The sequence below is a fragment of the Enoplosus armatus genome, chromosome 10 (assembly GCF_043641665.1).
Source record: "Enoplosus armatus isolate fEnoArm2 chromosome 10, fEnoArm2.hap1, whole genome shotgun sequence".
NCBI classification, from domain to species: Eukaryota; Metazoa; Chordata; class Actinopteri; order Centrarchiformes; family Enoplosidae; genus Enoplosus; species Enoplosus armatus.
The window spans coordinates 19,386,026-19,458,114 of NC_092189.1; the positions used below are offsets into that span (position 1 = coordinate 19,386,026).

At 39.2% G+C, this 72,089-nt stretch overlaps 4 protein-coding genes across 5 annotated transcripts; 1 reads left to right on the plus strand and 3 right to left on the minus strand.

The window, feature by feature from the left end:
* Positions 1-29,353: 29,353 nt before the first annotated feature.
* Positions 29,354-35,110, minus strand: eif4ea (eukaryotic translation initiation factor 4ea). 2 transcript variants are annotated; one of them, XM_070912931.1, is made up of 7 exons: positions 35,096-35,110; positions 34,145-34,248; positions 33,734-33,829; positions 33,346-33,409; positions 31,679-31,792; positions 31,169-31,308; positions 29,354-30,816 (listed from the first exon to the last, which is right to left on the minus strand). In XM_070912931.1, the coding sequence occupies exons 1-7, from the start codon at positions 35,108-35,110 to the stop codon at positions 30,702-30,704; spliced, it is 648 nt and encodes a 215-aa protein (XP_070769032.1). In that variant the 3' UTR covers positions 29,354-30,701. The 2 variants fall into 2 exon arrangements, with proteins under 2 accessions (XP_070769032.1, XP_070769031.1); XM_070912930.1 differs by having other exon boundaries at positions 35,093-35,110.
* A 1,251-nt stretch (positions 35,111-36,361) lies between these two features.
* LOC139291640 (alcohol dehydrogenase class-3) lies at positions 36,362-40,250 on the minus strand. Its single transcript, XM_070913740.1, has 9 exons — positions 40,185-40,250; positions 39,622-39,723; positions 39,111-39,252; positions 38,942-39,029; positions 38,451-38,670; positions 37,635-37,895; positions 37,228-37,363; positions 36,733-36,871; positions 36,362-36,571 (listed from the first exon to the last, which is right to left on the minus strand). Exons 1-9 carry the CDS (start codon positions 40,200-40,202, stop codon positions 36,547-36,549), a joined length of 1,131 nt encoding a protein of 376 aa, XP_070769841.1. The 5' UTR covers positions 40,203-40,250; the 3' UTR covers positions 36,362-36,546.
* Positions 40,251-41,147: 897 nt separating this feature from the next.
* gar1 (GAR1 homolog, ribonucleoprotein) lies at positions 41,148-43,525 on the minus strand. Its single transcript, XM_070913741.1, has 7 exons — positions 43,493-43,525; positions 42,941-43,170; positions 42,512-42,666; positions 42,325-42,384; positions 42,100-42,214; positions 41,735-41,887; positions 41,148-41,644 (listed from the first exon to the last, which is right to left on the minus strand). The coding sequence occupies exons 2-7, from the start codon at positions 43,155-43,157 to the stop codon at positions 41,634-41,636; spliced, it is 711 nt and encodes a 236-aa protein (XP_070769842.1). The 5' UTR covers positions 43,158-43,170; positions 43,493-43,525; the 3' UTR covers positions 41,148-41,633.
* Positions 43,526-43,843: 318 nt separating this feature from the next.
* LOC139290973 (alcohol dehydrogenase class-3-like) lies at positions 43,844-48,529 on the plus strand. Its single transcript, XM_070912820.1, has 9 exons — positions 43,844-43,861; positions 44,081-44,182; positions 44,734-44,884; positions 45,004-45,091; positions 45,198-45,417; positions 46,228-46,488; positions 46,984-47,116; positions 47,597-47,735; positions 48,490-48,529. Exons 1-9 carry the CDS (start codon positions 43,844-43,846, stop codon positions 48,527-48,529), a joined length of 1,152 nt encoding a protein of 383 aa, XP_070768921.1.
* The last annotated feature ends 23,560 nt before the right edge of the window (positions 48,530-72,089 follow it).

Sequence of the window (72,089 nt, forward strand, 5' to 3'; positions counted from 1 at the left end):
ACAATGGATTATAGATAGTGTAGACATATACTACTACATAGCATTCTCTTTTTCTCAGTGATCTAACCTCATAGTCTTGCGTGAGACACCCCAGGGCAAAGTTTTGTCAACAACTAGATTCTTGCGGCCGGTATACTTTTTCCCCTTAGCTATTGCTTTGCACAGTTTCACTGACCCTTGCACAGTGCACTGTTGGCTGTTTGCAATTTTAATGTTTAGGAATACTGTTACAGTTGGTGGAAGTCACACTGGTTAAGGTCGGCTAAATTTATTCTACCCCATTAAAAATGACTGTGGCTCTCACTGAAATACAGATACAAAAAAACATTTTTGTTTGAAGTTGCACATCCATACTGCAAATGTATGCTGTTCCACACATGTACACACAGAGTTCAACTTTTAAAGTGAGTGAAGAAGAGTTCATCCAGTCCAAAGAGTAAAGATGCAAGTATGCAAGTGGATTGAGTTGCTCTCCCATATTGATCTTGTTCATTTGTTTTTTGTTGCTTCACTGCTGAGGTACAAATAGGGGAAGTTAATTAGTTCGTTAGGAACTTTATTGGCCACAATGTGGAAAATTGTCTTTGGCTTCACCGCACAGCATTAACACAAGACTTGATGATGACAGACATCAACAAAATAGCATCAACAAACAGCATAATTTCAAAACAGTTATGCTTTTAAAAAAAAAAAAAAAAATGTCTAAAAGGGTCACACAAGTGTTGGTAAAAAGAAAGGGAGTATGCATTGTCTCAGGCCAGACTCAAACACACAAACTCACAGTTTGATGTTTTATACGCGATCAACTCAGGTACAAACTTACCCGCAGACCTCAGGTCATGTCAATGTGTGGATCATTCAGATGTTTCTTGTTGATTTTAAAGATTGAAGACAAAAAGAATGAATCATTTTGTCTATAAAATATGAAAAGCCCGATGTGATGTCTTAAAATCTCTTGTTTTGTCCAACCAACAACCAAAACTCAAAAATGTTCAGTTAACTATGAAAAAGAAAAGCAGAAAATCCTCCTAGCATCTGGAACCAGTGAATGTTTGGCATTTTTGCTTGAAAATGATGAATAGATTATCAACATAGTTTCAAATTAATTTCCTTTTGATGAACTAATCTACTTATTGACTCATTGTTTAGACTCTAATAAACTATGTATATATTTTATTGGTACGTAGCTGAACCATCCATCATACACTGAGTTAGGTCATCCAAGCAATCAAAGCAGATAGAAATTTCCCCTGTATTTAAACATGTATTTTACACCACCACGGTTGCAAGCAAATGTGAAAAACAAATTACCATTATTGTGAAGGAATATTATCTAATATCTTTTTTGCAATGTCTTTATTGTAAGAATATGATTGAATTGTACTGCAGGTTGCAACCTGCTGTTACCTTTATTCTGCAAAGAGGTGATTGCCATAAAGCTGAAACTATGTTCTGATGTAACCTGTTATTTGAAGATGATTCACATCGATTTCATACTCTTACTTAAACCATTCAGTGACCCCTTGTGCCCTCTGTATGGAAGCATCTGCACTCCACTCATTTATTCAAGTTATTTTGCTTGTCTGTATCAGCAGTTAAAATACTTTTTTATTTCAAATATAATGCAAGTAAAGGACAGACCTGAGCACTTGCCACTCCTGGTCTCTCATATCATTGAATCCTACTTCCATTACTTGTCAAAGGCAGCTTGATTTTAGACTTGAGGACTTTTCACCAAGAGGCTTCATCAGTTTGTCCTCCCAGCTATATGCGAGTCCCACCCATTAGGATATATCTACATATGTAGTGATGAGGAGAGTCTCAGGGCAGACTCACACTGAAGACATACACTGTACCTAATAAATGATTCATATATTTGAATGTCATTTCAGCTCTCCCTAGCTGGTACCACAGCTGGTCATCCTCTCTTAGAGAACACAATAGAGTAATGTCACAAAGTTTAAATTATAGCCTCAATTTTAAACATTTATTTACATTATCAGAAAATCTCAAGTATGAAAATGATTTTCAGTATGCAGACAACAAGTTTGACAGCAGTTCAGAGGGGGTAAAGGAGTAGCGTCTGACTGACTGACCTGAATTTTCATCGAAATGACTGTAGTGGAGAAGTCATTAGAAGTCTTTTCACGTGTGTCTTGTATTAATGGATACTGTTAAAACAAAAATGCTTAGGCTAGCTCAGCAGAAATGTGCTGATATGCAGATAAAAGGAAATCCTTGGATTTAGTATGCAACCACCAAAACTCAATTCACTCAATTCAAAGGGTGTTCTTTATTTTCTTCTTTCTTCTTCTTGTAAAGCAATGATCAGTTAATCATGGTCAATCTTAAGGCCTTTTTTTTTGCAGTGAGTGAGATTTGTCAGAAATAAAAGTCAAACAGCATCCATTGCTCTCCTGTGCAACACATTTCTTATGTTTGTCAAGCTTCATTAATCTCCCCGTTCAATCGCATCCACTGCAGTCCTTGAAAATACTTTCCACTTTCACAACTGGTCCTTGGAGGCACTCTGAGAAACGTAGCGGCAGAGGAGAGAGAAGGCTTGGTTGAGGGAGGTGGTGGGAAAAAAAACTCCCATTGATTTTCCCATCATGACTTGAAATAGCATATTTATTGATTGCTTATAGGGAGGGGGAGGGGTGAAGGGTGAAGGTTGCTGAGGAATGGTGTGATGTTGCTGAAGGCAGTCAGCCTATTCTCTCAGCTTAGGTCAGCACAGGTCTGCTGAAAGGTTCGGATGCTGACCCTTCTGCTAGGATGCAACATAAAATGTTTCAAAACCTAATTGACATTCTTTGTATTTAGCAGATCGATATCCTTGCACTGGGCAACTTACTGTCAGGGAGTGAAATAATTTAGCTGGCTTAAAAGGTGAAAAAAAAATCTGTGTTGCTTGATAGGTAATATATTAATATTGTATGGGTTGTTTCAAGTTGATTGCACTTTTGACCTCACTCAACTGCAATGTCACGTTGCACTTAAGCATAATGCTGCATCAGTTTTGAAGTGTGAAGGTTTCTTCTTGGTTGGTGAAGAAAGCAGCAAGTACGTCTTAAGCACTTCAAAAGGCCGGTCACACAAGCAGAACAATTTCCTAATCAATTCAGTTTAATTCCAGAGATCAGCGGATTCAAAGAAAAGCTTTGTGAAATGATATTGTCCTGTGAGTAATCTAGCTAGCCATCTTGCAAAGCCACAGTTCGCTGGTGAGCAAGTGAGCTTATTTGGAGAATTATTGCAACTGACCGACGCTAGCAGTTTCTCAGCTGGCTAATGTGCCAAGTTATCAACTAGCCCTGTAAAAACTACATCACCAAGTTTCTAGCAACACCTATTTTGCGAGGACGCACAGATTAACTTTGCTGAGCCATTTTCTGGTGTGACCAGGCCTTTGAAATGTGTCCCAAAACCTTACTGGAGTATTTGCTAATTCTGTAAAGAACAAACAAGGTTCTTATCTAAAGTGTGGACTTTTTACAAAGATATCTACTGACTGCATATTGCCTTTGTTAACCCACAAAATATTATGCAGGTACAAGTGTGTGCATATGATCCTGTGAACATAAAACTGTCAGCTCTTGACAAATGTTTATAATAGACTGACTGACCTCAAACTCTTAACTAATTCGTAATCACAGACATGACATTATAATCACTGCTAGGACATGCTTGGTACATATCTAAAAAGCATATCTGAGGGGGAAAAAAGCATGTCTGGTAAAGTTAGTAAGATTTGCTTGGTATGTTTCTTTTTTACCTATATGCTCCTTCTGTGTGCAGAGTGAACTGGGACTGGCCCTTGGCTCCTGGCGATTGCAAAAGAAATAAAAACTCCCCTCATGAGGATATTTGCATGCTGAAATGATATTACTGGTTGCCCTGATACAGCTGACTTAATGCTGCTCTTTTGACACCAAGTGAATTGCAAATAAGCGTTTCATGCCAAAAAGGATTTCAAATATCCCAAAGCAACAGGAAACAATCCTTATAATCCCAAAATCATTTTCGCAGAATTCAAATTTCCATTTTAAGTACTATACATACCTCACAATTCGAGCATAAACGAGGACGTTCTTCACTCTTTGTGTATTCCTGAGGCGTTTTTGTACACAGTCATAATGGCATAACCTCAAAAGCATAAAACGTCTGGTGGAGACAGACAGTACAATGGGGTTGATAATCTTTCATTAGACCGCCACATGCATTCAGTTGGAAGAAGAGCCATTTCTTTCTACCTCAAATAAATCAGACTGACATTTATCTTGATATGAAGTTCAGGAATTAGATTGATTAGAAAGTATCTTTAAAAACCTTTCTGTCCCAGACAAAACAGTTTGCACTACCTCGATGTATCAGCCTCTTCAAGTGCCTTAGTAGCTTTAAATATGCCCATATTGTACTTTCCTTTTCTTTTTCAAGAAACCCAGCTGGCTAGTTGAAAGTGAAGAAATATCTTATGTGAACAGTAGAGATCAAGATTTCTAATGAATTATATAGATGCTGAGTTTGAGTTCGGCTAAAATATTGTGTCCAATATGATAGCTCATTAAAAAAAATGTAATCCTACAAATGACTGAAATCTGTGAGGTTTATGGTGTAACGATGGATAATAGCATCAAAATCAATCAATAAAATAGCAGGAAATTGATAAAGTAAGTAAAGTAAAACGACAAACCATTACTAAGTAAGTAACTTTCACTTAACTTTTACTCAAGTCAAACTATGTCACTGCCTTTCTGACTTCATTTGGTTAGTGGTCAACACCTTGAGCGTCACCTATTTTCAGCGTCATAACCAATAAGTAACCATGAACTCTTTATTCATGAGAAACAACCCTATTGATATGTATATTGAGAGTGAGATTTTTATTTATTGTCTTTACCGGACCTCTGATCTTAACCTTCCCAGCCAATCACAGTGGACTTAATCTTGAAGCACCTTCAACATAAGGAAGCTGAGTGCTACCTTCAGTGGCTCTGATAGCTTGGAAATAAAGACCCATTGCATTCTAATCCACCGCCTGCCTTTGGTTTTAATTCAAGGCAAGACAAGGAGTTGTGATGTCATTTTATGCTGCATGTGATATAGATTGGCACATGAAGTGATTGGAGAGTCCATCCTTGAATATGGAAGCTCGGGGTTCAAGGCCCATTATACTACAAGGATCTGATCTGCTGAAAATATTGGATCCATCCCTGCTGCAAGGGGCATTTTGCTGCTGACCATGTGCTTTGACCTCGCTATAGTGAGGGCAAGCGACTTATTTCTCCCATGGGTGATGAGGGGATTTAAATAGCAGGGACTAATTGGCAATTGCAAGGTCTAGACTGAAGGCCAGAGGCTGTAGGGCCAGAGCTACCTGGCACATCCCATCTGAGAAGTAAAAGCCGCTAAAACCCACATAATCCTTCAAACTGCCTTTTTAAAACAGTTTTGTAAAGACAGGCTTTTATGTAATTGTTTTTATTTTGTTTCATTTTTTATTTATGTTTGTCTGCTTTATTCCCTTTTAATCCTCATAAAGCTCATGACTGAATTAATTGCTTACTTATGGGCTTTGTTTATTAGTGTTTTATTTTCTGTACTTTGTTCTCTGTTCTCTCTCCATTAACTCCATGAAGGATGATCACAGTATATTAAGATTGTTGAAAGATTTTCATACATTAATTGACATTGATTTAAAAGAATCATGTGTAGATCAATCATGTTGCCTTTTTAATAATGTTAATATTTTACTACAGAATGAAACCACACCTTTGTTTTTACATCTCCATTATTGTAGTGCTGGGTTTGAGTTGTGATGTGATCCATCCTTCACCTGCGGGAGCCATCTGTCCCCCATGTAATGAACCTCTGCACAATTTAATCCTCACCTCACAATCTTTTACATCGAGGCAGTCCACAGGTCTTCCCCAGCGAGACGAGGACACGAGTTGGTGATGGACACAGGATCTAATACAATCAGGCTGTGGTCATGATTCCCTCGGGGACCCGCTTTATTCACTTGTTTTCCTCTGTTTGGACTCCCTGATATATGTGCATAGCTGTGCCCTGGGGGGAGGCATTCAGAGAGGCCTTCTTGATATTCCACTCGTAAAGAGCCCAGAGGTGGTGTGGAGAGGTGGATTGGTGAGAGGGACAGGATAGTTATTTCATAGTATTGGCCACGGATGTTAAAGCTCTAATCTCCCCAAGGTCGAAGGCAGGTATTTCTGATGAGGGGACCCAATGCCCCGTTGAAGTCTAGATTTTCATTTAGAGCTCCTCTATTAAAGAGACTGACCACAGCACGCAGCCCTAAAGCATCTGAAATGGTCTCTCTGACTTCCTTGGTAGATTATCACTCACCCAGGAAGAGGGATGTGGTCCTGTGTTTTTGTGTGTCTACACTGATGCTTGTGTGTGCATACTCCACCGTTCCTTTGTGTGCCTTTGAGTTCCCTTTAAAAGATGGAAGCCATTACGTGTGGTGGTGAACGTGACACATCACAAATGGAACGAGGTCACCGTGAGCCAAGCAGACTGGTTAAATTTTTCCACTTTGATGACATTGAAATGTCATTCCACTTGAAGGACTGTGCTCAACAATACCAAATGTTATCAAATGTGCTTTACTCTTGCACAAGGCTCTGGCAACAAAAGGTACCGCAATGTTCAAATCAGACAGAGAAGCAACCATGCGTCTTTTGAGCCCAATGTCTCCAGCTGATCTGATGGGATTGCACCCCAGGAATGGGAAAATTCGCCACCCCTTGACTTACATCTTTCATCACATCAGATGCCCTTTTCCGAGGGGGCACAGGGATAGAGAGAGAGAGAGAGAGAGAGAGAGAGTCAGGCAGAGGAAGGAACAGAGGGAGAGATGGGAGAATGATAGAGTGAGGAGGACGTAGAGGGAGGGAGAGACAAAGTGGAGATGGAAAATGACAATATAATATGATTTGATTTGTGGGGCAGAATGGATTCTCAGTGCCTGTTTTCTGAGAGAGAGGAGATGGGGAACGGGGAGAGGGACTGCGAGGAAGACAGAGGTGGGTGGAGGAGGTGGGCCGAGTGTGAACAGTAGGGCCGTGGAGTTCATTTAGCACTGGGGCCGTGAGATGCCTTGACAGCGGCTGGTGGAGGCATTAGGCTACTCACTTTAGTCCAATTTTGCTCTCTTTTTCCCCCTGTATCCCTCTCTGTCTCTTTCTCTCCGTGTCTAATAGCTGTCTTTGTCAGACCTGTAGTGTCCATCACTACGATGTCTAGGCCCGGCTGTAGATTTTAGTGGCCAAGCAGAACTCATAATAATGACAAAAACAACATTACAATTCATTAACAGTCACAGAATAGCTGCAGGTGATGGGATGTTTTAGAGGTCATAAATTAGGAAAGTCTGTTTCCTTAAAGCCTGTAGCTCAAAAAGTTTGGTGCCAAAGTGAGACACAATATCTGTCATTTGAGAAACATGACTCCTGCTCTCAGAGAATGATTGACAGAAAAAAAATGTGAATATATTTCGATGAATTTGATATATTCACCATTCTGAAAAGAAGAAACCTGCCCTTGCAAAGTGAGTGACAGGAAAAACAAAAGAAAAAAAAACAGTTTTCAAGGAGAGTCGGTCACTTGGTTTATAAAGTTATAACTCTGTTACAGGATTGTCTGTCTGTATTATAGGGATTCATTAATTAGCATCTTGTAATGGTTCATTTGTTGCGTCATAATCAAGCATAAACAAATATACTAAATCTCCTTTTGAGTTCTACATGCATGCAGTTTAATAATCCTCATACTGAAAAATATAGACTAAAACTGTATTCTGAATCACAGTGAATCCATTTTCAGGCCATACTTCAACAGAATGACAGAGTTTTTTACTAGCAGCTAAGAAGCAGCCATAATTACTTCTGTCAAGGACCTGAAACCTCTCAGAGAGGAGCAAAACAACATTACCTGTCAACAAATCTGTCCGTCTGACTCTGTTTCTATCTCTGTCTCTCTTTTTCTCAATTCTCAGTTCAAAGAGCATCAGTGGCTGAGCAACATTTTCAGCAATACTCAATAAAGCACTGGTATAAAAATAACCAAATATAATGCAAATGAAATATTTCTAGTCAATCAATAGCAGTCCCTTCTTGTAGAGGTATGAGGAAGTGTGTTACTCTTGTAAACACTGGATTACATATGAAACCCTCACAAAACATATATATTTAATGACTCACAAGCACAAGCTTACACCCGGGGCCACCTGTGCGGCTTTGCAATGTTGTATAGAGAAGTAAAAAAGGGAATTTGATTAATATTTTATTTGGAGCCCCAGAATAAATAGTATAGGCATCAATTGCACAAACAACAAACAAACTTGCACCAACTATTTATAGCAACATTTGCATCCTACCAATTTTTCCGCTGGAATAACTTTTTATCAGACATGCACATTATGTAACCTAAGGACTCTTCTGTATAGATCTAAATATGAGAGTGAGTGAATATGAGAGTGTGCTTCTGTGTGTGTCAGTGTGTGTCTCTGTCTTCCTGATCATTGACCAGACCTTGAGGATTCACTTAATCTATTCATTTGATATCCTGAGTTGCTTCCAGGATGGTTGCTGTAAAAACAGCAGACTCAAACACTGAACTGAGCTTTCTTTCTTTTCTAATCAAAACCAGTTTGTCTCCTCAGCTTGTTATCAGTCAGCCACTCCTCACACTATTCTAATAAAATGCCACATTACTATAGGAAGCCTGAGGCTAATGTTAGCTTGTATAGGTCATAAAAGAATTTACATCTTACATGTGCATGTTTGTTTGCACACCTCTCTCCGCTGCATGCTGCTCACGGTCTGTGTTGTCCTACATGCCAGAATGTGTTCAATTAGGTTGTGAGAGTATAAAAGTTTGGTACTGACAGACAGTGTTGTTCTACTTTGGTGTAAAAAGGGGTCGTGTCTGGTAGAAGGAGAAGCTATTATGGCTCCTTTATGGATTATGAGGCAGGAGTGTGACCCTTATCTCAAGGTGAACGTCGGTAGCTGCCCTTGTCGCAGTCCATCACAACACTATTACGTTACAGGTGATGGCCCTGGCAGCACCTCATTGCAAACAATATCAATCGTATCAAGTCATTTCATCCGGTAATGATCCTTACAAATTTTATTTCCCTTAAAACAAGTGAAAAATTTTAACAGTAAAGCGAGGTGATTTTATTTCCTTCCACTGCAGTTTGTCCCACAGCAAGTGACAGTGTCTGGTAATAAGGCAGATCCCTCAGTCTCGCCATCAAAGATAATGTCGCTCAATTCATGAAAATTCTTGACACGAGGTGCTTCAGACAAGAAACAATTGAGTCTGTACCACCTCACAGATGGATTGTTGACTTCTTAAAAGGAAAAAAAATGTATTGTAAGGCTAATTACTAGACTGACCTGTTGAGATCGAACACAAGCACGTAGACACACACACACACACACACACACACACACACTGCAGAGCCTGCTGCAGTAAACATGGAGATTATCAGGTTTTTTAAGACATGTGATTCATACAGCCGTTTATTTAAAGAAATGCCACACACGCTAATCAGATCTCGCACACGCTCGTCAGGTTTGTGAGACCTTTGTGATCTAGTATGTATTTCTCAATGCGGGTCCTTGTTCATTCTTATGTGCCACATATTGCTGAAACAGAGGCTCTACATACGTAGGGATGACAGAGTTCACAAAAACGGAATTATGTTCAATAGTTAGTTTTTCCCTTGTTCCCTGCTTTGTCAGAAATACAAAAGAAGAAAAACTGGTGCATTTGTTTACGGCGCAACCGAACCAACTCACGTCGTTTTGATAAAGAGGTCAGTCAAAAATAATTGCAACCACTATCTGATTTCATGCTGCACAAGTAGTTCTCCACACGAAAGCAAAGCAAAGTTAGTTACCGTTGCTGTGGAGTAGAGGTTCATTTAACAACTCGCTGTGGCTGCTCCTTATTGTTCCATGAATTCCTTGCAAAATTAAATGTGATTTGCTAACGAAAACTTTTTGACATGACTAACCACAGTGACAATTAAACAGCGTAATAAAAGCAACCTCGCATTTCGCCAGTTGAACATTTTTACTGTGACGCAGAAACAGTAGGATGTCCTGTGGACTCCGCCATTACCAATAAAAAGTGCAACAGAGAGAGGTAATTACAGGATGTAAATACAATAAATGGCTATGGCAGAAAAAATGCTGTTCATAAATTGTATCAAAAATGGGATTTGATTTCATGAAAAGCATCATAACTTTACCTGACATTGCTACATCCAGCGTTTTGTCAGATTTTGACAGCCATCTTTTATCTACTCCCCAAATGTCCTTGTTGGAGCGGTATGTGTAGGATATCCGGACAAAAGATATATCCGGACCAAGACTTCTTTCGTCAAACTTCATTGATTACAGTACGATTAACAATCTTGGAGCCCATTGGCTATCGGCTGATGACGATTTGAATGCAGATACATTTTTAAAAGCTAATCTCTATAGGGTTCTGAGATTGATAAAAAGCTAAATCGTTGTCAGATGATAGTCAATAGGTTCAGAGATTGCATTTCAGCCAATGCATTCCACCTCTTTTTCTCTCCACATGGACTGTTTACCTGCATGCAACCAAAACGTGATTGGTCAATACCACTCAGACTACAAACGGAAACCAGAACCAAAATCTTGCCCCTTGCCTACAGATTCAGAATCAGAAATACTTTATTGATCCCCGGGGGGAAATTGTACAGTACCGGTGCTCCCATTCAAGGGTAAATTTAGAAATAAAAGTATGTACAAAATATAAAAATAAGAAATAAAAAGTAAAAATATACACATTTACAATATTTAAGTGAAAAATAAAAGTAAAAAATATATACAACACCAATGTTTTTGTACGTATGTATTGCACTATTGTGTATGATTATATATGTATTGCACTGACATTTAAGAATAAGTAATAGTGAGGAAGGAGATTCTGTATTCATATGCATATATTTGTTTATAGAGATTAGAGCTGTATTTAATTATATTCCTTTCAACTGTGTCTCTTTCAAATTTGAAAGCAATCTAGATTGGACCAACCTTTATTGAGCAATGAGTGCCCTTGGTCATTAACCTTAATTGACACATCGTGGGGCTGCTTCATGTTGACAGCCTTCAGCAACACCTCCTGTATTTCTAACTGTGTCAGAAACTACAAGTCAATTTTTTTTTGTTTGGAAACATCTCCCGAACTGTGATCTTGTGTGAAATTAGCCTTTATCTGCCAAACATGGATGTACTTTACACTTTTTTTTTTTATGAGACTGGCTCTGGAAATTCAGAAAACAGTCCCATGAAATGGCTAGTGCAACCATGTGCCAGGGATAATGTGATTATTAAGGGACAAAAAGGTAAAAACAGTACTGCACTAAAGAGAAAGGGAACCCACTCGGAACATCTGCTGGATGTTACGGCTCAGCTCTCAAATAGAAAATGATCTTGTTGGTGACATATTATTAAATAGCTTGACTGACAGACCATTGGGACATTGGAGGAAGGGGTTGTAACTTTTGTTGTGCATTTGGCAGCAATGGATGAAAACATGGTACAAGACAGCAAAAGAAATATGGATGCATCAACATTAACTGGATTTTCATATGATGGATTAGCATAACTTTGAACTGTGTACATGGCCATGTTGATGAGGAGAAGGAGATGTTTAGCTTGCTAGACGAACAAACATCTAATCAGTCAATCACTTCTAGTTGATCCCATCACTGAAGGAAACCTGACAGTCAACTCCATGTCACGCAGTTGTTGTTCAAGATTGTAGCAAGCGGACCGGACAAGCAGCAGAAAAACCCACCTCAGCACTTCAGAGACTGACGAGGTTGTGGTCTTTTAATCGACAGTGTTAAATTAAAATGTCCCATGTGGATTATATGCCTAGGTGTCACCATGATGGAATGGCATTACTCTTTAACCCCACAAGCAATGGTTTTCCACATCAATCCAGGAGAACCACGGTGTCTGCAGTTTTTGATTGTGTGGCAGTCAGACATAATGCTTTATCGAGTTGTGATAGGATTGCTGATGAATCTGTACCGTAAAATCTTTTAATGCCGACTCTGGATCTGGAACCTGATTACAAGGACCAAGTGGTGTTCATCCAGTCAAAAGGCCAATATTATTGGAAGATGGTGGGGTTATTAAACCCACACTATTGAGCCTGTTCACTTATTGTATAGTGATTTTGTCTTTTGTTCTTTTGACCTCTTTGCAAAGTATATTTTTCAGAAAAACACTTTGTAACAAAATGAAGGGCTTGGGGGTATTATTAGACCATAGTTAGTGGAACAAATGAGCAGTCAGCACTCTCAATTTATCGCTCAATCAAAAGCCTGCTCAGCTCCATCTAAATCCTTAGCCAAAGCAGCATCTTACTTAACATTATTAGGATTGAGAAGGCAATGTAATATGTCTCTCATTTTGCAGAAACTTTCCTCTCTTTTTTCTGGATAGATATATTTATATACAGTAGTCACTGTCTTGCAAAAATCAGATAACAACCCCTGTATTCTGAGGAAATAAATAAATAAGGATATGTTTGAGTTCAGGTACAGGGCACCTTTGTTTTGACTGCTGTGTGGCTCTGAATTTTAGCAGCTGGCATGATCTGCTCTGAGGCTTAGCCCCGTTCAACCAGCTCCAGAGGTCTGGAGAGCAGGCTGTCAGTGTTGAAAAGAGAGTTGCCATGACCTTTTCCATCCCTCACTGGTCTCTGATGCTGCTTTCTGTACAGAAATATCCAGAAAAAAATGATCGATCACATTAAATAAATGTAATGAAATCTTGGTGTCATTGGCGATGAGCTTCTATTTGAGCAAACAGTCCTGCCAAATACATCAAAAAAGTCAATTGTATTTCATCAAAATACAAATGAAATTAACATCACAGATTGCTGATAAATAACACACAAGTGGGTACATATTGTACAGAGACAATAGATCTTCATAAACTCAAATACACATTCCAGCGAGGGTCCTGAAGTGCATTTGAGCAACGTACCATGAGATAAACATACAAAGCGTGAAAGTGAAATTCATCAAAGGATCCATGAAATATCTCATGAAGCAAACCGTCCATGTGTTCATTCCACCACGTTAATGTGAATACAACACCCGCATGAACAGCAGTGTGGGGTATCCACTTCACATCAGATAAAATGAGACTGAGAGTGAGAATTGTTTAGCTTTTATTGACCATGGATATTTGAAATTAAACAGTGGGTTGTTAACAGGTTTTGAGGGCTCAAGAGCGTGGTACTTGGAATTTAAGTAGGTAAAAGCTAAGCTGCAAACACCACCAGGTTTTTTACACCACGTTAGCTGCATGCCAATAGCTCACAGTCTGAATACACAGACACAAGTACACACATATGCATGCTCACGGTCATAAATTATGTGGTTTATTTCTTTATATTAAGAATTGCGAAAGGTGGTCTCTGTGTGCTGAGGCAATTCAAGGATGCAATAGCATTAGTGTTATCAGTGAATACCAAGTGACAAACATTTGGGATTCAAATACTTTAACACATGCTAATTAAACAAATGAAGTTTTTTTTAATTATTTTCAATTAAGCCCGTCCGTGTACTTACTCTGTCTTTTGGATGCCGCAGGACAGAAGGAAGTGGTTGAGGATGGGAAGCAAAGTCTTGAATGCAGATTGAAAACCCCAAACAGAGGCTGCCCTGTGCTTTTGCAGCCTTAACCTGAATTGTCTCTCAGTACAGTTTGGGGGACATTAGTCCTGCATAGACAACTCCCAGGATAAAGCCTTAAGACAGCCTGGATTGCACACACTGCCAAGAGCTAAGAATGATAGAGCGGTGAGTGTATTCACACTGCCTCTCTCACTAGTATTATATGTTTATTAGTCTGTCTCGAAGCCAGCCTTATAAAACTGGTCAAGGCCCTCTCTGTCATACAAACCATTTTTCACTCCACACCACTGCACCACTTTTATAGTGTTGCTTTGCCCTTAGAAGAAACGGTCAAAAAAATTCAAATGTGCTCTCTTTTCAGCTGTCAGGGGGCAAAAGGAATAGCTGAGCGACCAGTTGTTTGAGATATGAGGTCACTGTCGCAATATACTGCAAATCCTCAACTCCACTTTATCACATTTTTAGAAGAATAGGTTGCAGCGGCTCCTACAAGACTTATGTAAGATAGATGCATTGTGAGGGACCTTTACCTTTGCTATCATTACAGTATTAATGCGGTATAGATGTCGGGAGGGGGACTTATCACGGCAGTATAAATGCAATATAGATGAAGGGGCTGGGACCTCTACCATGGTTACCACTATAGTATTAATGAAAAATACATGCATGATAGAGGACTTTTATCATGATTGCCTGCCACTGTAGAAGTAATTAATCACATATGCAGGATTTGGTTGTGCTTTAATCGCCTTCTGGTTATAGCTGTAGGGAATTGCTTTGGCCCTTTCAGCAGAGAGTTACACTGAAGCTCCACTGACAAGTATGTGAACACAACCAATCGTCATGATTGCAATAACGATGAAAGTAAGGCCCAAGTCGAAAATATCCCTTTAAAATCGACTAAAGAAATAATCTCTGACCCAGGTCTAATGCCCAGCAAAGAGCCATAAAGCATTGTCATTCTCAAAATGAAAGGCTGGGAAATGATTTATCTTCTCTACATAATCCTGATCACCCACATCATTAGTTATAATAAAATGCTAATAATGTATCATATGTCTTCAAGGGAAACTCATTTGTCAAACATTCATTTGAATACGACTAGAATCTCTGCATACATTCCTCTAACCTTTTGCAGCGACAGAGATTATTACTTCAAACACTACGGCAGTAATACATTGCATGGTGTAAAGAATAAACAGATTCTTTATTCACATGCTTCTAAAATGCATATTGATGGTGTTTTGAACACATGAACACGCTGAGCACCCTGAACAATACTGACCACACAACTTCTTCCTGCCTTTTTGGATTCTACTTGCAGGGCTAGTTGCTGAACTACTGTAGCTGGCTAACGGCTAATGGGCTAGCAAGCCACAATACTCTTCTTCCTGCATTTTGGACGTCTCTCAGTTCCTTCAAAAGTCAGCACTGTCATTGGTCAACACAGTGCAAATGTATGTGTCAAAGTTCAACATGGTTAAATTCAATGTGAAAGAAATGCCCCTGCAAGCAAATCCACTGATCAAAGCGATTCCATTGAAATTCATTGATATCACTGCAAAAAATTGAAAATTTTCAATGTTGCTTTGACCGGGCCTTTATACCGTCTCTCTTCTCTTTTATTTTGGCTCTGCTTTCTTAAGTGATTCTTACAATTGAACATTTTCTATTCTGTAAGGTGGAAGCAGGGCCGGCTCTGGGCATAGGCGAACTAGGCGGTCGCCTGGGGCGCCACCTGCCGGAGGGGGCGCCGCTCCAAGCCTTCAGAAAAAAAAAATGAAAACAACAAATAAAATAAAATAAATAATAGTTACAATTTAGAGCCCCGACAGGCGCCCTTTCCTCGTGCTCTGCCTTGAAAATAAAAAATGAACAAATACTGAAAAAAAAAACAACAACACCCGCCCCCCTCCCCATTGTTTGTCATTATTGGTTTGACCTGGCCTGAAACTGACCTGCACCGTATAAGGTGGGAGAGGGCAGAGGGGGAGGGGGCGACTTATCAGTGCGCATCTCAGGCAGCAGTTTGATATTGACAGACGTGACAAAGTCAATTTTTTGAGACAATTACCATCATGAAAAGGCCGTCAAAGCCCTCAGGGTCAGCTTTCAGAAAAAGAAGAAAAGAGGAGGCGGAAAAGAGGTCGCAGTATAGAGGTATGTCATCTTTTCTAACATTAAAAATGACCCTGTTTTATTGATGTTATTTAATTTAATTATTATTTTATTCTTATTTATATTTTATAGTGTGTGCTAGATGTGTGTTTGATCAACAATTAAACCTTTAAGGTCTGTCATACAGCTGTTGTTATTAATGTTATAATATTTGCCGTGTATGCGCGCGTGGGGGGGGGAAATCATAATCTCGCCTAGGGCACCAAAATGGCTAGGGCCGGCACTGGGTGGAAGGTTACAGAAGCAAACACTAGTGGCATGAGAGAACAGATAATAGCTGCTACGAAGTCCTCTGAGACCTCAGAAGACTTGCACTTGGTGCATATGGTTTACTAGAGTTAAAAACAGAGGAAGAAATCCAGCAGCTTCAGTCTCTGTCGGACAAATTCCACTGTATCATCCAACCACTGGCTCCCCATTTTGAACCACTTGTAGAAAATGAACAGCCATGATAGGATATATATTGCTGCTCCTGCTGTTGTCAGTTTGGCTGGATGTACAGTCATGTTACCTCCTATAAATTATCTCCCTCGTCAGATAAGATCACACACGCACATACGCCCACATGCCAGCATAGCAATACACACACAAAGCAGGAGGCAACAACAATTCTGTGATAGCAATAAAATAATCCTGTCCTTGAATCTAATCTCTACTACCTCAACTGTAGACAAACTCCACTCCAGTGTAATTAAAGCTGATTTAGCATGATTTACACGCTGCGGGCAAGATAAAATAAACATGATTAGGTTAGACAAATACTGAGGTCAATATTTTTGAAGGCTTGGAAATTAATAATACATTTTGTATGATAAACACTTGCACCGTAGGCTCCAAGCATAGAATACTAAGCAGTTGGGTTGCAGTGCCAAGCAAGGATCTGGGGCCCCCTGCTGTTATCGACTCAACCTCTTTGTTAATTGCTGAAATATGTCTCTTAAGGCACTTGTTATCCCTAGAAAAAAGGGGCATAATGTGCTTTGAATTTGCAATATCAAGACAGAGACAGTGTCGCTTTTTTTGTCTTTTATATTCTCATTCTTATTTTGGAACAAACATTTTCAACCCACTATTAGTATTTTATTTCAAAAGCACACAGCTGTATTTGTTCTGAATACGTGCAGCTATCACAGCCTTAAGTACTCATTTTGTCGCTGTACCTTTACATCTGCACCTTTACACAAGAACACTAAGACTAAACTTGATGCAAATGATGCTCTGCAATGTCTGCAATGCAAGATCTGGGACACCCTTTGTTTCCAGTGATTTTCACCTGAGAAGGACTGGAACCTGGGAGAGAAAGAAAATAATGTCCTGCTCATTGTGAGCTGCTTATCGCAAGCACTCAGCAGTGTCATCCTCTAAAATTAGCTTGTGCTGGCTGAGCACTATCTGGTGAAGATAAAATAGGGGGTGGGGGGGTGGGATCAGTTATGCTGCATTATTAATCTTGAGATGTGGAGGGAAAGAAAGAGAGAAAAAAGAAAGGGAAGGGTAGAGAGAATTGAATGGAGAGAGGCGGACGTGGTGTGAGGAAAGGACAAGATAACTTCCCTTTGAACTTCCTTTACAAGCTGAAAAAAAAGGGAAAAACATTTAGCTAAATGAGGCTGCCACTTTCACCTGGGACAGCTGCAGTTTTAGGTGGGTGGAGAGTCTGCCACTACCTTGAGGTAAAGAAAAGTCAAGGAGATGACTGTCCCTCGGAGCTGGCGGGAAATCACTGTTTCCAGCGACACACAAACCTACAGCGGTGCTCTCTCTCAGATACAATCACACACACACCAACAGAAACATGACTACCTCTTTTTTTATTTTCTGCCACAAGAGAGATTTTGGATGGCCTCATTGCACCCAATTTCACTTCTCACTTGGGTCGCGGCCACATTGCAGCTCTATATCTATTCCTGAGGTCAAAATTCAATTACATCACAGTATAAATGTCTCAATTCAGTATAGTGTTTATTTTGTGATAAGCCACAGCCATGAAAACTTGATGTGTGGTTGTATTATACCTTGACTAATAGCTTGGGGTCTGAGGATCAACTTAGCTGTTTTTTCGCTATGTCTAACAGAGTACCTGTTATATAAGGCATTTATATCATTTGATATTTTGGTCATTCAGTAAATAGCTACTTATCCAGAGCAGCTATACAGGAAGTGGCTTCAAATGAGGCTGACTCAACAGATACCTAAGAGCATATAACCACGCACAGTCAATTAATGATGCGCATGCATTTGTCTTCCCACTGAAAAGCATTTGCTGTTTGGTTGGGCCAAAATAAACCATGTGGGTTTGGTGCAGAAGATATGCAAAACTGAGCATTTATAAAAACACTTATCATAGTATCATATTTACCATAAGAGGCAATGATGTGATGCTCGTGAACCAAAATGACATTTTCCACAGTGAGCCATGTATGGAAATGTCATCAGCGAAAACAAGGGAGTCCATCAGTCCACATCCACAATTTATGAATTCATGCATCTGGGCAGGTCAGAAAAAAAATGCCAGCGTGGCACTTCATCCACCAGTGATGAAAATCCAACCGTGATCCAGCAGGGTGGTTCAGGACAGGAGAGGGTTTTCAAGATAAAGCTGCTATAAAAAATGAATGACTATTTGCAACAAACACAGTGGCTCCTGAATCATTCATGGGTCATGTAATGGAAAAGTATGAAGGAACGAGTGACAGAGGAAACCCTTTACCTAGACAAACTTCCATGAAACAACAAGATGCAGGGGATAGATGTCATTGAATCTCAGCAAGGCCTCTGACCAACGTGTTTATTTCTATCGTATGTTGTGTGTATAGTATATTGCTAGGCTGGATCAATGGGAGAGATTATCAGCCATGTATCTAAAGGTTGACAGTATCAGTGTCTACACAGACACACACAGACACCATGGTTTACAATGCTGGATCTGAGATGTAGTTGTGGACTATCATCTCATTGGACAATTCATATGAATGAGTCTCTGAAATCCAAAAGGTGATTGCATGATTACTGCATTGCTGTGCAGTAATCATGCAATCAATTGAGAATTTTCAACATGTCGATAAACTAGTTTCTCCCTTACAGCCTATTATAATGTCTATTTATGATTTGATTTGGCATTTTTTATATTATCACTTCATTTAATCCATTTTCTATCCTTTATTCTCACCTATTTCTAAAATCTATTAAAACATAACTTGATGTGAAAAAAAGTGAAGTAGAAGTAATGTGGTCATTACACAGATAACTTTCTGCCTCTAACTTTCTTCGAGGCAAGCCACCGAAATGGTTCAGTGCATAAACTTCAGCCAAATAGAAATTGCTTTCTTGCTCAGAAAGTGAAGGGATATAATTCAACTGACCAAAAGCCTAAACGCAAGAGATTAGATCACCATAAAGATCCCAGCCTCAAAGAGATGAACACCTCCCTGCCAGCACCGAGGACACAGAAAAGCCTGAGATCTGTCTAAATCGCTCTCTCAATTATCATAGCAGAAATGCTACAGGAGCATTCAAGGTCCTTTGATGATAAAGATGTCAGAATAAGAATAGCTCAAGTCACCAAGAGCAACGAATGTGAATTGAATTTTATTCATGATATTGGTGCGGGAACATTCAGTAAACGACTGTCAAAGTCATGTAAGTGCATAAAGACAGGTGCAACTTCAAGTACAACACAACCTCAGTTAAAAGGCAAGAGGACAGTGCCACACATAACGCAACAGCTGCTGCATTTCTGGGTCCGTTTTATACTGCAGACATTGGGGTTGATGAAGATAGTCTTTCACGACACTTCGCTTTTCTCTGAGAAAATCTGCGTTCACTTGACACTACCACCAGATGGTGCCAAAGTGAGGGATTTGCAAACCCTACATCTAGTAGCATCTAGTAGCTTAGTAGTAATACAAAAATCCAAATGAAACTTATATATAATGATGTTAAACATACATACAATTATTAGTATCCTAATATGTTAAATTGCAGCATGGTAATATCCAGCTGTTCGAAATTCTGTTAATTATGCTAGCCACTTTAAAGACCCTATGCAGCCCACACACAGGTGTTTTCACTTATTGTGCTTGACTAGACCTCGTAGCAGGACTGTGTGGCCGTGTACTGTGCTTGATTGACAACTGGCTCATTCTCCTATTAGCCCAGCCACACTTTCAACATTTATTCTTTTTAGTTCATGAAGTTTGCTGACATCATATAATTCCAGGCAAATACATAGCTTCAACCTGAGCAGAGGTCTAATTAACCAATGAGGGCGTGCATTATTTTTAACATGCATGTTAAATTAAGCCATTACTGCCTAAGTACAGCTGAGGCGGACAGTTGAGTCTACAGCTGAGGCTGAGATGTCTAAATAGGTACAATGAAGGTTTAAAGGAAAAGTTCGACATTCTGGGAAATGCTCTTATTCCCTTTGTTGCTGAGAGTTAGATGAGAACCACGATACCACTCCACACTAATTAAGTAGTTAGAGCTAGGAGGTGATTAACCTGCCTTGGCATAAAGACTGGAAGCAGGGGGAGACAGCTAGCCTGGCTCTGTCCAGCTAAAACCCACCAGCACCTCTAAAGCTCACTAATTAACATATTTTGTTTTGTTTTTTGTTAGTGTAAATATGCGTTTTTAACAATTTCACTTGGCGTCGTCACGAGGTTGCCAAACAACCAGTGGAGACTCCAGGAAGTCACTGCGCAACACTAACTTGCCACGAAAGCTGTTTCTCCCTGCTTTCAGTCTTTATGCTAAGCTAAGCAAACTGCCTCCTGGCTCTAGCTTCATGCCTACCGGACAGATGGAAGTGGTATTGATCGGCTCTTTTCCCCCTACAGTGGTAAGGATCTAAGAACAGCAAAGTTGTCTGTTCCATTTTTCATACAGTCAACAACTTAGTTTTCTGGTTTGTAAGATCTATTACAACCTAACATGGCTGGAAATGTGGCTGTACCATTTTGGTCGTGACAGTGTTGTACTGTCACTGACTGTCTAACCACGGACTTTAGAAGCAGTAGAGATAAAATATAGGACTGTAAGGTCTGATAACAGTGAATACAGCATCAACTAGGAAGTCACCAATATAGGCCACCTGCCACACTCTCTCGAACATATATACACTATAACATTATGTGCACGCAGACGTATATACAGATGACACACACACACACGCCTCTTTTCAAGTTGAAGCTTTAATCCAAAGGGTTTTGAAATCTGCAGCTGCAGAAGAGATATATGCAGTTACATCATGTTGGACTTTGTTTATATCTCATTTCAAATACAAGGTGGCTTTTTCCTTTCAGCAGCAGAGGGAGAAAAATCAATAGGCAGAATAATGATGCTGTTGTCTGTATTGCTTCCACACCTTTACATTCACTGTCATCAATTTACAACACAGCCTTTAGACCGCATCCTCGCCTTTTATTCATCGGCTCTCTTATTTATTGTAACAGCTGCGGGTGTGGGGGCGAGGGAACATGTGTGTGTAGCGTGTGTGCATATGTATATGTGTATGCGTGTGTGAGGGAGAGAAGCCAGGAAGTGGTAAGAACATGAAGAAGGAGCTATTAGAAAATTAGAGAGGAGGTGTGAGAGAGAGGTAGCGAGAGATCACAGAGGAAGGTAAAGCGTCTTTTGAGGTGAGATTTTCTTACAGACCTTTTCAACACACTACACGACTTTAAGCAGCAAGGCTTTGGTTGAAGAGGTTGGCTAGTGGTCCGCCTGCTCGCCAGCCTGCATAATGATGGGAAAAGAGGAAATGTTCTTACTCCGAGCCGAAGATAAAAGGATTTGTAAGGGTATGTAAGTACAGAAGAGGAGTCGAGAGAGCGATCAATAATTAATTTACTTTCAACAGTCAAGGGCAATTAACACGCTTTTTTGCCCATTACCCGCCTAAAAGGGCCGACGCTGTGGCTCTAGCCCCTAATCTCGCTGACCATTGTCACAATCGAGGATTACACAGCTAACAAATCGATGCACACACACACAGACACAGAAACACGCACACGCTCCCCTAACCACTGGAGACTTGGATTAGAGGCAGTTTTGTATAGTTACAAATGTCGAACATGCAGGATTTTGTTGCATTAACCTCCGTCCCGAAGAACAGGATGGCTGAGCGAGTCGCTGTTTGTTTTACAAACAATGTTGTGCCTCTGTTATCCATCACAAAAATGCAATTGCAAAAATGTAATGGCATATCAATATCCAATGTGGCCTGAATATTTAGAGCAGAACGCAAAGAGTCACTGTGGTGTGACCGTGTGTACCCTTGTACAAACACACTCTTCTGGGACTCTTTGAATTTGTTACACTGGCAGCAGGGCAGGTTGGTGCCTGAGATACTTTTCTGTACAAAAAAGGTGAGAGGTTTGTTCCCTTCAATTGTCTGAGTTTCCATTCCTTCCTTTCAGGAGAATCTTTGTCTGCTTCATAAAATGGATCAGGGGCAACCACTGGATGTTTGATTCTGTTTACTTTTAGTGACTCCCTATATGTTGCAACTATATTCACAGTCTACATTCCTACATATACATTGTGTGTGTCTCTCTGGTACTTCATATGTCAATTGTGTCCTAAATTCTAAGATAGTAGTCCTCTGAGATCGTCTTCATAAGCTCTTGCAGCCAGTGAATGATTTTCTAGATAGGGATCTCCACTCCACTGCATTCATCAGTATTTCTCATATGGAATATGTTGCCAGGGAAACAAAATGTACGCATGATGAGCTGACCTCAGAGTCAAGATCAAACTCTGCATAAGAAGCATATTTCAGCATCTCATCCAGCCCCAGTATTACCTGATGTAAATGTGTTGCAGATTCTTTTTTTTTTTCTTCTTTTTTTTAAACTGGGTCAGAAAACCCAACTTGTCCGGGGAAGCAGGCTCAGAGATGGATGATACCCAAAGCTTTGGGGAATAGATTTAACATAGACTGGATTCTGGAGCTGTGACACCAGTGATTACTGCTGAACCGACAGGAGGGAAAGCTCATTTAACTAAGTAACTGCCAGGGGATCTTTTTTTTTCCTGCCCAAACTGAACATGTGTACTAAAACTGATGAAGGGGAATGAGTGCTTTAAAGCAACTTACTCGCTATATTACACACATACACGTTGCTGTCTCACTAGATGGGTCAGAGCACAAAGCTGCCAGGAGCAGGTAGGAGTTCATTGTCTTCCTCAAGGACAAATCAGCATGGATGGAATCTGTGTTTATTTTTCCTGTATAATAAAGACCTGAGGATGTTTGTTTTCAAACTATTTTTTACCCGTTTTACATAGTCTCTTTCCTTCCCTCAGAGGCTCTAATCAGATTTTGTTACTGTTAATTACTGGCTGTGGTACGGAGGGAAGCTTCCTATTACAAGTGGCTCTTTTTCAACGGGCAAACATAAATCAGTGCTATCACATTTTTATTACTGTCCATAATTCATATCATATCGACAAAACTAAGAACAAAACTGACTGATATAAGTAAACAAATCTGTACATATCTAGTATTTAAGATGACTTGTGGCTCTTTCAAAATGTTTAAAATAATTAAAGGAGGATTTAGATGCAGGCTTAATAAAGAAGCTTCCTATATTAATAATATATTCTTATATTATATAAGATTCTTATATTGTTTAGCCAAGATCCATGAAGGCTTGGCCCTGGGCTGCTTTTGGACTGCTGACGTTTTGAAGGCTGACACATAGTATTTTTCACTTTGCACTTCACTAGATGGTGATTTTTTTTTTCTTTCATCATGTAGCTTTGTAGCATGATGTTTACCTGCAGCCTGATTATGGTGCTGCTTTCTTGGACAGCTCTCGCGATAAATACATTTTCAAATTGATGCAATTGATGCCTGGGCTCGCAGTGGTACATAAAGAATAAACCAATTCTCCAAGGAAAAATTATTGTTATTACTATTGAGCCATAATTGTAAATATATGTGCAGTTATGGTAAATCATCGTAAACCTCATAGACAGACAAAACAGTGCTGCATTTAGTTTGAATCACGTTGGATAAAGAATTTCATTCCTGTGATGATACACACAGAGGAAATAAGCTCAATAATATTGTATTATATTCTAACTCTCAATTATTTTCCAGCCTGTCATGATGTATTTATTAATCAGTTTCTTGTTTCAGCAAGTTTTCATTTCATTACTGAGTTATGTTTATGATTATCAAGTCTAAGCTCCACAAAGACAAAGAAGCACTTAGTTGCAGCTGTTTTTTAGTCAGTGACAGCAGTGTAGGCGCAGAAGCAGCTGTCCGTGTGTAGATTACATCACGATAGTAGAGGGTGGCCATCGAGGACGAGCATACTGTACTCTCACACTGCAACTCAGTGAACTGCTAAATAAATTAGCTTACAGTGGTTGTTCACTTCATTGAGCAATGTCATTTTGCAAGCACTGATACACAGTCCATTTTGTTTGGTGCAGGGTACAGGCAGCTTACTAGCACTGCCGCCAGTCTCTGGATTACAGACATTATTAGTGTTTGCCATTTTGCAGTCTGTTCATAGAGTAGGCTGATACATTTGTGACGGAGCAAATTGTACCCTATTTTAACACACAGGTTTATTTGTGATGAAAAAATATCCGGCTTTTGTGATCAAGAATTGTCAGATTCTTTGTTTGATTTCTGTTTTGGCTAATAGTCAAAAGCCATAACTAAAAAATCATCATCAAAATCTAATCAGCTGTTCTTTAGGTTAAAACTTCCATCCATCAAATTCCATGGAAATCCAGTCATTTTGTGATAAATTACAAGACATAACCTTATTGGCAAAAGTAACAATGAAGTGCAACATTGATAAGAACTTGAATGAACTGGGATATTGGTGCATTAGACATGAACAATACTGACAGCTGTACCAGAAGATGGGCCTTGTTTGGGTAGTAAAATGTCTTCTGCATACTTGAACATGGCGCTGTTTGAAGCAATTATGAGTGTAAATATGAGCTACACACCCCAGTGTTGGCTGCTTTTAGCTCTACAGCCTTTCCATTTCCAATGAGTGGAGAAAAGTTAAATTTATTTGCAAAGCCTTTTCTATCAAACAAGTTTGTCACAAAGTGGTTTACAGAACAAAGCACATCAGTGCAGGTTAAAACAGGATACAAACACAGGGAAGAACAAGCAAATCACACATTTTAGGTGTGTTCACTGTTCCAAATCCTGAATCAGTTCACAGCATCTTGGAATGCACACTAATAAACTGAATCGTTCCTCAATTAAAATCCTGAATATTTATTTAGTTATTTAAATATTTTTAAAGCATGATTCAGAACTCTGCTCATATTTTCAGTTTATTGGCATGTAATTTAAATTTTGTTTGGGATTTTCAGACTCACATGCCAAAGGTCACCAGATGTCATAACCCAGATGTATTAATTAAATATGGTACAGTGGACCATAGAGACTGGTTATTGTACAATACAGTATGTAAATGTGTTTATAAGAGGAATTGAATAATTGACCAATAAAGACGTAATCAAAATATTGTTTGACACAGATTAATATCAGTAATCCATGTTTATGTAAACAAAAAATATATGATATAAATTCTAACAGGGAAAAAATGATTTGATTTGAAAGCTGTGTGTGTGTTTGTGCATAGATGTATGTGTCTGGGTGATGTGAAGCCCCCTATATACTACTTGGAAAATGAGTGGATTCCTCCCTCTGGTTTAGACAGAAAGATGACAAGATTATTATTGACTCTAGGACACGGACAGCAGCACCATGGATAAGAGCCTACCTACTGAGCCTGGCTTAGAGTCCTCAGAGGCAGCCGCTGGTGAGGTATTGCGAACGAGGAATAGTTAAGTGACATGTCTGTCATGAAACACATAGGGAATCGGCACCTCCTGCAGATGGAACTATCTGCAACCTCTTATGCCGCAGCCTCGTCCAGAGCGGTGTCATATCACTGGGTTTATAACTCCTGCACTTGTGCATAGGAGGTGGTACAAAAACATCAGTCAGGTGGAGGGTGCACGGCTTGACTCTCCCTGTCCCCCTTTGTGCGCCGTACAGGGGCTAGTGAGCAGAAGGTTGACAGTTACCTAAGGCGATAGGGGGGGAATTGTAATGTGGATTTTTTTTTTTTTGCTGGTAGTGGTGGTGTTGGGTGGGTATATAAATAAATAAGACACCCAGCTGCTATTTACAGATATCCTCTTTCCCTCGTGTGTGCAGCCGACACACTCAGTGGAATCCCAATTTCCTCAAAATGTTTGTGGAGGATTGCAAGGTTGGATGCATTAAGATAAGTGTGAAGCTATACTGCCTCCCTGTGGACAGTTTATGAAAAGAAAAAGAAAATCACCACTGCCACAATCACACTAGACTGCCTCATGAATTATTGTCCATAGCAACAAAGGTGAGAGATAGATTATATGGTCAAAAGGATGCGGACACCCTGTCCAAATACTTCAGTGTATCTTATTGAATGGTCCACAGAGAGCCTTGACCTCAACCATCCAATACCTTTAGGATGAATTCAAAATGCAGACTGCGAGCCAGGCCTTATCGCCCGACATCAGTTCTCGATTTTAGCAATGTTCCTGTGGCTGAATGGGAGCAAATTCATGCAATCAGGTTCCAAATCTTGTGGGACGCCTGACACCAGAAGAGTGGAGGCTGTTATAGCAGCCTACAAATGCCCATGGCTTTTGGAAGATGTTCATCAATCACATATGGGTGTATATACGTGTGTAGTGTTGTACTATTCCTCCCTGCAATGTTTAAAACAGATCAGCTGAAAATCAGCAAAAATGATCCATTATGGGTTGGACGCAGTTGGTGGTCGCAATGGAAACACATGTTCAAGACTCGGCATGGCTTGGCCTGATTAAAGCCAGACATTGCTGCATTCAAGCTAATGTAATGTACCGTATGCATCCTATTTAATTCACTTAACATGCACATGTGGGAAAAAAACATTTCAACATTATACAGTATATCCTAAGATGTGCTTGTGGGTGCCGGCTTTGATCCCTGCACCAGCTAACATGCTCATAAACAGACATCTTATTAGAGTGTCCTTTGATTAGATGAGCAGTGAACCCAAGGCTACTCACTGTAAGTCAAACTTAATAGCAGCATTAGCTAAAAGCTAAGTGGAAAGTGACAAATTCATTTACTCAGCCCTCTGCTTAAACCCGAAGTTTGAGGTACTGGGACCTAATTATTACAATTTTGTATGACTTTCTACTTATACCCACTTGGATCTTGGATTCACAATTTAACAATCTGAGTGGGAGTTTTTATTTTTAATAAACATAATATCATATGTGACATGTTTTTACTCAAGGGAAGGATCTGAATAATGCTGCTTACCTTTTGCAACCTTAAGAGAAGGAACACGTGTCACCTCTGTCAATTACAGGTATCAGCTCCAATTAGCACTTCCACCCGTCAAGGCATCAGCGTAATCAAATCCACCCACCTCAGATGTCAGCAGTTACAACTAAAAGGTGCTAATCAGAGAGAGAAAGGAAAGTAGGTTTTCCATAAATCAATACTTACTGGCACTGCCAATAGATGATTGTGATCAGGCTGCATCATCGTCTTGTTTAAGACTTTGAAATGGCAGGCAGAAGCAAAGAAAAGATAGGCTAGTTCGAGAATGATGAAATAAGAACCACAAGATAATGGAATAATTAGTCAGAATGTTATAAAATTTGCATCTGTTTTTACATCTCCTTGAAGCAATAACTGAAATGTATGCTTGTACTGTATGAGCTATATTATCATGGAGGAAAATAATTGAATTATCCATCAGAAGATGTTATTACATTTTGAGGCAGTTAATTACATTAACATATTTTATCACACTTTGTACTCATCTAGAGGGATGTATAAATCCGACACATAATTGCTTTACGTAACACACACACCCACACTTACAATAAATGGACAAATAATCTCACTGACCTGTACCAGGAGGACATCTGAAAACATCTGAGGCCTGAAGGATTTACTGTACCTGTAGTAAGTTAATTTACTTTGTGTTACAGCTGAAAAGAGGAGAATAAAAATACCAGCAAATATAAATCCACCAGGCAAGGTTTACTACTCTTCAAATACCCACACTATGCTGGATTGTTTTTACGGTTGGCCATTTGTTAATGAAATACCCAGTACCAATTCATCTTTACCCGTATAGAAACACAGAGGCGAAGAAAACAGGAGCTGTTATGTGCACATAAAAATGTATTTGTATCAAGTGTATTACTGACAAATGTCAAATAAATCAAAAGAAATAAAAACTTTAAGAGTCTGAGCTTGTTGCCATGACGTCTTAGCAAAGTTGTCTCTGCTTGCCACCACAACGCTGTCTGAATCCGACCGTCATGGACCTGAGTGCGGTTGAATCACATAACAAATGTAAAGGAGTATGTCTATAGTACACCTTCAAACCTCTTGACACAATCATGGACACTCTAAAACTCTCAATATCAAATTGAGTCAAAACAAATATGACATCAGTGGAGTTGCTTTGATGGTAAAGCCAAGCCGGCCGTGTTGAACCAAGGACACTAACACCTCAGTCAACCTTTTAGCTGAGGTTTTGGTCAGACATTTTGCATCTCTATTTGTTTACTTTTATGCTTGAAACACAGAAGTGCTTGTGCCATTGTGGCAGGGAGCTTATTAGACCACGTCAGCCATCTTGAGTGACAAAAAGCATTACAAGATTCAGTGTTCGATTACCTTCAGCTGTTCAACGGTGGTTTGAATTACCAACAGCGACACAACTGAAAAGGCTGCAAAGCCTTCAACAAAGGCTGCTGGTTGTTTTTGAGGTAAACCCTTAACCTAACAACCTCTAGAGACATTTCTGTGGATCGCTCTTCTAATTTCCTCTTAGTTGTATTTAGTGTGAAAATGTGCCTTGATTGATTGTGTCAATTAAACGGAAGCTGAGAGGGGGAACGGGAGGGGCCGTGTTACTATTGCTCTCAAGCAGGAGTCAATTGATGTCGTAGATTACTTAAAGCCCCTTTAAGTCCAACTGCAATTCGTATAGCCTAATAAAGGTGAAGACCACCAGGGACATAAATTACTGTAGCTACGGTGCCAACAGAAATCCCTTTATATACCTTAAATAGTCAGACTGAGACAGCCCAGTATTGGCATACAGTTTTCATAAAGCTGCAATGTAAAGATAAGTCGTATAACTGGTGTGTCTCATGTATTCAGTAATTATCTTCTGCTTGTAGTAAATGCTATGCCAATCACTGAAATATCCAGCATCTTACTATATTTATATCAGCTGTAGATTACCTAAAATAAATACTTTTCCAAATTAGGTTCCCAAAATTGTATTCTTGGATTATTGTATTATTAAAAACTCATGGCATGCCTTCATGATTTGGCAATCAAAAGAATCGGTTCATAGTTAAAACCTTGTTTTAAAAGAACACACTTCACTGTGCATGTTTATTTACATCACTCCTTTGTACGTTTACTGCTCAGAAACATGGGGCAGGGTGTTACATTCAAGGCACAGTTCAATTCTTCAAAACAATGCAATTTTTGCTTATGCCACACACAAAACAAAATCTGGAATGGAAATAATCATACTATGTAAAACATCAAGGCAGTGGATCAACAAAACGTGTGACAAACGAACAAGTAAACTTTTTAACTGAACACTGTACCCTGTAATATGGCTTGTGCTTAAAAAAAAGATACCCAACGACGTCTATTTGGAAAATATCATCCTCATTAAAGACATACTGGGACACTAAATGCTGTTTTCATCGCTGACATCTTTCTGTGCTCTGAAACACAAACCATATAGATTTATATACAAGAGAAAAAGTATACCAACAGCTCAGGTATGAATGGTTAGCATTTATATTCTGCATTTGCTCAATTGATAAATCTGAGGTACCACTAACTGTTCCTGGTCCATTTTGGTGGGAAATTTGTGGTTTACTCTTGAGTGGCAAAAAAAGTCAACTTCAAAAGATTTGCACTCATCACGAAGCACCATAAGTATCTTTAAATATATTTTTTCTGCTCTTCAAAATGGTGAACATCTCGCTTTTAACTCATGTATTGCACAAGCTGCCTCACAAGAAACTAAACAGTGCAAACTAAGACCTCCTACTTTGCAACATTGGCAACAAAGTGACTTTTAAATAATTTATCAAACTGAGAAACAAAAACTGCACAAAGATGTCAAAACATTATCTGACTCCGAATATAAAAGTTTCTATCGACTTGTTAGTTCTGCTCACTTTCAGAAGATGTGGGTTAAATCACAATGTACGGTTAAAAATTCCACCATGTACTAAATGTGCAATAAACCCTTACATTTATAGTGTAAACTGACCGAGTGGCATGTGCAGCACTAACAAAAAGCTACAGTTTATACCAAAGTAGAAATATTACCTTGTTTTTTGCCTTTAATGTTAAGTACTTTAAGAAAAACAATTATTGATATACACTAAGGGCTGGATAAATTAAATAAATTCTCCACAAATATGCAGCTGCATTTGAAAATGAAATCAGGGCATCAAAAATATTTTACTCATCTTCAGCCCACCACCACAAAAACAATGAGGTTCTCAAACAATAGTGCTACATTTTAACTTTAACAAAAGCTTTAGTAAAGTGGCAACGTACAGGCAAACAAAAAAGGAATCTTTATCTCCACTTCAAATGTTTGTTAGTGGATCAACATGTCAGTGACATTCAAGGAAAAATTACAGAAAATCTACGCTGGCAACAGAAGAAAACATGGCTGATGATTCTGGTTAAGGGTCTTCAGGCAACAAACTTGTTCTTGGTTGTGGAGCCGCTCTTTGTGGCCGTGTCTGCATGCGACTGGTATCCGATGATCACTTTTGGCGGAACACCTAATCTCTCTTTATACACTCTCCTAGAAAGGTGAAAAGAACAAACGTGCATATTAGCAAATACATACAGCCAAACATTTCTAACCTTCATATGTAGCAATAAATAACACATGAAAGTCAATATAAACACCGGTCTATAACATACAGAATATTCGCCAATGTTATCTCTATTACTGTATCCTGCTGTAGCTAATTAGATATCTTTAATATACTTTGCTTGTCTGAAAAACTGAAACATGTTACTGGGATTTTCTGTCCAGCTATTAGACTAAATGGATATCTACCACTGTACTAGTGAGTCAAAAAAAAGTATTATCTCAACTATCGGAGGTAAAATCTAAGATTTGTCATCAAAAATTGTGGCATCTTTGTCACCCTATGTGTGTGATGGCCTCTTTGTTTTCGTAGTCTGTGGTCCATATTGCTATTTTATCTCCTTTGGCTCGGACGTTAATGACAGCTCCACACACATCGTCGCTGTGGTCATCAAAAGCTTCACCCACAAGACACAAGAGCTGCAGGAAAAACAGACATTATTTCCAAATGCCTTGTTATTGGGGAGCAGTTCCATTTCAATGGCAGTTATGAGCTGATGGGCCCTTTTCAAAGCATACATTTTGACTTGTCAGAGTAGGAAAAGCACAGGGGTTACTAATAACATTAATGATGGCTCTTTTCTATTTAAGTGTCCCAGTAAGTCATTACAGTGAGCCAGCATGCACAATACCAGGACCCTGAACCCAAAGCAGCTAAATAGAATTCAGCCACTATTAAATCATTTACACCTGTGCTTTTCCTGCTGTGCAGTGACAAAATGTCCTCCGTGAAAAAGACCTACAGATAAGAATAATAATGGTATAGTTAAAGTGACAGGACTGAACATACCGTCTCCAACCAGAACCGATCCAGGTCTGCTCTACGCTGCTGCTTGGACAGAGTTATCAGCCAGCGGCCACCTCGTCGATTACGTTCATCCTCCCACATGGGCTCAATCCCATCCTGTATCCAAATAAAAGGTCAAAGCTCACAACTATTCCAACATATTTATAATGAACGAAGATTTTAATTTGTCAGTTTTCCTTTAGGTCCAGATAGGAGCCAACAGCGCACCTAGCATCACCACTAATTATGTAGTACTGAAAGCAGTTAAATTCTTAAAATGTCATTAAAAAAAAGAATAAAACGTTAAATATGCTTTTAAGGAAGGTAGTACTTTTAAGGTTTGTCAACTGGATTCTCTAAAGGCATGAGATTTGTGCTACAAAGTTTACATGTAGGGAGAAAAAAAAGTCTGTTGAGGAGGTGCAACCATCAATTGCTGATGTGTGCTACATGCTAAAATCACAGGAAGCAGCAACAGCATAGTGCTCTGTTAATTTGGGCATTGTGAATAAGGGTGCCTGTACTCTCAGGATATGTTCCCACCTAACTTGTTCGGTAGGGTTTAAACACTTTGTGGTACATTTATGAGTAAGGCTGCCAATAAAACTCAGCTGTGGGCCAAACAACCACACTGATACTTCCGGGGTAACTTTGGCCAGTTTGTGATGACAATAGTGTCGTCAGAATGACACAGACCCTGAAGAAGGCAATGTGAACCAAATGATGATTGTTGAAAATGAAAAAAATCAAAAATCAAAAGACTACATCGAGTTATGAGTGTGCAGCTCTCTCCGCCTTTCTTTGTTGTCTACCTGCGAGCCAGCGCCTCACTACAATAGGCGTGTTTTTGTTCAGTTCTTCAAGAATGCAACAGAACAGCCTGGACATGACACTTGTATGAATTCAAAAGCTGAACTAAACACGATTCATCTGCTCATCATGGCAGCTATCAAGAAACATCCCTTATCTAGTTAGATATCCATTTGGTTTACCATGTCAGCATGTAAATGCAAGGATTTTCCTACACTGTACTGTGACAATTTCTCAATGGAGTAAATCCTCAGTAGCAACCACCCTCATCTAACAGCAATCATTTCTCCCAACCATATTACAGTACGAAATGCCAGCTTTCCATTCTCTGTTCCTAACTTTCCAACATTTACAAAGACAGATGAGATCCAGTTTCAGTCTTGACTAATGCTCATAACCAACTCTTTTTTTCATAAACTCTTTGTGGCCACCAAAGAAGATAAAGTGAAGTGCAGCAAAGTGCAGCCTGGCTTGCTGCTAGTAACTGGATTAAACTGTGTTTTGATTCCCTCCACCCAACAGGTACATGCATCACTGATGATGGAGGGTCAAGTCAGCAAAACTAAAATGAATGAATTCCCTTATTACACCAGGCCATGTGACTTCATGTTTAATACTCTTGGTTCCTTTGTAAAAGATAGTGTCTGATCTAAATGGTCCAGAATTACAACGCAACTGAACAAAATTTGTTTTTATTGTTTTGGTTCTGAAGTGCACCTCAACTACAGCCCTGAGCACAAACTGACACTGTATCTCTGCCCAGTCTCCCTGAATTCACATGAGCAGAAGGTAAGACAATTCACATTTTTTAAGTGGGTTTATTGTACAATGTCGAAAGACAGTGATTACAGAACTCTTACCTTAAACAGCGAGTAGTCACAGCCAGACATCAAGTTACTTGATAGCTGAATGTGATTGTATAATCTGGGAAGGAAGGGAGATATTTTTTGTTCGACAACATACAACAGAAATCCTTTTAGCAGCCTGGCTGAAAACATGGCGCAATATGAATTGTAACTTCACGCATCACCAACAACTGACAGCCTTGTGTTGGTGATAACAGCACAGAGACCATTGATCAAATGTATCCTGTTTCACAGTATGTAAACTGCCACAGATGTTAAAGCCCAACAAAGCACAAACTAAATTTGAATTAATTCAATTTCTTTTTAATTTTATGATGAATAGTTCAGATTATTTTTCCTACAGCTTTTAATGCAGTCATGCATATAGCAATAATTTACTTACGCCCAGAAGTCTTCCACGGTGTCAAATTTGGAGATGAGACGAAGGTTGGCTTGCCATGTTTTGCTTTTGTCATTCTTGAAAAACCAAAGAGCCCACCTGAAAATCAAAGAACAGTTACTATAGACAAACTGTATGCTGTTCCTCATTTGTCATGCTGCTCATTTACAACTTGTTTCGCTGGAAGAGATGCACAAATTAAAAAAAAAAAAAACTATAACCCAATACCGGATATACCTGCTCAAATCTTAGCCACTTTTAAGTATCTTAATGAATTAGAGATAAAGCCGAAATAAATTCTTCAATGTCTCCATCCTTTTACATTCTAAACTGTATTGATGCGCTGCAATGCAATTATAACTTGTTGACTCTATTGGGAGAGAAAAGGAATAGAGGGGAATAGAGCTGTCTTACTTGTTTTGTAATGGATGCTTGATGTATGCTTCAGGACTCACAACCTTTTGAATGGTTGTTTCGCATTTTTCCTTTTCAGGATTTGCAGGAACTGAAGTTGACACCTAGGAAACAGCAAATAAAAAAAAGTAAAAGTACAAAAGAAACTACATTATGTTTCTCGTGTGCCATCTGGGATGACACCTACTGGCATTGTTATGCTAATTAGCTAACTTGTCTTTAGTTTTATTGTCATATAAAAGTATTGTCATTGTTGATCCAGGACACATTTATTTTTATTGTTTACAGACTGTCTGTTGTTTTACTTGTTGCATTTCTTTTTTGTATAATTGATCCTGGACGTGACTTGAAGTGACGTCTCCACAACGGTAGCGTTTTAGATTGCGTTATGAGCAACCAACCTCTATGACTCTAATTTAGCAAAAAGTTAAATCTTATTCTCAGTACTAACTTTTAGCTAATGCTAGCTGTCTGTACGTGTAGGTGGAAGCACATCACACGGTTGACACGGTAACGTTAACGACGCGTGCGTCCCCTCATTCGTCCGAGCGTCAGAGTTCGTCTCGGGGTACCGACTGAGTGTCCACTCGGTCAACACTGCGTTTCAACCGGGTGTCACTCCCTCCCGTTGACTACATTTCCGCAGCAGTCACTCTGATTAATACAAACGCACTTACGCACGTTAACGTTTGGGATAAACTTAACTAAAAGCGACTAACGTCAGTGTTAACGTAAATAAACGTCAAGAGTGCTGCTAACGTAACTTAACGTTTATGTTGTTTGGCTAGCGAGTTATCAGCTATGTCAAGCAGGAAGTTTAACGAATTAGAGGCTCAAAACCGTCGTTGTCTTTTATCATTGGTGAATTAACCCGGGATAAAAGCGTAGCTTGTTGAGTTGAAGCCCAAGCTGAGTGACTTAGCTACCCGTGCGTTGCAGCTCACTCACCACCAGAGCGGTCGCCATCTTCTGGAAGTCACATTCAGTATTTTGGCGTGTGTTAAAATAGCTGATTGGGCCATCTGGTACTCTACATAACGCATGCGCAAGAAGATGGACAAAAAGAACATGTTGATCCAGGGTTTGGGAACAATGTCATCTTCTTGTAATTACTGAGAATATGCATCATCGGTTGATTCTCAAAATTTCTACATCATATAAGGCAAGAGATAAAAATGCTATGTATACAGAACAATAAAATTGAGTGAATTTGTAAGGATGAGGTGGTCAGACAGGGGTGAGAAATATGGACTTTTTGCAGTCTAACTTAATCATCCAAGTTTTTTTAACTATATTGCTAATGGCGTTGTCAATGTGTTACTGTCAACATAAAAGTCAATGCATAACATGTTGTCTGGATGGCAGGTTGACCCAGCGAGCCATGGTGATTCCAGCAATGCCAGGGGATCAGGCTTATATATATATATATACATATAATATATATATTAATCAAAATCAGTCTAAAAGGTCATCACAGGAAACATGAAACAAGGACATCCCCTCAAACAGCCATGTCACTTTTTTTAAATTGTAAAACCTAATAAGCACAAAAATGAGACGATAAAGATTAAAAAGTCCACCACATGCCATACAACCTGTGGCAGTATATCGGGTCAAACTACATTAATATTTTGTGTAACTGCTTGTCTTGGATTGCACATATACTATGTCATCTGTATGCAGGAGACTAGTGAGGAGTGCAGGCAGCATTAAGAAATATTTACAAATGGGAACTTGATGATTACTGTACTGCACTTCAGGGTAATATGGTGAAAACATACAGTAAACCCATGGGTCATTCTCAGTCTGTTACCATCCCTGTTGAAGTATGTTATGGGCTTAGTATATTGTACCAATAAATATTACACATATATTCTACAATGAGCAGGCTCAGCAGAAACGTGCACTGATAAACCATATTCCTCTGGGTGATAAACAGCCATGAAGTTAACACATGACCAGCAACTACTTCAGACTGTGTGGTTTCAATTACCTTCTACTCAGGATGAAGCCTGTGATCTTTTCAGGCTGTAGTATGCTCTCCCAGTCTATTACAATAAGTCAATGTCTGGCAAGGGTTTTCTGGGTAAATTGTGTCACATGAGTTTTAAGTACGTGAACGTGATACTGTATAATTGACTGTTCTTAATAGGAGCAGCAGCCAAACACCTTTATGTATACATGTGATGAGCAAAAAAAGGAAAATCAGTGAATAAATGCATTTGAAGAATTGTTTAATGACATTGTTTTTGTTTCAAACAGGTATTCTGCTGTTAAAACGTATGTTCTAATACTGAAAATTATATAATCAAAACAAGTGCAGAGAAATACATTAAGTGCTGCAACTATGGAAGGAGATTGTTTAAAGGCCGGATGTGAAGGATGTCAATGTTTTAGGCACTTCAGAAGGTCAGCACTGTGCGGATACTGCAATGAGAAAAAACAAAATAATTAGGTAGGATATAAAAACTTGAGTCAACACAAACACTCAATTACCAACAGCAGAAAACAAAAAAAGTGAAAGGGCTTTACAAACTAAGAAAACACATTTCTATCCACCGACTGCAAAAATGAACTGTTCTTCTCACCTCTTTCCAGCATGCATGAGGTCAAATCCCTCATTGATCTTCTCAAAGGGCAGGGTGTGAGTCACAAACTCATCCACCTTTAGCTTCTTATTCATGTAGTCTTCCACCAGTTTAGGAACGCTCTCCACACTCTTCCACCCTGGGGGTGAATATCAAAAAAGTTAAGTTTAACCAAAACTTAACTGAATAGCACTAATATTTCACCAACGAAGCCTTGGGCAAGGGTACTTATTCCCCAACCAAAAAAAAAAAAAGATAAGCTGCTCAAGCTTTACTTGGTCGAACAACTAAAAAGACCAGAAATGACGAGGAGATGATAAACTACGGTATTTTGGCTCCAAGTCATAAACTTTTACCTAATAAGTGGATTTTAAAAAAGCCTAATTACCCATAATTAAAATATGAAAAAGGTCTTGAACTCACAGAAAGTTGGAACTGCTGCCAGACCACATTATGCCTTTTTATAACAAGTAATTCTCTAACACAGTCAGTCACCTCCAAAGGCTGAGCCCCTCCACACTCGGCCTGTCACCAGCTGGAATGGTCTGGTCGAAATCTCCTGTCCAGCTCCGGCTACACCGATGATGACACTTTCACCCCATCCTTTATGGCATGCCTCCAAAGCAGCTCTCTGAAATAATCAAATGGTAATTTTCCTGGTTTCTATGAATTGCCAACTTATGAAAACTGTTTTAAATGCTGCTCGTGCTACCTGTTGAGTACATTTAACACTATGTATATCTGCACTGGCTCTACTAACCAACCGCTATGATAAATTAACAGTTAATTTATGACAGTGTTTTAGATGTTGCTTACTGCTATTTCAATATGATGTCCTGCAGGTTTTTTATATATACAGACACACACAATACAATACAATTTGAACACAAAGTAAGTCTCACCATGATTTGCACATTTCCGATGCACTCAAAAGAATAGTCCACACCCCCGTCAGTCATCTCCACCAGAACCTCCTGGATGGGCTTGCTGTGGTCCTTGGGGTTCACAAACTCAGTGGCTCCAAACTCCTTAGCTTTCTCAAACTTTGCAGGGTTGATGTCCACACCAATGATCCTAGTTGCCCCAGCAACCTTGCATCCCATAATAACAGCCAGGCCAACAGCTCCAAGGCCAAATACAGCACATGTGGAACCAAGCTCAACCTGAGTGTGCAAGGGGAAGAATAGCAATGTGAGAATTCAAGGATTACTGAATATTTTTGATATATCGCAAATCTATGTATGAACTTTTAAGTTGTCTACGCTAGTCACATTGAATTATACAAATATCAGAGCATTTTATATTACATATCGCAATTTCTCATGGATCAAAAAAGGTGAGAACACTTAAACATACATCATGACATGCTTTCTGTAAAGACACTAATAAATGTTTTTTAATTTCCTAATTCATTGTGAACATGTCAAAAAATGAAACAGACCCCCTTGGCAACAATTCATTTTTCGCATCAAATCTGCATGATTAATAAGGGTGACCCATTTCAGAGTGAAACCTGCAAACAATGACAAAATGTTCATCTCCTTTTCGTTGTGTCCTTTGGGCAAACTTGTTCTGCATGACGAGCTTTAAATAATAAAATGTGTCACAATTTTCCAACGGCGGTTACCTCACTTCAGAAATAAACTCATGTACAAATGCTTCTTTTTGTAAGGACGTGGTCTCATAGTGTAGCGTGGCCTACAGCCTGTGATACCCACCTTGGCAGTGTTAAGAGCAGCACCGTAACCTGTAGAAATGCCGCATCCAAGGAGGCACACTTTATCCAGTGGAGCTTTCTCGTTCACCTTGGCCAGCGAGATGTCAGCCACTACAGTGTACTCCGAGAAGGTGCTGGTCCCCATGAAGTGAAACACTTGCTTTCCCTTGCAAGTGAAGCGTGAGGTCTTGTCAGGGAGCAGGCCCTGGCCCTGGGTTACTCTGCAGGGTGGAAGCACAGAGAAAAGATGATTTCTTTTCATGTATGTATGATGAAACTCAATAGCTGTGTACTTCAGAGCAGGGCAGACACAAGCTCAAACTGATGACGACTGATCTTGGATTTGGTTGCCCTGGGGTGGTGCACCTGAGGCTGTGAGTTCAACTATTGAGGGTGCAAGTTCTGCCACAAAGAAATACATTTTTTAGTCTGTTTCATCGCTAAAGAAAGACTGTCTTTAGCTTTAGCTGACTGAAAGTCTGACAGCATTACCTAATTTTCTGGCAAAGGTTGGTCTTAGGATTCTTGCAGAATTTGCATTCACCGCACTGGGGCACATACAACGGGACGACAGTATCACCTTGGTGAAAAAGAAGTGTAACTAAATTAGAAATCTTAGAAGATATAATTTTCCACAACATCTTGTCTGGCAGCTCCATACCTGGCTTGAATTTGGTGACACCCTCACCAACGCTCTCAACTGTTCCAGCACCCTCATGACCCAAGATGACAGGGAAAAGTCCCTCAGGGTCACTTCCACTCAGAGTGTAGGCATCTGTATGACACACCCCTGTGGCAAAGATCTGAGAGGCACAGTGTCATTTAAAGTTAATGTCAGACACAGCTGCTGGATGCAAGAGTGAAATATAAAAGATGTTAGGCCTGATATTAACATTATTTTAATTACCTATTGTCTAACTACAGCATTCCTCACTTATGGAACATCAAAGTCTATTTTCAAAGCTTAAAACTTTGGGCTATGTGTGATTCTTCCAGGGGAGATTGTAGAGTCATTTTTCTGCTTCTCGTGCTGATGAAACATTCAAAAGCTAAACAGGATCTAAAAAGAGCCTCCTCACCGAGCTGCTCTTCTAAATGTTTTAGGCAGGACTTGTATCAGTTGCGTTCATGTCAGGCTTTTTTTTTTTTTGGCATGAAATGGTTTGGTTTACCTTGATGCGAACTTCATGGGCCTTAGGTGGGGCTACCTCCACCTCTTCAATGGAGAGAGGCTTCCCAGCTTCCCAGGCAACAGCTGCCTTGCACTTGATCACCTGAAGGCAAAGTACAATACGTTTTGTTTTTTTACTGCAGCCATGGGTTGACTGAAGCTTGCTTCATGTAGTCCTGGTGACAGGTCGAGCAAGTTGCACAGTGTAGTTGACCTTTGAACTGTGTCTAAGCAAAACCAACCGAGAGTTAGAGTTGGTCACAGTTTGAGTAACGCTCACATCTAGCATGCTAAAAGAGCTTATCAGAATTAAATACATCTGTCGGGTCACGCATTGCAGCAACTTGCAAATACCAGTCGCGACTGACCAAAGATCCCTATTAAGTAGTGGAACAGTGATTATTTGTACGTGTTCATTCAACGCACTTGAATGCGTGCGTGTTAGTTGAGACCACCGTGCTTTTTTATGCTACAAGTGAAAATGATGCCACCCTTACGACACATACACAAGGAGAGAATGCATTCAAAATATTTCTTGTGCATTTTGCGGGGAAATGTTCTTACTTTTCCAGCTGTCTCCATGTTCGTTCCTTCAGCACGAGACGACGGGGCGGTGCGCGGCCGTAAAGGAGTTAACGGCCGGACCAATCAGAAGGGAGAACGCGCAGGGTACGCGCATGCCCAGCGGAGGAAAACAAAATCTTAATTCATTTTCATGCGAGGGGCAAATGTGTTCAAATTATTTAAAGTGAAAGTACATAGTTTGCCAAAATGAACAACACCTGAGCCAACTGCGTCCACTGATGAGGACCGTGAGATGCGTTTGAGAGCTCCGAAAAAAGCTAAGTGGAACTCAAACACAACAAAATGTTTTTGGTCTTTATTTCTGAATATACTGAATGTGGGATGGTGATGGTAATGATCTGTATAAAGTCAAATTAGCATATTTATATCATAATGCAGACATTACAATAATTAATGAATATTTAATGAACAATATTGTATTGTTGTGTTTCACAAAGAAGATCAATCATTATATAAAAATATATCTATTCCATCTCCATCATTGAAATTTCCAGAAACCATGACTGACCACAACTCAACAGTCTAACCTCTGGAGACAAGATGTCTTACTTCACTGAAAAGTCCATCAGTACGTATGTGCACTGTAACTTTCAAGTTTCCACGTCACACCTTTGCATGGGGGACCATGATTGGCTTCCAAACTTTATGTCACAAAATCATGCTCTTACGTCCACGGCTTAAACTGAGATTTAAGGTGAAACTTTACCCCTTGAGTAGATGAGTGTGAAACCTTCCAGTCTCATACATACAGTATTCTGCACCATCAAGTTCAAACCTCAAAGTGAAGTAACAATAAGCAAAATACATGTTTGAGTGGAGAGGGACTTAAGAATATTCTCTAGCTACATTTGGACACTTGTATAAAATGTTTGTTTCTACGAAGACTTGTACATTAAAAACAAAAAGACACAGTTACAAAGCACCTTTTAATCAAGGCCTTTAACAAAAATGTGACAATATTCTGCTTAAGATTTTACAAATTATGGGTATTAAAATGCTTTTCAACCAACAGCATATAAAGTCTGATTTCCCATATCTGAGAAAATTAATACATTGAAGTTTGTGAATGTTTCTCTTGAAATCTTAAAGTACAAACACGGTCAACATTTTAACACAATCAGCACAGGATAATGACATGTCTGTTCACAAAGAGAACCAGTAATCCTCCCAAACAGTCTGAAAAGGTCCTCGCTATGTTAAACACAAGCATCCATATGAACCTTTTAAATAAAAATCCTGAAGATCCGTCACGTATTCAAAATTGGTAGAAAAACAAAACAAAAAGAGAAAATCCACTCAAGTTCTACAAATAAAGGCAATGTCCATATTCTGAGTCCATCATGCCAGGCGCTGGCATACGATGCAGCCTTTTTGCGTAAATAGCAGAAGACTAGGATGAGGCCATCACACCAGACCATCGCTGTCAGATTATCTCCCACCTACAAGTAAACGACAACAAAAATTTATAAATGACCTTCACACGAGAAACACAACAACATTTTTTTATATAACACGGAAAATGGGCTAACCTCTGAATCCCCGTCCTCCACCGCTGCCACCTCTTCCCCTGAAGCCTCCTCCACCGCGTCCACCTCCAAATCCTCCTCCACGGCCACCTCCACCGCGGCCGCCTCCAAATCCGCCACCGCGGCCCCCTCCGCCCCTGCCACCTCGAAAGCCACCTGAAACAAAAACAAAGCAGAATTCGTCAAACCACTCTTACAAACTGTGCTCTACATAGGCAGAAAATAACCACTAAGTCTTAATTTCCCCTTTAAATCCACAGAAACAAAGACTGACGGATAAACTTAGTGCCAAAGTGGAAAAACACTACACATTCATCAACAATAGGAGACAAAATTCATTAAAATGAGAGAAAGTTGGGATGCCTCACCTCCACGACCACCACCTCTTCCTCCACCTCGCCCTCCTCTTGGCGGACCCTTCTCTCCTGGCGGCCTGGGGAGGAATCTCTGCAGCGGGAGGAGTTTCATTGGATCTATATAAAACTAAAAGGGAGACGGTGCAAATTACATACAGTGTAGTACGCAGAGGCACTGAAAAGCTTATAAGTATGCAAAAGTACAACTTTAAAATGTTAAATGACATCAAATAATACCTTCTGTAGTTTCTTAAATGAAGACGCCTTCATGTTGTCAGAAAGTTTGACTGAAAAATACTGCAAGGATAAGTTAAGGAATGAACAGGAGCTTGAGCAGTGACACTGATATTTAATTCGCAGCAGTTGAGCTTTATTTATTTTTCCACCACAGGTTGTTTCAGAGGTCCAGCGACTGAAAGGATACAAAGTCCCGGAGCTGGCCGAAAATCTCATCCACCTTCCCGATCTGCTCCTTGTTTTCCAAATACACTGGGGCGTTGAAGTAGGGAACCTTGTTTTCCTCTGTTGTGCACTTACACACTATGTCATCTTCACATGGATGCACAAACTCTCCCAGCGCTGCAGAGTGGAAACACAATGAACCACAGTTAGCATAAAAGGAGATCCCAGTTGAATTTGTGACGCATTAGAAAAAACACAAACACCAAACATGAAAGCTACTTAAAAGCTGCTCTCCCTACGGATTGCATTAATGCCCCACTCTGCCCCATCATATAAAACAACTTAGTAAAGCTGTCACTTTATTACTCGAGCCTTAACCTTATGTAGGGTGATCAAATCAGCTTCTGTAACATCTTTTCAACATTGCTGGTTTGTGATGCGATGATCTTACCGACAACATATTCTGGAGGACCGTAGTCTTGTCTATTAAAACCACCTCTGCCACCACCCCGTCCAAATCCTCCACCACCTCTGCCTCCTCCTCCTCTGCCACCTCCGTATCCTCCGCCTCCTCCATATCCTCCACCTCCTCCATATCCTCCGCCACCACCTCGGTTAAATCCTCCACCTCTTCCACCACCTCGTCCACCTCCTCCTCTGAAAGACATTTTTCTTCAAATCCTGTGAGAATCACAAACAAAAGATAAAATAAGTCAGAACAAAACCATTACAACAAAAAACACTTGTATTCACGGCTAGAGTTATTGACGTTACTAAACAGCTAAACACTGCGGAGTGAATTCATTGCATCCAACGTGCTAACACCGTGGACTCAGCAGCACTACACAACTTCTAGCTAACATGCTAGCTCAATTCAGTCATTCAAACTACAAAATTCAGCCGTATTTTCTAACATAATCCAATACGTTATGTATTCCCTTCAAAATACAAACCTTAAAAAGTCTGCAACTCTATCTACACACAGTTAAAGCAAATTACTCACAACTTGGATCGGCTAGCTGCTGCTATTTACTCCGAGGAACTTCCATGCAATGACAACACGTGTGACCAAAGACTGCCGTAAAAGTTTCATCGGTGTCGGGAAGTGTCGCAAATCCAGATCTCTACCGGGTATGGTATACAGCAGATTTAAAGTGAAGTAACACACAGCTGATTTACTCATAAAAACAAAGGTAAGGGACTCGGACAGTATGACTTTACAGACTCTGTTGTTTATATAAATTGGTAAAAGTTAATTCTCTGTGACTTGATGATGCACGCATGTGTAAATATTCCGATAATATGATTACTTTGTTCCAATGCAGGACATTTAATTAGCAAACACCACTCAACGATGTCAACAACAGGCCAGGTAAGAAAACCTAATCTACGATATATTCATTGTTCGTTTTATAAATAGTATAAGTCTGTCTGTTCTGACAACTGGTTGAGTATGACGTTCAACGCCCAGTGTAGCCCCATTTTAGCCCAATTTTATACTATTTATATGAATACAAGGGGATCAGACTGTCAAGTTTCTTCTCATTTGAGATTGGCCTAAAAACGCTGTGAGACTCACTTTCTCTGTCAGGTGATCAAGTGCAAGGCAGCTGTTGCATGGGAGCCTGGGAAGCCTCTGTCCATTGAGGATGTGGAGGTGGCTCCTCCGAAGGCCCATGAAGTCCGCATCAAGGTCAGCTGCTTATCCAAACTTTGTCTGTAATGCAAGAAAATATGAGTGTATCATATCCAACTTTGGTTGTAGATTCGGACACAGCAAGCTTTCCAGTGTTAACAGCTGATTCTGAAGAATATTATAAAGAGTATGAGTATGCTCTATATGAAAAGTGCTCTGAGAAAACTTCTGTTATGATTTGATACTATATAAATCAAGTTGAATTGAATAGATTTTTCAGTTTTTTGGACTTGATGGTGTTAAGTTATATCAGACTTAAATTAACAAATAAGAACAATGGCATAATGTTAAATTTCTCTCAGTGACACATTAACAAATTAACCAAGACTAAGGATAAGATAAGATAATCCTTTATTGACAATACTTTTATTAATCAAGGGGACGTTACTTTCAGATTTTACTTTGATCATACAGCCAATACATTCTGTCAGAAAACATTTGAACACATTTCACTTCCTTTGTCTCAGTTTGTTTCCTGTTGATGTGAATATTGCACACCGACAACATCCGTATGATCCAGTGAATCAGCATCCTACCTATTTGTACAGATTGTTGCCACAGGTGTGTGCCACACAGACTGGGAATACCTGTATGAGACTGAAAAAGGGATGAAGTTTAGGCCATTCCCGCTAGTTCTGGGCCATGAAGCAGCAGGAGTAGTGGAGAGTATTGGTCCAGAAGTCACCAAATTCTCGCCGGGTAAATTGCACAGCTCAAAACAAACAAGATTCATTCCTTCTTTTTTGCTTTTTTTCTATCCATTTTTATATATATATATATATCTCTGACTGATTGTCTGCTTTTTGCTGTTTTCACAGGTGATAAAGTTATTCCTCTTTTTCTGCCACAGTGTGAGGAATGTGAACGATGTCAGAGTCCTAAAACAAATCTGTGCAGGAGAAACTGGTGATTACCATATGTTTACACACACAAACACATACACACACTCAACTTTACACTATTGCTTTCATGGTGTTTAACTACTCACTGTTTCTTTTTTTGTTGCCTTTAGGGCAAATACTCAAATGGGTGTATTGGCTGATGGCACAAGCAGGATATCTTGCAAGGGGCAGCAGGTATACCAGTTTCTTGGCGTCAGTTCTTTCTCCCAGTACAGTGTCGTTCCCGATACCTCTCTTGCAAAGATAAGAAGTGACGCACCGTTGGACAAAGTATGTCTGCTAGGCTGTGGTGTCTCCACTGGTTATGGTGCTGCTATTAATACAGGCAAGGTAAGACGATGAGGATCTGCCAGACACTTGCATTCAAATAACTTGAATTCTCATCAGCTCTGATGTGGACCAGTGGTTGTGGTTGTCCTTAGAACAAGATGGATGTAGATGCAACACATTTATGAAGATTTATTTACAAACATGACCATTTATAAAGTTGAGCTTATTATAACAAAATGGATTTACTATCTGAAGGAAAACTTAGTTAGTTAGAAAACATCGATTACTTCCAGCTGCTGTTGCTGCCTAGTGACGTTAACAGTATATGGCAGGACTGTAGTTATTTATTTCTCCCACTAGATGTCAGTAGACAACATGAGCGCCACATAAGTGTACTTAATGGGTTAAAACTTCCCCATATTCCACCCCTTCAGTTTTTTTTTCAATTGTTTTTGCATATGAGATAAGATAAATAATGCAAGGTGAATACAAAACCAAATCAAAAAGGTTTTGCGGAGAAGACTAAAGGTCTGTAGAAAAGATAAAGATGTGTAGAGCATCCCCCTTAAGCACAGCATAAAATCATCCAACTTGTCTTGAATATTAAGCAAACTTAGGAATGCAATGTAAGGGTAAACTCCTAACTGAAAACAAAGTGAAACTGTGAATAAAACTAAAACAATGACAAAGCATTCTTGTGTGCCTGATAAGAATCAATTCTTTACAAGTTAGATAGAAAAGAAACAAATAATATTTGAATAACAGATATGTTTAGAAGAACAAAGTACAAATAAACTATATAAAAGTGATCTTGTCAGATGTCTATTAAACAGGTTTTGGTTGACTGGCTCCCAAACTGTTTGAATCCAGGTTGAAAAAGATTCCTCGTGTGCCGTGTTTGGGCTTGGAGCCGTCGGACTGGCCGCCGTCATGGGCTGCAAGGCTGCTGGGGCGAAAAGGATCATCGGGGTTGACGTTAACCCTGACAAGTTTGAGAAAGCCGAACTGTTTGGAGCCTCTGAATGTGTCAACCCCAAAGATCATAACAAGCCCATCCAGGAAGTTCTGGTGGAGATGACAGGCGGAGGGGTGGACTACGCTGTGGAGTGTGTTGGAAGTCCAGCTGTCATGGTGGGTGTCTCAATCTCCTCTCAAAATTTTAGACATTTGAGTACCTCTAGGTACAGTAGGAATCATTGTCTATACAATGTCCCTAAGATAAGATAAGATATCCTTTATTAATCCCTCAGCGGGGCAATTTGCTTTGTTCCAGCAGCATACAGGATAGTGCAATTGAGACATAAGTAGAAAATCAAGATATAATAAATAAAAACAATAAAGACTACTAAAAAAAAGCTTCTAAAACTAAAAAAACAACTGTAATTTACACAGTTACAGATTTACAATTTTACAAGTTCAATACCCACACCTCTCTATGTGCAATACAGTACAATCCCTTTACCTTTATTTCTTTCTGTAAATCAGGTTGGTAGGCTACAGAGTGGGTCTACAGTATAATGCAGTTTGTGCACACAGATTTGATTAGAAGTTTCTGCAAAAACAAAATATGGCACAATTAAACAGTTTTGTGCAATTGCCGCAGTTTCTGCAAATTTGTTGTCCTAGAGCGCTGCGCTTGAGTCTACAAGAGAAGCCTGGGGCGTCTGTGTCATTGTTGGCTGGACAGAGACGGAAGCAATGAACGTCGTGGTTGAAAAGATCCTGATGGGACGCACCTTGAAGGGGACTTATTTTGGAGGTGAACTTAAAACAAGTTACCAGGCCTATTAGCTCACGCAAATATGCTTCTGTAATAATTGAACGTTAATTATTATGATAGAGAAATTCAGTGAGAAGTGAAACTTAAAGTTCAGTGTATCATTGTAAAGGTAAAATATAAAAGAGCTGTTGCACTTCTGGGTCCAATTTGATGTTAGACTTTGATAAAATGCTTATTAAAACACTACTGGTAAACATGATTTGATTATGGCTTCAAGTAATGATTTGTTTTCGCTAATAGTAGCTTTAAGCTAGCGAGACCAGAATGCAATGCAGTCACATAACATGTTACATTTTAGGCAAGAGGCCTTGGTCATAATATTTGTAAGATCACACTTGTAAGTAGTGGACAGTATGTAAGTACATGCTCACATATGGTTGAAAATAACAGTGCCTTTCTAAGGGGCTCATTAATGTCCGCTATGTTCTGGTTCATAAGACTCGTTATCCTCTTCTAAAGGTTGGAAGAGTGCGCACGATGTGCCTAAACTGGTGGACGACTACATGTACAACAAGCTGAAGCTGGATGAGTTTATCACCCACAACCTCCAGCTGGATCAAGTCAATGTGGCCTTTGACCTTTTGAAAGGTGGGAAAAGGTAAGACCTGATTTATTTGTGGCTGCTTTTTTATGTGGGTGTGTGTCTTTTATTGCTGACATTGAGTAGACAAAGAATTGTTCACAGAGTGACATTATTGCAATTATATAAACCAAAACGACCTGTTTGATTATAAAAACAAGCACCAAGAGATTTCTAATACCATAATAATGACCTCCTGTAGAACTCCTGTACCAATCTTGTGTACAACATTTTCCTTAATATACTGACCCAGGTTTGTCAAACTGCTGCAGTGGCCTTTGCATAATAACCTTGTTCCTTTTTATATTTGAACAATATTCCCACACATCTTGGAGTATCTGATATAGAAACTGCTTATATTTCAGGAATATATGTGTGATATATATATGTACTGTGCATATTATTCTGTATTGCATATTGTCTCTGTCTATTAGGGCTGCAACCAACTATTATTTTCATCATCGATTAATCTACAGATTATTTTCTTGATTACTTGATTAATCATTATCTATAAACTAAATAAAGAACTGTGAAAAATCTCCACCACAGTTTGCCAGAGTCCAACTTGACGTCCTCAAATGACGGTCCAACAGTCCAAAACCAAAAGATAAACACTTTACAATTGTAGGAGTCCAGCAAATATTCACAGTGGAGAAGCTGGAAGTAATCGATTCATTGTGTAATCACTTCTATTGTTTATATTATATATTAGGCCTTTAGGTCTGGTAGGAACTCTATGACTTCTCCTAATAATTTTTCTTCTTTTTTTTAGCATCCGTACTATAATCAGTCTGTGGCAAGAGGAGGCTTAACCTAAAGTGGCTACCTTATAGGATGAAGGATTGGAATTCAGCGTCATTGTAATGATATTTTGTAAACAACTCTGCAATGTGTTTGGGAAAATGTTATGCTCTTTTTCTTAAAAGATATTAACAATTAGTTTCCCCTGCTTGACTTTGTAGCAAATGGCCACTAGATGGCAGTCTTATGTCACGCAAAAGCTTCTGTGTTTGTGTCCATGAGTCTAACTTTATGAAGATATTGCTTTTCTATCTGCAAAGGATTCTGTATTTTTATTCAGGTTCAATTCTGAGGTTGTTTTTTCTTGTTTATTTTGTGGACTTGATCAAAAGAGAGAAACAGCACATAATGCTCAGTGCACTTCAGTGTAAAATGATACCGACTGTAATTCATAGATAGATTCATAGACACAGCATCTGCAGTAACATCAAGACAAATTCTCTCTACATCTGTCATACTTGGCAGCTACAGTGATTCTGCTCCTGATATCAATGTGAAGGGATAGTTGGAATTAAATACCCTTGTATAGAAGACACAGGAACCAAATGGCTGAATCTGTCATCAGCCACGGAGAAGTATCTGGTTCATGTGGTCAGGCTTACCGAATTTCGTCCTTGGTAATATTATATATTGATTTAATAGGGAGCCGACGAGGAGGGCTAACATGACAGTAGTTGGCTGTCAGGACAGAAGACAAAAGGTTGTTTGGGGAATGCCTCTCGGTGAAGAACTGAAATAGCTGTCGAAGGAATTTGTTTTATTGAAGTTCCATTCAGATCAAATGAATACCCTTGGCATTACCCTGCTTTTCCATCTTTATTTAAAATGGAAAATAAATTGGTGCTCTCCCTCTTATGTTGGTCTCCTCTGCCTGTGTGCTATCAATCACAGATTATACAGCTTAGACCCCCCCGACACCTTCCAAAGAATCTCAAACTAAAGAAAGTTTTTGAGAAATAGAAAGCAGAACAATGCAGAGAATGGAGCAGTAGAGGGAGATAAATGAGGAAGATCAAAAGAAAGAGGAAGACAAGTTTTGACAGGTGGTTATGTGACTGGGCACCCTCATCTATAAATGTTGGACATGCTCACAGATTTATAAGGCTTTCTTGGGGATATGTGTCTGAATGTCTGCCTCATCAATGGTAAAACTATCCAAAGTGACGACCATAAGTCTCCTACCTTTTCCTCTCTTTGTGTTTGAACTCCACAACCTCTGGAATTGTCACAGCGCTGTGCAACTGATACAGGGAGGGCATGCTATCTGAATTACAACCACGGCATTGTACACATTTTCTGAAAGCCTTAACTGTCCATCTTGTCATGTTTCACATACATCTGTGCAACGTGTCTGCAGATATCTTCTAGGTAGGAAACTATGGTGTGGAGTTGAATAGTAATATAGACAGCTAACATTTGCAAACTGGGAAATCATTTTTATTTTTTTCCTCTTAAATGACAAACAACAGAAATGCCAGATGAGGTGAATGCCATCACACAAATAAAGGCATGTCTGGAAAAAAAATGTCAAAAAGTGCTTCCTCACCTTTCACAATATTTAGATTGGGATCAAGAGATTTCCTCTTATTTATTAAGCTTTATTCCTCTGTGACAGACAGATGATGGCACATTAAATATGAAGAGAACATAAAAAAAGGTATTTGAACAGACATTGTTTTTATTGTTGTTTTTTAACAACACATTTAAACACATAAACAACAAATATAATAACACTCCCATGTACACGCATTTTAAACGTGAGTTGGCTCTCATTTAACTGGTAATTCATGTCATGGCAAATATCAATACAATATATCCGCCAGAAACTACAAATCATACTATCTGGTATCTCTAGCTTACTTATGGTTTTATATTTCTGTTATATATTGTACATTTCAGTACACAGACAAAGAGTAGCCTCTGCATAACAGCGACTAGTACAGTATATGTTCTCAGGTACTAGATGTCCATTAATGACTTAGGACATCTATTTTGTATTTGTTTATCTCTACTTGATGTTAGTCATGCTCACTTACACATTCTGGTTGTTTCTCGTAGTGAAAACAACTGTGCAACCATCAAGAGAGACTGGTTTATTGGCTGGAGAGTAATCTGTAGACCGGATTTCTCATGTTTTTTGGCCAATCAAGTCTGACACAATGTTAAGATGCCACACCTTGAGCAAGTACAATTTTTGTTTCCGTCTGGGGGACCTTAATGTTGCTCATTTACTCTAATTTCATGTAAACCTTACACAACACATTTAGTGTTAATAGTGGTCGACATGCTACCCCTATAGAAACTCTAAAATTCTGCATAATAAGACTTTTTCACAGAGGACGTTTCGACACGTCGCAGTACGAAAAGTACAGGTGTAAATAAAAAATGTAATGATGGCTGAATTCCATTTAGTGGCTTCTGTTTCATTGTGCATGCTGGCTCACTGTCGCAGCTTATTGGGACATTTGTGACATTACTAACACGTGCACTTTTAAAAAATGTTAAAATGTCTGCTATGAAAAAAGTCTATTACATTACTAGATATAGGAACATTTTAATTATTTATTTTTAGTTCAGTTCAAACACATTATTACAGGGCTTATGTTCTATAAATGTGTAAAATGACATTACTATGCTGTCACACCGTTTGTACACACCTGTCTGCCGTATTGTGAACATCATAAAACATAAATTCACATTAATCAGTCAAAAAAAAGGTCTGTATTAACATCTCTGAGAAATAAGCTCGAGGGGAAAGCATGTCTGAAAGAGACACAGTCAGTTAGACAGAGAGATAGAGGGATGGATATACTGTATAGCCCCAACGGCTACGGAAGAATGGCCCACTTAAGTCACTAAAGACTGCCAATGTGAGGCCCCTGTTTTATCAGCAAATCCTGGCCATTATACGGCTAATGCCAGGCATTGCCTGTGACATCCCCGGTCTTTCTCTGACACGGTTAGCTTTAGCTTCTGTGTCAGTGGAATATACGCAGCTTCACTGGAGGACAGCACAATACAGTACTTAGTGTTGTGGAGGGGCAACTCGTTATCCGCTGTATAAGTGCATTGTGCAGTAACAAATCTGACAGAGTAAGCCTATTTTATCTCCAACATATTAACATGTTTAGAAATTAAGAAAAACTGCCATGACTCTAGGCTTGATATCAAAGCATTTTGGGGTTTCAAGCACCAAAAACTTGTTTTTTTTTTGTTGAAATTTGCAGGACTGTGATGAATTTGAGTTTGAGACAGTGATCTACTTTTTCAATAATGTACAGGTGTACTGTTTCATCATACTTGGGCAAAAGAAAAACACATAGTGGGAGACACATAGGCTACTTTTCCAAAATTGTTCATAAAAATAAGAGTCTATGGTCCCACACTTCAGAGGCCTTATTGTAATACAAAACCCCTATAATGACTGTATCATGCTCTTCTCTTTGAGCCATGCAACACCATATGTTTTGTATTTTGTAAGCTGTCAGTCATATTGTGTCAGTGTTTTATACTTAAGTTGCAACAGAAATAGACAACAAAGAGCAGGATTAGACAGACCACACATGGCTATTACCAAAGAGACACAAACACACACACACATACACACATAAAGGGCTACATGCGTGACAGCTCTAAGCTTTTGTTGTGTTTTGTCTGACAGCAGCAGTAAAGTAGTAATTGAGAGATTAGCTCTAAGGTGCCATCATGGCACTCCTTTGTTTGGTCTCACCCTTATTGGTCACACAGAACATTACTAGTATGCGTGGGAAGGAGTCATACACTGAGATAGTTATTGTAGTTTGCCTTATTTTGGTTCTGTTGACTCTGTCATAAATGACCTGGTCCAAAATTGACATCCTTGGCAAAGACAATGTACAATATGATATATTGATTTCAGGTATATTTCATACCTTGATTGTCGAATGGCAGGATTGCAGAATCAGATTGTGTGTATGTATAAACGTGTCCATACCCTTGTCTTTAATCATAAAAGTAAAATATTGAATAAAGTACCCTAAAACAGGAACAATAACTATATCTTTGAACATTTGACCTTGTGGGCTTGACAGAACTCATCCACGACAGACTTGGACCCAGCCCTATCCCCTCTGCCACACTGCTTTTTTCTATGTGCCAACACTGAGTCAACAGAGTCATTTCATGTGGTTATGGGCTGAAGGTAGGGGGAGATATTTCTCTCAGACCCTGTGTGTTTACCCCCTAATCCCTGAGAAGAAGTTCACAAGCGTGAGGAAAGTACTGGGAGATTTAACTACCTCCCAAACCTGCTCAGTTTACCGCTCCCCTGGTTTTCACAGCTACATGGGGCTCGGGTAATTCCTGGGAATGTTTGGGAAGGGTTTTTTTTTGTGTGTGTGGTTGTAAGAATATAATTGGTATGAAATTGCTAGTTATGTTCATACATGCAACAATGTACAATAGTCTGTATACACTATACAATAAAAATATTCATAAAGAATTTCTCCTACTAGTGTTAGTTTTTCTTGGGTGTTACTGCGATATATTAATAACATGATTTGTATAGCACGACAACGTAGTGATGTAGTTACAATGATGTTTAAAATAGAATACAGACGTAGTGCAGATTGCGAAAGGTAGTTAATTCTAACGTTTAGATTCAATGACAACAAATGCACCCATGGTAGCAAATTTAGACTTTAGAAACTGTGAGAAGAGCTTGTTAAGTGTGCACCCTTGTAGAAATGATCTTAAATGGTCATACATATAACTTAAGGCCAATCAATTTCATTCCTTTTAAGTGTTAAATAAATAAATGTGTGGTCCCTTCTTTTACTTAGTGCTGAATATAGAGAGACAGGATTAAATGAAGACAAATAACTTTCTCAAGGTCAGCGGCAGAGAGAAATGTTTTGATTTTACTTCTACTACTACAACTAATAATAATAATAATGATAATAAATATAAACAGATTACCATAGTGTGACCTTTACCATATGATGTCATAACAACCAGTAGAGCATTTTTGCGTGAGTGCAGCTGTATAAATGTCTAGGAATCTGTTCTGCTGCTCTTCTCATTTTAAAGTGTAATCTTAAAAAAGTTTCATATAATAATAATAATAATTATTAGTCAACTTCTCCTTGAACCACTGAGAGACATGTTTTTGCACTCGTGTTTGTCCCTGAAAAAGACTCTGTTACAGTACGTCTGGTTCATTACGTTTCCGTCTTACTTGAAATATCTTCCAGCGTTGCTTCAAATGAGCCTCAAGGTTGTGGTAGACAAGGAAAATCAAAATAAATGTGTGGTGAGTCATAGTTACCGTGTTATACCGCCGCAGTAAAGCACATCATTCTGTTTTTCTCCTTCTCCTCCCGACAACTCACTGTTGTCTCTGATGAGGCTCCCAAATCACTGCTCCTTGGCTCGCAGCCAGGCCACAAAAGGATTGGGCCAATCCCAAAAAATACACTTCTAACTGAACACAGTTTAAACACTTTTGGCTAGTAATTGTGGTAAAAAGAAGAGAAACCTGAAATGATCCATTATAGGTGCCTGGGCCCATTACTCATTCTCAAGCATCCCACAGTTTTCAATTATACATTGGCAGGCAGGATTGAAGTGAGTAATGCTGAATTTACATTTACTTACATTTTAAGTGTATAGCTGGAGCTCTGAAGCAGAATAAAGATATTCTGAATGATAAAGATTATTCCTCGCCACTTTGATATTATCTCTCATGAGAGTTTACAAAGCTGGCATCAAGCACTAATTATGACTCACTAACTTTAATCAACCCCAATGATGGATATAGTACTTCTGTGAATTTGCAAATTATAGTAAATTATATAGTTATATATCAAATTTCCCCGCTGAGGGATTAATAAAGGATTATTTTATGTTATTTTAGTGCTGTTTCTATGTCACAATCTTTGTATTTTAATACAACAAAAGATGTTGGGAACAGGGCATGGCAGTAGAGAAATCTGACGACAGCAAATGTCAATGTCAGAGTTCTTCTGTGGCAAACATTTCTTGGTTGACAATTGAAAGTTAATGACCTCCGGAAAAGAGAGGAGATGAGATAAGATTTATATTCTATAATTGTGTAAAAGATAGAGTCTCACATGTTACCAGAAGTATAAGAAACAGTCTAAAGAGGTAAGAAACTGATAAACAACTATTTCAAATTAATAAATACAACACATTAAGTTAACGAAATGGCATTAAAAAGCTATATACATTATATACAACATTATAATAGGCCATAGTATATGTTTGATTTGTGTATAGTGCTAATAGTTGTGAAAATATACAGTATATGTGCAGGCGTAATGAGTAATGCAGCTCCACAGGCCTTATTGAAGTCGAACTGTGACTTCAGTTCAGTCACACTGAAGTGTGATCAGTGGTTTATGTAGTATGCATAATATAAATATATAGTTATAGTTATATAGGTATAATAGTAAATACAAGATATAAAGAATAAACTGCAGTGTGTACAGTATATGTGGCATACTAAACGCTATATATGTATAAATGTTAACTTGAACACACACTAAATAGTATAATAAATTATAGATATTCAATATCATATTGTTTGTGAAGTGCCAGTTTTAATGTGCAACAGGATCTATAGTGACTTGTTAATCATGTTTATAGGTAAATGTGGGGTTCAAGGACACAATGCAGTATTTGTTGACTAAACCACCATTTACAGCCTTAAAGTTATTGAATTCACACAATTACTAAATGAAATAATACACCTAGTTTACATTGAAAATGGTACCTTATGGTGATTTTGTACCATGTAGCTGTAGTTATTTGTCATTTTGTAAACCAAATGTTTATTTCCCAAACACATGACCCCTTCTTCCTGATCTTGACTTGTATTAGCAGAGCAGCAGCAATCCTGAACGCCTTTGGGAAGTTAGTTTTTAAGAATGTTCACATTGTAAGGTCAACTTCACTGCCAGCAAAACACACAGATTTAAACTTTAGCAACGGATTTAACATCCAATATGTAATCCTAACTGGGGAGGTTTGGACATGGACAATATTCCCACAACCTCACACTGAGAAAAGCCAACAGTTTGCTGCCACCACTTCAGCTACGTCGCTTTACCAAAAAGTCTCTCTCTGTCGCCTCTCATCTTAGCTGGAGTCTCTGTGTGCTGCGTGTTTGCCTATACTTCCCAAATCCCTAAGAGCAAACAGGAGCATGGGCAGATTATCGTAATATCATCTATGCCACTAAGTACACAAAAATGAAATGTCATCGATGTTCCAGGGTAGAGTCAAAATAAGAAAGTCAAACCAGGGCTGCCCTGCTAGATATAGTGCAAAGGGCATCTTTTCAATCCAAAAATAATTACATTTTGATGTTTGAAGTCTATCTATGTATCTATCTATCTATCTATCTATCTATCTATCTATCTGTCTGTCTGTCTGTCTGTCTGTCTGTCTGTCTGTCTGTCTGTCTATCTATCTGTCTGTCTGTCTGTCTGTCTGTCTGTCTGTCTGTCTATCTATCTATCTGTCTGTCTGTCTGTCTGTCTGTCTGTCTGTCTGTCTGTCTGTCTGTCTGTCTGTCTATCTATCTATCTATCTATCTATCTATCTATCTATCTATCTATCTATCTATCCATCTATCCATCTATCTATCTATCTATCTCGTTTTTCTTCCTTTTACATGTACCCTCTCTGCTGATGACAGATGCACTCATGTGGAGCCATAATGAGATTAAAATTAAAAGAAGAAAAGAAAAGTCAAAATGGATTTTAATCAATAATCTGGCTACTTCTTTGTGGATGGCATGTGAGTCTTGAAGAAAAGGCAAATGACTGGGAATGAGAGCTAAAGCTAATAAGCAGGCCATCGCTAATCTCTTAAACAAACCTCCTCGCTCCCTATGTGGCCTTCTTTCTTGCATTATAAATAATGTATATTTTGCCAGCAACCCCCCTCCAACACCCCAACACAGATACACACACAAACACACACAACACTCCCCCTCAATGTCTCTTTTGACTTCTGAGTTGCCGGTAGAGTTCAATGTGGTCCCTCACCCAACCTTATTGGTTTACTTTAATTAGTGATATTGAAGGCAGGGGCAAATGAGGAGGGGTGGTGGTGGTGGTGGTGGTGGTGGTGGGGGGTGGCGTAAATACTGAAAACAAACAAGAGAGCTGAATGGGAGGATGGCGGCGGGTGCAGTCCCGATGCCGCTGCGCAGACGGAAGGGGACACATGGTGTAAGCAAACACTCGTAATTGCATTAGATTCCCCTGGCACATGGGTAATCTAGCCTTCCCCTGTCCCAGAACACAACAGGACACATCTCCCGCTTCCCTCACTCTCTTTGTCACTCTCTCTCCTTCACAAATTATTAATGTAAAACCTACAGTGCTGTCATTGATCATTCAGCAGGCGTGATAGAGGACTAATTATCATTTAGGACTGAGGTATGGAGTGTCAGTAAGTGTGTGCTCACAGATTCACTTGCTTGTGTTTGAGAAATGCAGCATGTGTGTGCATTTGAATGCATGCATAATTGTGTGTGTGTGTGTGTGTGTGTGTGTGTCTGTGTGAACGTGCGTGCATCCCATTAAGCATTTGTCCTGTTTGATATTTCATTCCTCAGCCCACATGTCTTGAGAGTATGAGCAAACACATTTGCTTGAATGGGATGTTCCCTGAGCAAACGGGGGAAATCTGGCCTTGATATGAATATCAGTGACAGTCAGTGATAATTGCTGTGGGATGTTTTTTCTCCTTATTGATATGTCCGGTGTACAGAGACCTTATAAAGTGACACACATGGCCTGATAGTATTTTTGAAATGATTTGGTATTGACTTTTTTCAGGCACCCTGTTGACTGCCCTTTATTTAAGGCAGAAAGGCATCTGCTGTGTCTGTACTGTAAAAACAACAAGATCCACTAGGTGGTGTTGTGATATCCACCATGACCAACATCCACATTATAAATACTCCAAGCTAATACTATCAAATCTTTTTAAAACATTTGTTTGCCACTGTAAATACACAGAACGCAGAGTTAGTCCAACAAAAAAGACCAGATTGCCATGTTTACTTGAATTTAGCTTGTTAATCAAAACTATACTTTGTGTATTATTCAAGTGCTTATGTATTCTGTATTTTAACAGAAATCTAGCTTTACATTGTCATTGTCCAGATATTCCTCTTGTATTTTTCAATTTAAATTACTGTTCTAAACCAGACTAGTTTGAGTAACAGCAAAACAAAATGCTAAGTTACTAACACTAAAGCAAAGAGTGCAAGCATCAGAGCCACAGCGTTTTGACAATAACAAATAATTCCCGTCCTTGTGGAATAAACTCCATATTTTTTGTATAGGAAAAGCTGATTCATCATTAGTGAATGAAACTGGTGCCAGAGAAGCTGAGTCAGGTCACCTTCACAAACATTAATGGAAGGGACGGTCGAGGAAAAGTCTCAGATCTCTGATGGTATTTAGCGGATATGTGAGGCTTTGAGGGGAAGCCACAGTGCCAGAGGGTTTAAATTTGTGTGGCCCCAGGGCCAGTGTAACAGAAAATAAACAATTCCTCCCAGTGATTAGGACTTTATTAAGGCACACAAAGTCCCCAGCCTTGATAGGGTTTATGTTTGAGGAGTGGGCCCAGTGTCAATGCCAGTTGAGCACTTCCATCACCCTCACCGGTCAAAAATGATTATATTCTTCCCAAAAAAACTCTTTGATCAGTTGACACAGTCTTGTGTTGTGTTTTTATTCACTAGAAAATAAGCCAAGAAAGCCCTGCAACGCAATACAAGATGACTTCATCATTTAAAGCCGACTGATTATCTTTGTGTTATTAACTCCACAGTGCACACAATTAGCTTCTATTGACCGCCCTTTTAATCACTACCATTCGGATTAACAACTACCCACACAAAATGCCTGATCTCTAAATACTGACAAACAAACAACCAAGAGAAGACAGGGAGAGAGCACCGGGAACACCCACCAAGTTGCTTTTAAAGTAATATCCCTAAGCCCTGGACACCCCAACAAAGTCTGTCATGTCTAACCTGGCTCCTCACCTGTTTGGAAGCAGCCAAATAGCCCGGGGTAATCCCTCATCCCCAGGGCACTGGAGGCACATTTACCCACCCCAGAGCTCTGTCCTGCCCTGACAAGTTAGTGTACTGCGGGGGCCTTAGGAACACCCACAGCCACCACTCTGTGTTCATTTTAGGGCATTTAGCTTATCCAAAGTGACTTCAGAAGTTCTCAAAGGGAGAATAGACTTCAATGGCAGCATATGAACAAACAATAAACAGCGATGTCTGCTGAGATAAACAGCACAGAAGCTTGATAATGGAAAAACCCACGAGTGGAGAGAGTATCCAGATGATTGACTGGATTGAAATTACGGCAAATAAAATAGCAATGCCTCAAGATCCCGTCCTTACGATTATACTTAAGTAAAACTACAGAAGTATTGGCATCAAAATGTACTTTGAGTATGTATCAGAACTACTACCACAGTTATATAATCATCATATCTTATTTTATAAACTGATTATTTGTTTTGTATGTAAAATCTTAATCTGAAAACTACCTTGTAACTATAGCTGTTAAGTAAATGTAGTGGAATAAAAAGTATAATATCTCAGGTACCTCATAATTTAACTTAAGTACACTACTTGAGTGCATTACTTAGTTACTGGACTGGAGAAAAGTCACATTTAATAAAGGGTAATTATGTGACATTAAGAGCGTGAGGAGACATACACATACATTCACCAGGAATCCTGGAATACATATATTTCTAAGTGAGTGCAACCCTATTTTCTGTTTTTATGTAGTGTTACGTTATGTACATCTAGTTATTGAGCAAATATAGCATTCATTTGTGGGTGGCATGGCTATATGTGAAAGAAAAATATGAGAGCCCATTGATTTTACTGCCTCTGTGTGTTCAGACAAGGCCTCACCTCTTGGCTCATTAAGAAAGCGGGTTTAGCGGCTGCAGAGCCCAGTGGCAGAGGGATCAGCACTCTAACCGCTAATTGGGCTGTTTCAAGGAGAGCTTGAACTGGAAAATGTTGCTTAATGATCAGTTGCAGCACTGCTCTTTGAAACGCGGTTGATGTTTGGAGACATAAAGGGAGAGATTTGCCTGATCTGGTTCTTTTTTTTGCCTTAGTTGAAATCTTCAGCTCTGCAGACTTGTTCATCGTCACATCATCTCAGTGTGTTTGTGTTCTACAAATCCAACAGCAGGAATATCGAGAGACAACCACTTTTGGTTGTGCAAACTCTTAAGTTTATAATTTATCTTGTGATGAGTTGTGTGTCTGTTTTCCTGTAAATGCAGTGGAGGCGTAACTCCACTAGAGGGAGCGGTGTTGCACAAAATCATGTGTCGAATCTGGTAAAGCTGAGAAGTACCTCCACTGACTGAGACAGATCATACAAAGACGTGTTTTAAGTGTCAAATTTATATGTGGGACTGACCTGCATATTGTAATTTTAAGATACATTTTAGATTTTTTTTACTATTATATTAACAATTACTATGAAAGCTTTTGTCCCACTTGCATTATAGATCAGCTGTATTTTGCTTTTGTGGTACATAAATTACATTATCACAGTATAAATTATGTAAAAAATAATGTAACCATATTACATATACGGGAGAATCTGTCATGGCTTTTTATTACATTTTCAAACTTCAGTTTTAAGCAGCCCTACAACCAACAGGTCATCCAAATTAAGTATCATTAATGAAAGCTACATGCACTTTCTGTCCACAATTTTTATCGACAAAAAATATAATAAGCTCTTGCGTCTAACCACTTTACTATGCATTTCATTCATTGTTACTTATAAACGTGTGTGGAATAAAGCATTAATGTAATCAATACAATTGTGGCATCGATAATAATCAGTTTATTGTTGCACATTGAACAAGTTGATTTTATGCTGTACAAACACATTTTATTGAAGTATTAAGTAGCTTGATGTGCTTCTCCCATATTACACAGAACACAACATACAAAATGTATTTCAAAATTGTTGCTTTAACATCAGCAGTCATTTTCTGTAACATGCAAAATATCTTATTACGTGATAGTTTAGTTCAACACCTGAATTAGATCTGGTTGGGGGAAATTAAAGCTGATCTGTCATTAGGCTTATAGGTTTATTGACACTGACAACATGTTTGTCTCTATGTATTGTCTTCACACAGTTCCTTATTATCGGCTCATTGTCGTGTAGGATCATATTTCACGAACTGATTAAAGGTGTTTGCTCAATACTTATATGAAAATGTGAATTCTGGATATCTAGTTTTGTTTCTTTGTTTGTTTTTCTTTTGTTTTGTTTGATTTGCTGTAGTTGATATTTTAAAATAAGATTTGCAAAAAAATGATGAAATGTTTCATTCCATATTTATACTTACATATTTATTTCTTTGAAATTCACTGTTTGTATTGTATATGGCTTTCTTTTATTATATAAAAATCGTGTTCTGTGAGACACTTTTTTGTGTTACATTTGTCACGTTTTTTTAAACCGTCTTTTAGAAATAAAAAGTGTCCAGAGAGCAGGTTAGGAAACCACAGGGTGAACATCGACGGTCACGGTGCTATAAAATTGGCAGCCTCTCAGAGCCATTAGTCTTCCTCTTATCTGCCAACTGTAACCACATTAATCATGTGGCTGCATTCAAGCTTTTAAATATTATCCAAACCTTCATGTTCACAATTTGTTTGAATGGCGCTCCTATGTTCAGATAAAAAATCAGAGCAGCATTAAATGGAGCCTGTTCAATTTGCTACAGTAGAAGCTATTTATCTTGATTAGCATGACGAGATTGTGGGCTCCTTCATAATGTTTTATCTTTGAAAGGCCTTTCTTGCGTGTGTGTGTGTTGGTGCGAGTCAAGGCGTGTGCATAAACACTGTTAGAATTTCAGCTGCCTACATCTGAACTTTGTTTTGTTCAAACCATGTGTGAAATTGGTTTCCTTTCAAAGACTCCTCCCTTGCTCTTTAGTTCATTTGGACATTTTGTTTGTTTTGATTTGAATCCCTAAAATCCCTCCTCACTCTGCTAAGAGTAAAACAACTTATTAACTTAAAAACAATAATTTCCCATGAGCATCCTTCACCGGGTGCTTTTTGCCAAGATATTTTCTCTCATCCACAATATTTCTTTGAGCCTTAATTAACAGAACGAGGATTTAGTGTCCTCCAATCGTATCACTCAGAGGACAAGCTTGAACCCTTACAGCTCTCCAAATGATCCAAATGAAAATGAGTAAGTTTAAACTGGGAACCAAAACATATAATAAAACACCCGTACTGCCAAAACTCTTTACGGTGTAACATTTTTGAAAATTGAAGACTGCATGCATGTGTGTGTCTGCATCAGATGTGTGTGTGTGTGAGTGTGTGTGTGTGTGTTCTGACCATATATATGGAAAGGGTATTATTCTGATGTTATACGAGTGCAGATTACTGTATTATGTTTTTGTTATAGGATTTGATCGATACTCCTATTTATGTATCAAAGCTGGTTCAAACAGATGTTTTGTGAAGATGTATTGGATCTTTTTAGAAATTGATTTTTGTTAGTGTCAGAATGCCTCTGAAACAGCATTTAGACCATAATATAGCAATGAAACTCTTCATGTAAGCCATATCAATTCCTTTACGGTTCTCATCCCTTAATGGTGCCGGAAAATATGGGGTACCTTTTGCAAATATTTATTTGTTCATTCTCCAGCTTAGTTGCTGAGATGCATGGTCATTTCCCACACATTACAGCTTTACATCTCTCAATCAAAATGTATATTTTAACACTCCACTGAATTGTAATTCTGCCTGTGCACACAGTTTCAGTAAATATGCTAGGCTAAAGTTGAATATATAATGAATAAATATATTTATGGAAATAATTTAAATATTAATAATATAATATTTAACTTTGTTTTCAGTTCCATAAGAGAAGAGACAACATAGTTTAAGTATTTTAAAAACCTGTCTGATTGCTCAAGTCTTTGTTGCCTCATTTTTTAAGTCTGGTGTTTATATTTTTCAACAATTAAGCTGGTGAATAAACTATCACCATACTTTATAGGACTAAAATCTAAATTTGAAAAAAAAAATAAGACCCAGCTTGTGGTGAATAAATGAAATATGGAAAGAAAATCCAGATTTAAACTGTCTGTGATGTCACTGTCAACAGTGAACCTCCATCACACTGGCAGTGCACCACACAGATTGACCAATATTTCATAGTCATTAAAAGACACGTTAACCCCTCTCTGTATGCATTGTTCTGCTGTCCAGTTTATGCACAGAAACATTTAATTTGGCGGTGCTAAAAAGCACTTTACAACACAGAAGCCAAAAGGAAACACTGAAGAGCAGCTCTTGTACATGTGCTTTGGTTCTAACTCGAAGCAGGTTCGTACCAGGCTTGGAAAAGCTGTCTTGACTAAATTATGACCACGAGTGAATTATGTCTCTTTCTGGTAAAGATGTGCTTAAAAAGTAGTCAGTAGAAAACACATCATAAAATTTTATGACATCAAGGCAAGGGGGCAAGGAAAGCACAATGAATCTTCGATCTCCTTCTCAGGATCCATTCGCTCACCATATGATTCTTCTGTCGGGTGGAGGAGGTCTCAGTGAGGTCTGACCTCACAGCAGGTGTGTGGATACAACATAAAAAATGTGTGTTCATGTACAGTAAACTCTGAATTAAACAATTAAGTCTTAAGGAGCACCGTAAACATTTCTGAAGGGCGTCTTTGAGGAAACTTCAGGGGTTGAAATCAAGAGAAAGAAGTCCCATTTTTTTCACAGCAGTAGTAAAGCAGCAGAGGATTTAAGAGTGTGTGCATGTCAGTGAGAGAGTGTGTTTCAACTTTATTTCAGGTAAACCCAGGGAGATTACCTTATTGTCTTTCTCATTTACAAGAAAGGCCTAACAAAATTGCAGTCAAAATCACATAAGCACTGAGCTGAAAACTGCTGAGTCCTCAGCAAGCAACAACAAGCCGGCAGGTGACAAATCTGAATAGATCTTGGATAAACAAAATATACACAAATCTTTATTTAGTTTGCTTTAACAAATCATGCTTATTGTATTGTGCACTGAATTCTCAAAATATCTACTCAAAAAGTTGAGTTTAACGCAATTCTGCACAATCCAGGTGTAAATGGGAATCTTATGAATGCACGTGGACTTCACAGCATCCTTTAAAGTTAGTTCTCATTTTGTCACTGTTTGTACATACTGCATCACTGATTCTGTACATGTTGACACTATTCCAGGGGGTTTCCAGTGATCTTTTACTGGAGCATGTGGTTACATGAAGAGGTAAGAGAGGATTGACCTTCAAAGGACTGAGCCTGTTATTCTGTATAATCATGGTAATCTGTGAGGTTACAGTTACATTTGAGCCTTCTCAGTGTTCTTGTTGTCACATGGAGGTGATCAACAGGCAACAATTTAGCCGATTAAATTTCCAGTTAATTGAAAGCTGCTTGGATAAAACAAAGCAATTTAAAGATTTAGATTTCTTTAAACAGACACTTTAAATGTTTACTCTGCTGTCTGTATGTTTCAGGTAATTTACTGGAGACAACAGAAAGCAGAGTAAAGCATTCTGCCTTTTTAAATTGCACTTAGACATCGTTTGATAAAGCAGGAGTGCACTTTTATTGTAGTGTGAGCTAGCTGAATACCCAGTTTAACACAGACAGCTATTAGCTTTTGGGTAACATAATGCACCCTCTGCCAGCCATACTGTGAGCCTTCAGCTCTTGGGCAACAGTTTGTGTGAACACTGAATTATCACAGTACATATACAACTTGGCTAACTCAACAGAATTCACTAGAGGCTAATTTCTGTGCTGCTTCTGGTTGATAAAAAATATTCTGCCAGTTAATTTGTCTTCAGTTTTCAGAAGCTTATCAATGCTATCACAGTTTTTACTTTGAAAACATCTTATATGCACAATTTCCTGAATTGAATTTGGGCCTAATTACTGTGGCAGTTCCCATCATTTGTCACCAAATCAATTTATACAACATTACTGAATACACAGACTCCAAAACTGCATAGTGTTCCCATGGCTGTTAGGAGATTTGTGACATTTGTGGTATAACACTCCTGCTTGCCATTTTGTACCCATGAAGGCCTCACCGCTGACTAAACATGGTGGTACCCTGACAAATTCAACACTCACTCACTCACCTACTCACTCACTCGCTGCTATTTCAGTGTGTAAGAATATACAACTGACACAGCTACAGCCAGACAGCCAGGCACTCAGCTGTTGATTGAGGGATCACGAGCGAAACGAGATGTTGCTAATTCCAAAAGGTGCAGAGATAGAGAGAAATAGCTGTGGGTCTCCTCTGCATTACAGAGGAATGTCACCCAGCGAGGAGCCCTCTGATACAAGCGGCCAAAAGACGAATCTTCTCCCCTGCCGCAGTGGTAGAGGAAAGAGGAAGAAGGATAGCTGCCGCTCCTTGACGACAGGTTGAAGACGCAGCTGACACAAACTGTCACCCAACTCCCAGGTGCACCCGCAGGTCTTACGGGTTTTGCGACACCCACACTTTCACAGAAACATGATTCCACCCCCTCCACTTTTTCCTAAGATAGTCATTGATGAAACAAAACTAAAATATGTAAAAATAGTACTTCAGATAATGAGTTCCCCATACATGAAAACCTATTGGTCAAGTGAGATCGATGGAACGGCCATCCAGCCAATCACAGCCATTTGGCCAAATCAGCTGGCCAGGGAAGAGTAAACAGTTGAAGTACGATACATGCGTACATTCAGAAACGGGGTTTCTGTCACTCGCTGGCTTTTGTAACTTTGTCTTGTTATGTTATGTGTTAAATTAAATGAAATATTCTACTATTCTAGTAGTTGTGCTAGCTAGTTAGTTAGCTACCTCAATCAACCTGCAAGCCAGCTGGCCAACAAGCTACATATGAAAAGCTTTATATATATATATATAATTATGTATGAACCTTTTAAAAAGAATGAACGTTAAACAAGAATAAACTTTAACACATATATGAACAATTTGTGAACAAAGATGACAAGCAAAATACAGAAGTAGCAAGAACTTGATCAATTGATTATTCCATTTGGCATCTTCCTTCACAAAAAGGATCAAAAGAGAGCATTAAATCCTTCCAGTTATTTTCTTTTGAACTCAGAAAAAGCGATCTGACCCTGAACAACAGTTCACCGTGAGTTCACAGCTGTGAACCACTGCACGTCTTGTTGGTAACTCCAAGAGTGCACACATTTCAAAATGCTTCCTGTAAATGTTAATTTTTCAAATTGTAAATGTAATGCTCTGCACAGTGGATAATGAGCTCTGGCACTTGACCAACCATTGTTGCTCTGGACATTTTAGTATTTGTTCGGCAACTGCTGCACTCTCTCAACAGGGTACTTAATCAACTGTAGATCCCTCTGAGGGACAATAGCATTGCTGAGCTAGCTCTCTTAGCCCACAGGGACCAAAGTCAACATTTGTTTTGGACTGGAGTGACCCTTACAGCACACTTACAGAGATATTATGACATGATGGATGCTGCAGGTATGTAGCCTTCAAATGATGTACATTTTTGAATGCCAGTATTCAAATACATACCATATTTTATGTTTGAAGTTAGTTTGTATTACTTTACTTTTAGCAACAGGGAAAATCCTCTGACTCATGTTAACTATTTAACTAGTCTTTTAGGAATAGCATCTCTGTTAGCAGGACAGTGGTGTCTACTGTATACATATTCTCCAGGGTACATTTGTGTATTGAAAGGATGATTTAATTCACAAGCTGCCTGGTATGTGCAAAGAAGAAAAACTGCCTTCACCCTCTTCCTCTCAACCCAGAAATTAATAATGTACATTTCTGCATGGGTGACAATTTTGAATTTGAAAAAAACCCCAAACATATTATTTCTATTGTGCATTGTATTGTGGGACAACAATGCCTATTTACCCCACACTCAAAACTCAGTCATCAAAGTCATTGATATGTATGTATGTATGATAGCATTTTACTTAATTTTTTTTTTTTTTTTTAGAAGTTATGCATTTGGGACATGTCAATTTTGTCACTTGGCAACTTCCACAGAGAGGTCAGAGGTCAAGGTCAGCTACACAGCAGTCCCTTTGGACCCAGTGGGGATCCAATTTGGAGAAATGAGAGTTCAAACTTTGAACTCTCCAGTTAAGAGAATCAAAGTGAGTCTCTACAGCTAAATCCTAAAGATACAATGTACCTTGATTCCACTGGAATAAAAGCTTCTATTTGTGGTGGGTCTGTCAGATTACAACGTTGTTTTCCCGGATCCAAAGTTTATCTTTAACACATTACAGAGAAATGTGTTTGGCATACCGTACTCACAGAACTGATGAAGTTTTTCCATTGTGGCTGGATGAATTTGCAGACGGATTCCATGAAAGTCTGCTGTCTACAAACGCAAAGAATGACTGAGATGAGACGTCCCACCTGTGTGTGTGTGTGTGTGTGTGTGTGTGTGTGGATGTGTGCGTGTTATGTGAGTGTGTGTGCACATGCGCACATTTGTATTTCTGTCTGTGGAGGCATACACGTGTCCATACATAGAAAATGTGCCTGCCTAAAAAATATGTTGATATTTGATTTGATTTATAATATTTGAAAAGTATAACTAACATTAACACTGATCATATTAATACTTTGTGTATTATGGCTGGGATAAATGATTATTCAAATTGTCCTATTTGATATCTTCAGCTGAGATGTGAGCAGGTTTTTAAGATGAGGGAATGTGAAATAGACTCACGTCTGTCTCTATAACTTTATCCTAACAGCGGGCCAAGTGTCAATCCAGAGTAAACATCTTGGGCAGGTGTACCAAGAGCCAAAAATCCATCGTCAGCTCAGAGGCTGTGTGGCTCTGTGCTGCTGCTCAGCTGTAGAGTCTGGAGCAGAAATGGAGGCAGAATCACCAAGTGCAAGAAATGCCCAGAGAATAAAATGACCGTATTGTTGTGTGATATCATACAAAAACTACATTTTGTTTGTTTATTCTGGCTTAATACTGTATAATATACTTACACAATATACTATTTATTTTGTGTGTGTTTGGTTAATACCATATATTTTTTATATCATATGTAAAAAAACCCGTTTCTTAACCCCATACCCAAAACACAATGTGTTGTATAAGGAAATTAAATATGTAAGTGTCCTTCAATATCTATAAAAACATTTATATATATATCAGCCTTTGTATGTTCACACACAAAACACATAATTGTGTGCAGCTAGGCTGGGGTCAACTCCACCCACAACAACCACCCAGAGACCTTTGGTGAGCAGACATTTTAAAGCGTATGTTACGTAACTTCAATTCAACAACACATCAGTGATGGGAGGTGTGTATTTGAACTGACGTTTTCTTCTATCATTCATTGCTATGGTACATAAGCACTTCCAAAATAGCACCAGGAGATGATCCAGTTAGATTTTACAGTAAATGAAGTTGAAACTAGAGTAGGAATTGTTATAGTAATAAATGGTGAAGTTTGTGTTTGAGACGTATTTGTCAGTTTAAATGAATACATCACATTGCTGGTGCCAGACATACAACTATGGAAATATTTGGCTCCTGCTTTGTGAAACAAAATGGCTTCTTCTTTTCCTCACAGTAAATACAGAAAAGAAACCTCAAAACAAAACAGTCGAGAGGATAACCATTGATCCCCATCTAAGCCACGCTCAATCACACTTAAACGGGGCGGCTCTTCCTACCAGAGGAACCAGCACAAACCTTTAAGTCGACAGCTAATGCCCGGTTTAGTCCTCTCTCTCTCTCTCGCTCTCTCTTTCTTTCCCTCCTCAAAACTGCCATGCTACAACTTAATACGAGACGAGCTCACGCTGGGCGGCTGGGAGGTGCTATCAAGGCCTGACTCCACACACTCAGCCTTTGCCTTTGCCTTCCATTTTGTTGCCGCCATTCTTCGTCTCACCACCTCCAATTTCTCCTTTGCGGGTCACCGAACCCCAGGACAAAGTGTGTCTGCCCCACCTCCTGATCCTGGGACGCCAACACTGAGACCACCACACCACACACAACGCTGGAAGATGACATTTCCTCACCCCCGAGACCCCCCCCCCCCCAACTCCCCTAATCCAATCAGCAAGGCCTGAGTTTTTCTAATATACTGGTGGTCTCATACTCTGACTTTATCCCTGCAGCTGTGCCGGACCGCTCATTGGCAAGATTAGGGCCTCCTCAGCTCCTCTGATCATGTATTTCAATATGAATGGGACCAATAAGGGGGTGGATTATGGCTTAGTTACTTTGGAAATCCAAGGCCCCCCTTTGATGCCCCCGGGTTTGAACAGCAATGGCAGATCCCTGCCTGGTCGTCATGGCGTGGCGGCAACGCCACCTGGCAGTCAAATGTTTGCTCATATGCGCTCATTAAACAACACCACACTGGCAATGTGGGTACTGACTGCGGGCCCGATGGCGAGCCTCGGCCGCGACCAGATGGCGCCGTCACCAGTATGCCAGGTGGGGTTCGTCGTTGCCACTCGTGAGACGCCTCATGGACGAATGATGGGGGGAGGTTTGGGAGGTGTGGGAGGAAGAGGAGCGTGGACAGAGCGTGTTGCCAACTATGAAGAAAATAAACAAACACACATTCCAGTTACCTTCGCTGTGACACACACTCATTTTCACTGACTTCTCTATCTCGATCCCTCTTTTCCTTTCACACATATTTATAAAGATATACACTTCATAAATGTAAACATGCCCTTAATGCAGAATAATCAACACTACATTAATCAGAAGAGATCCCCTGTGCCCACTCCGCATCACTTGTGTGTATAAGTGCAACTGAATTTGCCTCCAAACACTAGAAACATACATTCACACACTGAGGTGTCCTGAGAGCGGCGGTCCCACCGCGGCACGGCCCCTGCGGGGGTTTTTCATTAGTTATTGAGGCCTGTGTCGTCTTCTTCGTGGGCCCTCCTGCCCTCGCTTCTCGGGGCCCTTTGTGTGTGAAGTACTAGAGGTGATTAATATTTGTTTTCCCTCCTCTGTGGGAGAGGAAGACCCAGCTGATCCACTGTGACCCCTCCTTAATCCCCAGCGGGTCGAGCTAGTCTCTCCGTTTCCTTCTCTCTTCTTTTGGGTTGTTACTGCGGAGGGCGCCTATCCCATACTAACACTGATGTCGGACTCGAGGACCACGCGAGACCTGCGCTATTTAATGCTCACGTTGAGTTTAGAGCTGAGCCACGATGACAAGTGTCTTTATGAGGGGCAGTGAGTTTTTATTTGCCGTGTCCCTCCTCTGTGAAATGACACTTGTAAATGTTGTTGTCAAGACAGGTGATGTTGTTTGACATTTACATTTTCTCCAAAACTGCAAACAAAGCAGACATTGTGTCACAGACACAACAACTCGGTGCAGCAGGATGTTTATCTTGAAGTTTTCTAAAATAAATGTCTCAGTGTCAGGGTCAAAAACAGACTTACATGTCCATTTGTGGAGAACAGCGAGTAAATGGCCTCTGCATTGGTAACACACTGCTCCCCAGGTAGTTTAGATGTTTTGGACAGGTGAAGGAAGTATCTTTCTTACAGAAAGGATATCCTGAATCAATTGGGCTGAGATGGCCAGGTTGAGGGGTTTTGGGGCTTTGTTGAGGCCAATGGAGAGGGTGTCTTGAAGGATTGAGTGGCTCGCGGGGTCTATTGAGCACTTGATCCTGTTGACAGATATACTGCTCCTTTTGTGACCACATGGCTGTGATGGAAATGGCAGGTGCAGTATGGGTAGCCGATGGAGAAAAAAATCCTTTCGAGCGTTGTGTTTCAGTGGTTGTAAAAACACAGCTGTTTTCAGCTTTCTGAACCGGCTGCGCACTCGGTTTCCAATTCTCTCCAGCTCCTTGTTGCCTTGTTGGCGTAGCCACTAAACTCGCAAACACAGTCTTATGGTCTTAGCTCTTTAAGAGCTTTAGTTGGAAAAAATGTACAGATCAGTATTAACGATCAACACTGTTGGATGAAAGCTCTTAGCAACTGGCTCAAAACCTGCCTCGGAGTAACTGATAGTAATGGGAAACTGCTCGGCTATTTAACACACAAGCATATTAACACAGGATGAGACAGAACAATTCAGTCTTAGCTGAGCTAAAGGAGGACAGGTATTTTATTAAGATATGCAAATTATACAACAGAAACAAATGACAAAAGAACTTCAAGACATGGAAAACATCTCAAGCAGAGAAATAATATGACTACTTTAGTTTGGCATTAACATATAAGACTGATCCTACAAATAACATTTTTTATTCTTGCTTGTAAACCCTTAAGTATCACAGTAATTATAGACATATAAGGGACAACTGTTACCTGCAGATCAGTATTTTAATTTTGAATCATCAACATAACAGAGCAAAGTGCGAACCTTAGTATATAAGAATATAAGTAGAAAAAGTTTCGTAAAAAAATGTCTTCCATAGTCAAATAGTATTATTTTCTTATTTATTTTATAAATTAGTTATTTAATTAGAAATTGAAGCATTGAATATGAAATTACTAACTGTGTAACTAAAGACCTGAAATAACATATTTTTCTTTGCCTCTAAATGCATAATTCATAAACATTAAGTTTTTTTTCTTACCAGTTTTACATTGTGGAAATGTATGTGTTTTTTATTATTATTATATTAGTTTTATATTGAATGATTTTTATTACATTAATTATCATTAGTAGTAGTAGCAGTAGTGGTAGTAATAGTAGCAGACATGATATATTATGTAGTATAAAAATTATATTTCACAAAGCCATCATTCCTTTAGTGGGACAATAATGGCATTGCCAGCTTCTGGCATTTGCAGCATGATGGTGTGTGTGTGTGTGTGTGTGTTACTAAACTGTAATTTGTTAACTGTTTCCTGCTCCTTTAAAACCCAATAGCATAATCTTAAAAATTATTATTTTTTACATCACCGCACATGTGCCCAACATAAACATTCTTTCTTCATTTTTGACAAACTTTCTTTTGTGGATTCCTGGTTTTCATTCGACGGCACTGTTCCTGACATGGTCCAGTCAGCTTTGTGTGGGAGTGCGTTCAGTGGGAGAAGCAAAGCTTTTAGCGCTCTATGAAGTTGTCTAATGAGTGGCGCCGAGTGTCACAACTCCTCCACAAATTACTTTTCTCGGCTGCCAGTCCTCACTCCCCCACTTTCTTACCCTCATTTTCTTGTTGTCAACACCTTCAGGCACTGCCATCTCTTTGGACAAGCCATCGGGCCGTACACTTTCATCAGACGTCATAAACATTTCATTGCGTAAACTGTCAGAAATTTGGTGTTGGATGATAATATGAGCATCAGTGGTGATGGAGGTGGTCATATTATTATACATCAGTCTGACAAACATGAGGTCAAAATATACTTAAAAGCAAAATGAAGAAAACGTCAGAATAAATATGTTATTTAAAAAATGTTTGATA

Excerpts from the sequence above, each read along its gene's own strand:
- LOC139290973 (XM_070912820.1), top strand. Across the intron at positions 45,418-46,227 it reads CTGCTATTAATACAGGCAAG|GTTGAAAAAGATTCCTCGTG; the intron begins GTAAGACGATGA and ends GTTTGAATCCAG. Across the intron at positions 47,736-48,489 it reads CTTTTGAAAGGTGGGAAAAG|CATCCGTACTATAATCAGTC; the intron begins GTAAGACCTGAT and ends TCTTTTTTTTAG.
- LOC139291640 (XM_070913740.1), bottom strand. Across the intron at positions 39,253-39,621 it reads CCCATGAAGTTCGCATCAAG|ATCTTTGCCACAGGGGTGTG; the intron begins GTAAACCAAACC and ends TGTGCCTCTCAG. Across the intron at positions 36,572-36,732 it reads CTCATGCATGCTGGAAAGAG|TATCCGCACAGTGCTGACCT; the intron begins GTGAGAAGAACA and ends TTCTCATTGCAG.
- eif4ea (XM_070912930.1), bottom strand. Across the intron at positions 33,410-33,733 it reads ACCGTGGAAGACTTCTGGGC|ATTATACAATCACATTCAGC; the intron begins GTAAGTAAATTA and ends CTTCCTTCCCAG. Across the intron at positions 30,817-31,168 it reads GAGGCCATCACACACATAGG|GAGAGTGTATAAAGAGAGAT; the intron begins GTGACAAAGATG and ends TCACCTTTCTAG.
- gar1 (XM_070913741.1), bottom strand. The coding sequence starts at position 43,157 with ATGTCTTTCAGAGGAGGAGGTGGACGAGGTGGTGGAAGAGGTGGAGGA. Across the intron at positions 42,667-42,940 it reads TCCTCCAGAATATGTTGTCG|CGCTGGGAGAGTTTGTGCAT; the intron begins GTAAGATCATCG and ends TCCACTCTGCAG. Across the intron at positions 41,888-42,099 it reads AAGAGGTGGTGGTCGTGGAG|GTGGCTTTCGAGGTGGCAGG; the intron begins GTGAGGCATCCC and ends TTTTTGTTTCAG.